Genomic DNA, 72,089 nt, shown 5'->3' with positions numbered 1-72,089 from the left:
AAGTGGCGTCCAATGAAAACCAGCAGCCAACAATAACAATGTGTTAGATTTTGATGTGTTACTTCATTTATTTCAATCGTTCATTTATTTGGAAAATTTTTGAAACATGTTAGGGTCTACACGAGGTCGCTTTCAACCAACGATGAACAATTTTATTCCTAGAAAAATATAGGAGGTAAAATAAAAGTTAGTGTGTAGGAAAGAAAACTTTGATAAAAGCCTTATATATAATCTCTTCTCATTAATTCCTTTTATCTTGATATTTTGAAACTTTTTTCGTTTTAAAAATGCAATTAATGTTTATTGCCCGCGTTTTGTATTACACGAAGGGCCCACTATTGAATGGTACTACAAATGCATACAAACTAACACGTTATATGCTTGTGACATTCGCGACAAATTGTATTCTCTGTAGAGATGATTAACTGTCTGAGATTTTAAAAAAAATATCATTTAACAAATATCAATTGCAACCAATATTAGAATCAAACGTGTGGTAATTAAGAAAGAGTAAGACATTCTTCAATGTGTTGTATGTCTTATTGCATGCAACTGTTACTTACGAGGTGTACTTGATAATGTTAACAAAACATAATGTTCATCTATACCAGAACTTCATCCTGTTGGCTAAGAAAACCAAATCAGTATTCAATTTTCACTTAAATGCAACAAAGAATATACTTATAAATATGTACATGCGTGTAATTCCTTGTTATACAAATTGACTTATTTCAAACAGTTAGGAAAACACAATAACAAATAATCAATATAAATATCATCTTTATTTTATTTTAATATATACTTCTAAACCTGTACATGTAATTTTTTGATTAACGGAAGATAATGTCTTTACAAATTGTTTTATTTCAAACAGCTGAGAAACAGATTACGCAATATAGAGTACTTCTATATTTCATTTTAATTATAACACAATGCCGGTCTATATTAAAACATCACCTTTCTGTACTAAATCAGGAATATGACATTTGTTTGCTATGTTTTGTTATTTAATTTTTCCATCTGATTAGAGATTTTCTGTTTTGCATTTTCATCGGAGTTCACTATTTTTGTGATTAACTTTTTCCTGTTAACAAACCACTTGATTGAGCGGGTTTTTTATTTTTATTATACAAACAGTGTGTTTCTCTACAAAAATTTTCGTCTGATATTACTGTATTGTTGTTAACTACGTTTTCTTTTACAATTGAAATATGTTCATTTCAAAGAGTGAAAGATATCCTTGAAAAAAATATGTCTTTGGTAACACGTCTATTGCGTTTAAATTTCACGATCATTAATATATTCAGTGTGAACAACATGAGTTCTCATACACATTCTGTATGTTTTTCACTTCTCATACCAATGCGATGTATTTGGAACAGACAAGACATGTAGACATTAACACGTACGTATTACACAATTTGCTCTCAATATACAACTTTCGATAACAGAGCGTTCTTGATTACAGTAGTGCGGCACATTTTGTAACTCGTTTATCAATAAGGGATATATAAAACAAAACAACATGTTAGCTTAGCTGTATACACAAACATTGTATACTGCAGTGGTTCGAATTCGTGACTTTGTCAGTGGAAAGGTATGCACACAAATCATTCTTGATAATGTATAGGTTTGGTTGAGAATGTATTCAGCTCTTGTGTGTTGTGCCGCATTGGTGATCTATTAGATGAGGTAAAAGTTGCATAATTAAAAGCGAAAAATATAACTGGATTTAGCATACTATTGAGTGGCGCCAATGCTATCAAAATGTCAAACCAACCACCATATTCAAAATGGCCGTAAAGATTCAGCAGTCCAGCCAGAATAGATGGTAACCAGCAAGAAATGAAAGCTGAAAAATATAATTATTGATGAAGCAGCGTTAAATGTATAAATAACATGCATGGTTCGATGACTTCGGTACACAGCTACTTTTGCAAAATATATGTAGTACTAGGAATCTACTTTTAATATTCGGTACTATTTTGATACTTTACATTTATGGTAGTATTAAGATACCTGTATTTTACAGTATTCAAATTGTACTTGAATTTAAATACTACAAATATTTAGTTACACCGTTACATTTTCAGCATTTTGAAGGTTTTTGTATTTTTAATCTCTAAACGTTACGCTTTTCAAACATGGAATAGTGTGATGACTGTATGAATTATTTCTGCACTTTATTATTTAGTACAAATCACGTACTGTATAATTAGGGTACCTAAATATTACAAAAAAAATGTATAGTAAAGGAATAGAACTAAATATTAATTATTATAGTAAATTTCCAGGACTACAGAAATATTACCTATACACAAGTAGCAGTGTATAGAACAGTGAAAAGACAAGGATTTTCAGTACTTGATTGGACATATTTATATTGTTTATTGAAATGTGCAGCAAAATTTGTAAATTTTTAATGGTAAAACTGACACATTGTTGATACCATTGCTGGTGGACTGTTGTTTTAAAAAAAAAATGTGATTATTACATTAGTTGTATACTTTGTTACTGGAAATATTTACATTTACAATTATAAACGTTTGGAAATTGTTTAAAATTTGAATATATATTTTCCACAGTCCAAATTTTGTTATTTTTTTTTAACTTTACCAGCTCTTTGAAGATTGTAGTTGCTTTTGTTATTGTGATATGTCTGAATTATTTTTTTAACTTAATACGTAATGAGATAAGATATTAAACTTGTATCTGAATTTTGTTCATTTGATGGAGCATACTGTCATTTGCACTCATACTACATCATCTTATTTCTATAATAGAACATTATATAAATAACACATAGCTGAGAGGGTGATAGAGCAGATTGGTACCCCGAGAAAACATTGTCAACCGCGGCGAAGCCAAGGTTGACAATGCCTTTTCGAGGGGTTCCAATCTGCTCTTTCACCCTCTCAGCTATGTGTTATTTAATTTAATATACTGAATGTCCTATATATCATTATTGGCTTTTACAGATTACTTTTATTTTAAAAACATTTTCTATGACGTCACGTTCATAACAACGTTACGGGCATTAGAAAAAAAAAAAAAAGTCAAACAAGATGTTTTATTTTATTTATTTTAACAGTCGATAATAAAATCTGAGCCAAAACGAAGAACTTAAGCATTGTATTTAATTCCTTGGTGTAAATTCTATTCATTGTTCTTTGAATTATCGATTTCTGATTGGTCTAGACGAGAGAGTAACATTAAAAAAAATTGTCACCCGCTCAGCCATGTGATAGAGTAAATTGACACCCTCGTCTTAGCCAATCAAAATATGGCATTTTAACGTGAAGTATAATAAATTCATTTATCAATAACTTTATATTTTATAGAGATATTCATTTTCAAATTACAGGAAACTTACTTATACTGACCACAAGCGTCATAACTGTACTTTTTCGTTTTGCCTTCGACAAAACTGGAAAAAAGGGTTGATAACATATTATAACGGAATGCACACATTATTGACTTAATAGAAGTTTCACTAATAGAACAAAAAAACTCATCATAGATACCAGGATTAAAATTTTATATAACGCAAGACGTACGCTTCGTCTACAAAAGACATATAAGTGACGCTCGAATGAAAAAATGTTTAAAAGGCCAAAAAAAGTAAGAAGTTACTGAGCATTGAGGACCAAAATTTCAAAAACAAATTGCCAAATACAGCTACATTGTAAAGTGATCTCGTCCTGAATTAGATTCAAATTTGAAATCGTGTATAAGGCAGACTTCATAGCATATATGATGTGGGTCGGTAGCATATAATATTGAATATCTCCCTCTGTTCTACTGAACGGTAACCGCGAACTTGTTTGTTTTTAATCAGTCGTATCTTTGAAATCGTTGGTAAACCGGTAGGTCTACAGTAGATCAAAAGTTGATATTTGTGGATTTATTAAGCTATCTTTATATTATATGATTTACAAAATCAAATACTATTTTATATGGAGTAAATAATTCGTTTCGGTAATTATCAGCTGTAAGCTTAAGTCACTCAACCAAATGACAAACAAAAAGTAATATACATATCGTCGCTGGGCTTCTAAAATGTTGTAATTTTTTTTCAAGAAAAAAATATCTCATAAACAGGCAAAATGCATGCTTCCGAAATGTCGTATGTGAACTTGAACTTTTTTGTAAATAGCAGTGAAATAAAAACTTTGACATTTCTGGATTATCCAAGAACTTAAAATATTTTCACAGAAATAAAGAAATGTACAATTATTTTTTTCCCCGGAGCCATTCTACAACGATTTTCAAGTTTACATACTACATTTTGGTAGCAAACTTTACAAAGAACTGACATTGGCAATTTTGTAATCTGTCTTATTTCCCACATTTTGATTGGTCTAACTGTATGTTATTTTGTAATACAACATATTTCCTCCCGCCCAGACCATTGGTGTCAAAAAGTATTTTTAGCCATAAAAAGTCATATACGACATTTTAGAAACCCAGCGACGATATGTGTATTATCTGTCGTCACTGGTCAAAATGTTATGATAGCCTATAAAAGAGGGACGAAAGATACCAAAGGGACAGTCAAACTAATCTTAAGTCACTCAACCAAATGAAAAACAAAAAGTAATATACCTATGTGTATTAGCTATTTTCACTGATTAAAATGGTATGATAGCCTATCTGTTTTAATTAATGAAGGTGAGTAGATGTTATGTATTTGGTGTTTGCTTAAGTGTTGTGTTAACGTAGACTCAAGTGCCAGTCTGCATAGAATCAGGCAGTGGTGAAAACATGACAAAAAAACCCACCCAATTTGATATTGATATCAGCTCATAATATGTAGTAATCCACAAAAATAACTTTCATTTCCATTTTCTGTTCTGGTAATAGAAGATACAATTTGGTTGAAATGCACTAGAAATTAACGAAAAAGGGGAGATAACTCTGTAATTTACTATCATTCTAACCAATTTTCTAACCAAGGTTTTTGATATTACAAGACACACACAAACAAAAGACTAATACTTTTTAACTCAGGATGATGGTTAGTATTAAAAAGCATGATTAGCTCGGTGGATTTTTTCTAATCATGTTTTATTTTTTACCTAAATTGCCTGATTATTACAAAGACTGGCATTTAATACATAACTAGTATTTTAAATGCATTTTTACCTGAATGAGCAGAAGTCAAATATTGTACATTAATTCCACGTTTACATAAACGTACAACTATCATAGTATAACAGAATATTAAGAATGCAGATGGTATGAGCAGTGTAAAGGTGGCATTCAGTAGCAGTGCAATCTGAAATATAATAAAACACACGATTCATACATATAAACAATCAGTGTAATACAAAATAAGAAAGACTATTCTGATAAATGAAACGTATTCGTTGTTTTTGTGATGGCTACATGTACAATGTACATCTTACAAAATGTTTGAACTCAATACCCGCAGAAACTTGACCTGTGTTATTCGTAAAGGGATATGACATTTCTCGTTATGCTAAACAGAACAAAATTCGATTGTAAAAATATGCAATCTAGTTTGGTACCAAGTGATAAAATTGCATTATATCTACTGTAAACGTAATTGATGTTGTTTACTATCTACAGTCGTGAGGTGAACGTATGATAGTGGATATTTGGTATTTAAATCTTCTTTTTATTTAATATTTAGATACAACTGGTATCAGATGCAAAAAAGAAGCACATATGCATAGGTGTATTACCATTGTCGATTTTCTATGTCGGTTTATCATATGCATCTACTTTTTGGCTCGTTTACAGAGTGCCATATGGTTCAGAAACAGATACTTGATTAAAAATAACAAGTTTTCAATATATTTCCCTACGTGAATGTTTCAATCAACGTATCTTTACTTTACGGACTATCACATAATAGTTTGAGGTAGACACATTTGTGTCAGTCGATTATTTAAATTTGCCTGATGTTGGTTTATAAGATGGTTGTGCTGGTTCTTTATGCTCAACATAAAAAGAAATTGTTATCACGTTTATGATATCATTGCAATACATAATGTACCTGTCGTATGTTTCTCAAATCAGGAGTACATATCTTCTTTCCACAAAAAAGGAATACTCGAGTCCAAAATAACAATGGGATATTTATAGTAACAGATAGTAACCATGGAACGGCTATCATGTACGTCCGGTAGTGGTTACTCTTCCGGGTTATACTCATTGGCTGTATAACACATAAAAGTCTATCAATAGAGATTGTCACAATAAGATACGTCGAAGCATAAGACGAAACGTTGCTAACATAGAACTTTGCTTTACATAACACAATTCCAAATATCCATTGATGTCCAGTGAAATGTTGTATAACGTGAGGAAGTATATGGAGGAAAGCAACGCCCAAATCTAAAAAGAAAGATGCCACAATTTAACATTAAATTGATTAATAAATGAATACAAAAACAAATTATAAAATTCAAACTAAATGAACAGGTTTTGTGTAGACATCCGTTCATTTGATTTTTTTTAAATTGCAAATTAGTTGCAAAACTTTGTAAATATTTTCCTCGGCTCTTTTGAAAAAAAAAAAACCAAAGCAAACAACATTGGATCTACAATCTGCATATCTGCCGAAACCTATATTTTGGCATTGCAGATGTTATGTTTTTCCTCTGACTGTTTATGACGTCTTTATACTATATCCATTGGATGTTGGATGTGTACTGATTGATAATTTAGTCTTGGATGCGTGAATTTTTATTAGTTGTTAGTGTCATTGACCTGGCTGTCAGGAAGTTCGAGTAATGTCAGATCTGTACTTCGTGTTATGTTTTACAAGTATCCGTCCACGTCCACTTTGTGTAGTAGTTTTATTTGTATTCATTTGATGAGTTAAATTTTTCAACTGATTTTTATAGTTCGTTTTTGTGTGGTACTGACACACCACTTTTCCATGGTATTGGAAGGGTTTAGATCCTGATGACATGTTTAACCCCGCTACATTCTGTATGTATATGCTTTTCAGGAGCCTGTAATTCAGTGGTTGTCGTTGGTTTATGTATAACATATTTGTTTTTCGTTTATTTTTTGTACAGATATTAGGCAAATAGTTTTCTAGTTTGAAATGTTTTACATTGTCATGTCGAAGCATTTTACAGTTGACTATGCGGTATGGGCTATTATCATTGTTGAAGGCCAAACTGTGACCTATAGCTGTTAATTTCTATGTCATTTGGTCTCTTTCGAAGAGTTGTCTCATTGGCAATCATACCACATTTTATTGTTTATATTAAACTTTTCTGTTGTCATTTTATTAGGTATATAACAAAACACGTACCAGCTATCGCGAGGTTGAACACAAAAAATACCAAATTAGACTTGCTTCTTTTCTTTTGCAGTAGGTATAAAAGTATAATATTCAAGAGTACTGTGATCACAAACTCCATACATCTGATCCATTTTGCTATTTCCCATTCCACCTGCAATGTATAATATTGTATACATAATGCGCATGCTTAGACGATTCAATGTGATTGTAACGTACATTAGCACAACAATCAGCCGTTTCAGAATTTAACGAATCATAGGTAATTCCATTGCTCGTACCCCAAAATAAAAGTAACGACATGTCATTGGTTGAATTGCCATTGTTTAAGACATTTTAACCAATTACGACGTTTTGATGTACAATTTTAAATTTATTACCCATGAGGCATTGGATTCTGAAACGGCGAATTGGTTTCTACATATTGAGAAGAATCTGGTTACCCAGGTGCACCTGATATCATTCATTGATTTTAGAAGGGATTTGCGTTATTCAGTCTTTAGTTGTCTATGTTGTTGGGTTTTGTGTTCTATGGTTTTGTTCTAGTCGTTATCAAAGAAGCTGGTTTGTCATGTTTTTGATTATTTGTCAGATTTTCAGAATCCTCTGGTTAAAACCTATCTGAATGCCTTGAAAAAAAAATTACAAAGTTATTTTATATTCGACTTATGAGTTTTGAATATTTCTTGAGTAGATTTCGTCTCTCTAATAAAGGCAATATTTCTTACATTACATATGTGGCATTCAAAGTGTTATATCATTGATGGACTACTCTAGAGGTTACCGTTTCTCATTCCAATTATCGAATTAGTCTTGTCATAGAAAATGAGTTATGTACATGCATGTTAAATTGAATTATAAAAAATGATATTCATGTCTAGCCAATCGTTGAAATCAGTTAAGTGCATAACAATCTTATAAAGTGAAAAGAAATATTCAAAATTGTGTAAAGAAACAAAAATGAATTTTCAAAGTTCACACTTTTCATGCATTTATTAATATAATTACTTTCAAAAAGTATGATTTTGTTATATTATAATGGCTGATGAACTTGAAATTGAACCACAGCTGTTCACAACGATTGTATGAAAATATTATGCTTGGCACCTTTGAATTTTAGTACGTTCATATTAAAATGTCTACTAAACTTAGAACTGGGAAGCACATGCTTCACGTTGATGGAATTAACTGAAGCTTCACATCACATTGTTCACACTATACATTGGTTTACACATTTAAAAAACAATAATCTTGAAACCTTTTTTTTTTTTATTTAATCTAGTAGATTCTGATAGATAGGCAGAACAAACCAAAACAATCCATTTAAACCAATTAGTCGAAAACAAAAGAAAGACTAAAAAGAAGAAAAAAAAACATAGAAAAGTACAACAATGTACAATACACACAATTTTATTACAATATTTGAAGCGTTCCACATGTAGAACAGAAGTTTAAAACTTGTTCTGAGCACATAAGGTCCCCCGTTTTTGTTAAGTTCATGTTGCTCATTGCTGAGTTTTCTTGGTTTTGTTCTGTGTACTGCTTGTTGTAGATTTCGTTTCACGTAATTGTATAGTAAGTTTGTTGTTGATTTGTGATTAGCCGTTCTTTTTTTTTTTAACTTGAATCAAATATTTAAACTTACTGGGAAATTTATAAATACACCATGGTTCGTACAATTGTCGGTTTCTTCTTGTAAACTAATATTTATACTTGTCATCTTTAATCAGAAGGTATTCTCAGCTGGTCTAAAAAATATAGAAAAATAATCAGTTAGTTGAAACTGTTTTCTAAAAACATTTAGAATAGTTAAAATAGTTGTAATATTTAAGATACTTATTAGGTAACTCATAGACATATATTACGTGTTAATTAATAAACATAAACTGTACCAAATTTTGAAAACCAGACGCGCTTTTCGACAATCTATGCCATTTCTTTGGTTCCCGAAGACAACATATTATGAAATATCCAGCTGATAAGAAAAGATGAGAAGCCAATAAGCAATAAAGAACTAAAAGGAGATGTTTTATCTAATTTAGAATAATATCGAAAATGTTGTAATTGCACATTTGAAGTACATTCAGGTTTTTGCATACAGGCAACGTAGTACTGGTAAATTGGTTGCTGATACCCTCGGAAACTTAATTGAAGATACGTTGTATTAACATCACACTTAAAAACCAGTGTTTAAAAATTACTTTGTTGAAAAAATGTATTCGATCATGTATGGACATATTGACACAGAGTAATAATATCATGAACTAATGACTCTGTGTGGGTTACAAATGTCTCAAGTAAACACGCAGTAGATTTCCTAGGTCAGGCGTACTGGAATGCGGTTATCAATTTCTCGAAATAACAGTGTATAATGGGACAGATAACATAGAGCACATTTAATAACAAATATTTATGAAGTGTTATGGTCATGTAAACAACAATACATTGATATTTATTGACGTTTAGTACCGCTTTGTCTGCAACATTTATAAAATTTGCAAATAAACTAGTTATTAATGTTATTGTTAAAACAATAGATTCATACCAGTTATCGCTACTGTTTTTATTTAATCCAGTTATCATTTGATCCACGCTATTTTCCTGATTTGTTTATTGATTATAATACCTCTAAAATTTAGTTATGACATTATTTTTGTTTGAAAATGACAAATGGATCTGAAACTAGTGTTATAACATAGCGCCGTCTTTTTCACATTATTATGTATACTATAGACGCCAATTAACGTCATACGTTTCCTGCATTATCATTACCAAATACGAAATTTTACATTAAACATCTATTCGTGTTTTTCCATATTCATTTGATCAAAGTTCTGGGCAAAGAAGGAATCTTAACATAAATGAAAAGACTTAATGAAATAAGATGCGTGTGTCCTCATAAAAGGCTAAGAAACCACATCATATACTATGACATATTGTCCCTATTTGTGATACTGCAAATCAAATGATATATTTATATATATATATGTGTTACATTTCCATGAATCCCCGTACTCAAACAGATAGAGGTACTGGCAAAAAACGACCAGCGATGTTATTATATTGTGACTTCGAATTCAACGCCGGTTCGCGGGGATATTCTATTATGATGAATCTTTTGTTTCATTGTGTTATACTTATTGCTGTTGAACTGCTCCGTATGGTTACTCCGATCATATTTTTCTTTTTGGCACTATTAACTTATGGTTTTAAGCATCCCCCTTTTGTATCTTTCATGGGTTATTAAGCGTACTTCCTTATATTTATAATTTGAAAATAATGAACTAAAATAAAATATACTTTAAAAAACAAGATATATATAAATGTTTGGTACCAATATAACATTTGTTTCATCTGACGCTATTGAATAAGGATATAAAACCAGTTGTCGGTGTCTATAATCCAATAAAATCTCGTATAATTGTAAATGAAACAACAGATTAGCTTTAAACTCAATCAATGTCAGTAAAGGAAGGTAATTAAATCCTGTATAATCCATTAAACAACCTGGGTAAAAAGTGGTTTGTGTAATAAACCCAATCACACTTTTTTTCTTAAATTATAAAAAGACTTCATAAGAAGGATTTACGTGTGTCTAATCTATTTTGCTTTACTTCCTTTCAAAAAAACTATGTTTAAACTAAACAAAACTCAGCTTAAATTATGGTGTAGCATGTTATTATTTGCAAATAGAAGTCAAATTTACATTTCGAATTGACTTTTGGGTATCATTATTTAATTATATAATTGAATGCAAAAAATTATAGTAACCTTACTCATAGCGGTGAACATGTTATTCTCTCCGCATGAAGATAAGTTCAATGTTTTGCACAGGAAATAAATATTGCTGATAATTGCCTGAATGCCTTTGACTTTTATGTCTTCCAAAGAATGTCTTTGTAAATCGAGTTATTGTTTATTGATAAGGTTTCGTGTTTGAATTTGAATATGATACCATAACTTCGTTATATATGATCGTATAAATGTCTTATTGGCACTTATACCTATGGGGGTCAAATGAGCGTTCAACAGTTATTGAAACAGCAGTCACACTTATAGGACAAAGACGATGCAGAGATTTTAAATACAGTGACGCAACACACGAGATACATGAAATAAAATATCTAAGATATATTTAATATTTTTATCATAACTAATTAAATCATGGTCTCGAATTATAATAAAATACGAAGACTTAACCACTTTTTTTCTATTTCATATTAGTGTAAACGTGTGTTGCCTATAAATAAGATTATTACGGGCAGTGTTTTGGAATGTTTTGAGTATACTGTTAAAGCATGTGCCCCTTTTGAAAGTGTCAAAACTATTGCCTTAATTTAACCAGTTATTATTGTATCATTTTGTAACGATCATCACTACCAATAACCAAGTACGACAGAAAGTGATTTATACGCTATGATAGGTACTTTTGTAAAGTTTTTACTGCATTGTTTGTTTTTTCGCAGATTAAATGTGTCACTATAATTGCTCAAACTTTTTGCGGAAACTGTAATGCACCTACGATTAGGATAACGATTACAAGTACAGGTAGCATTTCTAAATATCTTCTCTCGAAATGTTCATATAAACACTGGTTCCAATGCAAAGCAAAGCTTCTAAGTGTTTCCTATCGTTGAACCACAGGGTTATTAAAAAATATATTAAGTAATGTGTACGAATTTAATTATTTTTTATACAATAACCAGGTTCCCGTTAATGTTGGGGTTATGATAGAATGGACAACCATCATTTTATACATGAGAAATAAAAACATGCAATTGTCGTTGGCTAGGGACAAATGGAAAATATTTTCAGCAAATCGTAGTGTTTTGGAACGGGTGCATGTAAACAACGATCAGGCTTGTGCTTAGACGTACATTTTCAGTTATTTGGTAAAAATTGAATAAAAAGAGGAGAACAGCGGCTAGATTTTTAAGATCCAATTATTCTTTACGCAATATATTTGCCTTGCGGTTAATTTTTTTTTTTTTTTTATTATTTTCTGAATAATGACGTATAAATTCCGTTCAGGGGAGAAAACTAACTCTTTAAAATGCGAAAAACACAAAATCGTTCTCAACAAACATCTTGGTGTCGAAAATATAATTATATAGTGAGAAAAATTATTGTTGTTATCGATTCGTTTTATGTGTTTTGGCTTTTGATTTTGGCATTTGATTAAGGACTTTCCTTTTTTTTTAACTTTTTCTCGTTAATTATTTTAATGATTTTACATTTTTATAAAATTTATTTCATTTATTAATAAAAAAATTTAAACATTTATTACGTTGTGGTATACACGAAAGGCAGACATTAATTTGCATTAATCTCATCAATGTGATGTAAAGTGCACGTGCTGTTACAACAAGCTTTTGTTTTATGATGAATGAAATGTTATTGAAGAGTTATATGTTAGTCATCATATATTGTCGCTATTAATTTTACTGCTGTATGAGTAATATTATAACTTTTGCATCTTTCGCCCCTTTTTCCGAAAAAGTATCGTTAGTCTGAAATTGTCTACTTACCGTTTTGTTTTAGTCTTTGTTGAAAACACTTTTATAGTTAGTTACCACATTTAACTTGTTATTTGTGTGTGTTTTGCACACAAGTTCTTGTCAATACAACGAAATATTATGCGATTGCCATACAATCGGGAGGTGAAGCTAGCTACGATACAAGGTGTAATTCACCAGTGTATTCTTTCCTTCGATAGTGTTTTAATAATTTAGGGTTATGACAGTTGCTTTTCATTCATTTGATGTGTTTGAGTATTTTTCGTGACATTAAATAAAATCCTCTTCCTTTCAGTTTGGTATGTTTGCTTTTTTACTTTTTCACAACATAAAATTGAGATGGAAATGGGGAATGTGTCAAAGAGACAACAACCCGACCAAATAAAAAACAACAACAGCAGAAGGTCAATAACAGGTCTTCAATGTAGCGAGAAATTCCTGCACCCGGAGGCGTCCATCAGCTGGCGCCTAAACAAATATATACTAGTTCAGTGATAATGAACGCCATACTTATTTCCAAATTGTACACAAGAAACGAAAATTTAAATAATACAAGACTAACAAATGCCAAAGGTTCTTGACTTGTGACAGGCGCCAAAATGCGGCGGGGTTAAACATGTTTGTGAGATTTCAACCCTCCCCCTATACCTCTTACCAATGTAGAAAGTAAACGCATAACAATACGCACATTAAAATTCAGTTCATGTATGCTAAGTAAGTGATGTATTTATGGTAGCATAACTCTGATGTAACTTTGAATGTTAAACGTATATGAAAATGTCCTGTTATAGTCACTAATAACTTGTAACCGGTATTACAAATTTTGTAAGCTTTTTATTCTTATATAAGCATTTTAGGAATTTATTTTTCTGATAGACGGACATTATTGAAATCTGCATAATTAACAAATAAATCAAAATGCTGTCAAAATAAGTAGTCTTATCGTCGTCGAGGGAGATATTACATTTCATAATATAAAACAGCAATTCCCAATCTTACTATGAACGATAAACTTTATATATAATATGATACATGTTTGCGCAATCTTGTTGGTACATTAAACGTGAAACGACATATAAACATCATATTTATGCTGTTAAACACAGAAGATATTCAATTGAGAGGTTATAAGACATATTTACTTCCTTTAGCGTTACAATTGCAAATCTAAAGGACAGTATCAAAGGTAATTAACACGATAACATTCTGATCACAGACGATGAGCAAGTTCAAATCCGCTAAGTATAATGCTAACCTAAACATACACTAATGCATACATGTTAATTCTTCGTTTGCTCATATCAAGTAACAATATACAAGCATGAGTATTAGTCTGGAGCCGGTTAAATCATTCTGTTTTTTTCAAAGATTTCCTTCCTGTTTATGCTATTTTGTTATCCTGTAAACTTTTAACCCATCACCATAGCAAGAAAAGTTCAGGTATGCAAAGCTCGATTATCAAATTGTAGAAGACAAATTAAATAAACGTACATAAACTTTACTGGGACTCTGACTGGCTGACGTCCATGCATAATACGCATGTATTATTCGTCATGTAGATTCATTTTTGGTAAAAATGACACAATTTTTCGAACTGAAGAACAGACGACAATACTGGACTCTTTAGATCTTAGACCGTACAACTCTGGGAATATACCAGGATTGATACGTTATATTTGTGCCAGACGCGCGTGTCGTTTACAAAACTCATGGTTGCCGGAATATAATCAATACGTGTAGATTTGAAAATGTCATTAAACAATTGTGAACTTCATTTTTATGTAACAACATTTAAACAGCGCCTATAAAGAAGTACATACTTTCGAATTAATTATTTTTGGTCCAAGGTCCAAATGATAGAGCAGATCTATACTCCTCCAAATAGCTTTTTCAACTCCGTATTCGTCTCAGTTGTCAATATTTTCTCGGGGATATAATCGACTATATCGTTCCTAGCTATGAGTCATTAATATACTAGTAGTAATACCTGTAATAATTGTCACATACTTTATGCCTCTCATCTTTGTGTTTTGTATATAGTATTACCTGTAATAATTGTCACAAACTATATCCCTCCCAGCTATCTGTTATTTATATAGTAATACCTGTAATAATTGTGACAGACCATATCCCTCCCAGCTATGTGTTATTTATATAGTAATACCTGTTATAATTGACACAGACTATTTCCCTCCCAGCTATGTGTTATTTATATAGTAAAACCTGTAATAATTGTTACAGACCATATTCCTCCGAGCTATGTGTTATTGATATAGTAATACCTGTTATAATTGTCACAAACTATATCCCTCCCAGCTTTGTGTTATTTATATAGTGATACCTGTAATAATTGTCACACACTATGTCCCTCCCAGCAATGTGTTATTTATAAAGTATAACCTATTATAATTGTCACAGACTATATCCCTCCCACCTATGTGTTATTTATATAGTAATACCTGTTATAATTGTCACAGACTATATCCCTCCTAGCTATGTGTTATTTATATAGCAATACCTGTTAAAATTGTCACAGACTATTTCCCTCCCAGCTATGTGTTATGTATATAGTAATACCTGAAATAATTGTCACAGACTATATCCCTCCCAGCTATGTGTTATTTATATAGTAATACCTATAATAATTGTCATATACTATATCCCTCCGTGCTATGTGTTATTTATATAGAAATACATGTAATATTTCTCACAGACTATATCTCTCCCAGCTATGTGTTATTAATATAGTAATACCTGTTAAAATTGTCACAGACTATTTCCCTCCCAGCTATGTGTTATTTATATAGGAATACCTGTAATAATTGTCACATACTATATCCTTCCCAGCTATGTGTTATTTATATAGGAATACCTGTAATAATTGTCACATACTATATCCTTCCCAGCTATGTGTTATTTATATAGGAATACCTGTAATAGTTGTCACACACTATATCCCTCCCAGCTATGTGTTATTTATATAGGAATACCTGTAATAATTGTCACAGACTATATCCCTCCCAGCTATGTGTAATTATATAGTGATACCTGTAACAATTGTCACAGATTATATCCCTCCCGGCTATGTGTTATTTATATAGTAATACCTGTTATAATTTTCACAAACTATATCCCTCCCAGCTATGTGTTATTTATATAGTTATACCTGTAATAATTGTCACACACTATATTTCTCCCAGCTATGTGTTATTTATATAGTAATACCTGTAATAATTGTCACACACTATTTCCCTCCCAGTTATCTGTTATTTATATAGTAATACCTGTAATTATTGTCACAGACTATATCTCTCCCAGCTATGTGTTATTTATATGGTAATACCTGTAATAATTGTAACAGACTATATCCCTCCCAGCTATGTGTTATTTATATAGTAATACCTGAAATAATTGTCACAGACTATATATCTCCCAGCTATGTGTTATTTATATGGTAATACCTGTAATAATTGTAACAGACTATATCCATCCCAGCTATGTGTTATTTATATAATAATACCTGTAATGATTGTTACAGACCATATCCCTCCCAGCTATGTGTTATATATATAGTAATACCTGTAATAATTGTTACAGACCATATCCCTCCCAGCTTTGTGTTATATATATAGTAATACCTGTAATAATTGTTACAGAGCATACCCCTCCCAGCTATATGTTATTTATATAGTAATACCTGTAACAATTGTCACAGACTATATCCCTCCTAGCTATGTGTTATTTATATAGTAATACCTGTAATAATTGTCACAGACTATTTCCCTCCCAGCTATGTGTTATTTATATAGTAATACCTGTAATAATTGCTACAGACCATATTCCTCCCAGCTATGTGTTATTTATATAGTAATACCTGTAATAATTGTCACAGACTATATTCCTCCAAGCTTTGTGTTATTTATAAAGTAATACCTGTCATAATTGTCACAGACTATATCTCTCCCAGCTATGTGTTATTTATATAGTAATAACTGTAATAATTGTCACAGACTATATCCCTCCCAACTATGTGTTATTTATATGGTAATACCTATAATAATTGTTACAGAGTATATCCATCCCGTCTATGTGTTATTTTTATAGTAATACCTGTAATAATTGTTACAGACCATATACCTCCCAGCTATGTGTTATATATATAGTAATACCTGTAATAATTGTTACAGACCATATCCCTCCCTGCTTGGTGTTATTTATATAGTAATACCTATAATAATTGTCACAGACTATATCTCTCCCAGCTATGTGTTATTTATATAGTAATACCTATAATAATTGTTAGACTATATCCCTCCAAGCTATGGGTAATTAATATAGTAATACCTGTTATAATTGTCACAAACTATATCCCTCCAAGGAATTTGTTATTTATATAGTAATACCTGTACTAATTGTCACAGACTTTATCCCTCCCAGCTATGGTTTATTTATATAGTAATACCTATAATAATTGTTAGACTATATCCCTCCAAGCTATGAGTAACTAATATAGTAATACCTGTTATAATTGTCACAAACTAAATCCCTCCCAGCAATTTGTTATATATATATAGTAATACCTGTAATAATTGTCACAGACTATATCCCTCCCAGCAATGTGTTATTTATATAGTAAAACCTGAAATAATTGACACAGACTCTATCCCTCCCAGCAATGTGTTATTTATATAGTAATACCTGAAATAATTGGCACAGACTCTATCCCTCCCAGCAATGTGTTATTTATATAGTAATACCTGTAACAATTGTCACAAACCATATCCCTCCCAGCAATGTGTTATTTATATAGTAATACCTGTAATTATTGTCACAGACTATATCCCTCCCAGCAATCTGTTATTTATATAGTAATACCTGAAATAATTGTCACAAACTATATCCCTCCCAGCAATGTGTTATTTATATAGTAATACCTGAAATACTTGTCACAAACTATATCCCTCCCAGCAATGTGTTATTTATATAGTAATACCTGTAATAATTGTCACAGACTATATCCCTTCCAGCTATGTGTTATTTATATAGTAATACCTGTAATAATTGTCACAGACTATATCCCTCCCAGCTATGTGTTATTTATAAAGTTATACTTGTAATAATTGTCACAGACTATATCCCTTCCAGCTATGTGTTATTTATATAGGTATACCTGCAATTATAATTGTCACAGACTATATCCCTCCCAGCTATGTGTTATTTATATAGTAATACCTGTAATAATTGTCACCGACTATATCCCTTCAAGCTATGTGTTATTTATATAGTAATACCTGTAAAAATTGTCACAGACTATATCCCACCCAGCTATGTGTTATTTATATGGTAATATCTGTAATAATTGTCACACACTATATCCCTCCCAGCTTTGTGTTATTTATATAGTTATACCTGTAATAATTGTCACAGACTATATCCCTCCTAGCTATGTGTTATTTATATAGTAGTACCTGTAATAATTGTTACAGACTATATCCATCCCAGCTATGTGTTATATATATAGTAATACCTGTTATGATTGTCACATAGTATATCCCTCCTAGCTATGTGTTATTTATATAGTAATACCTGTAATAATTGTCACAGACTATTTCCCTCCCAGCTATGTGTTATGTATATAGTTATACCTGTAATAATTGTCACAGACTATATCCCTCCCAGCTATGTGTTATTTATATGGTAGTACCTGTAATAATTGTTACAGACTATATCTCTCCCAGCTTTGTGTTATTTATATAGTTATACCTGTAATAATTGTTACAGACCATATCCCTCCCAGCTATGTGTTATTGATATAGTAGTACCTGTAATAATTGTCACAGACTATATCCCTCCCAGCTACATTGTATGTGTTATATATATAGTCATACATGTAATAATTGTTACAGACCATATCCCTCCCAGCTATGTGTTATATATATAGTTATACCTGTTTTTATTGTCACATACTATATTTCTCCCAGCTATGTGTTATTAATATAGTTATACCTTTAATAATTGTCACACACTATATCTCTCCCAGCTATGTGTTATTTATATAGTTATACCTATAATAATTGTTACAGACCATATCCCTCCCAGCTATGTGTTATTTATATAGTTATACCTGTAAAAATTGTTACAGACCATATCCCTCCCAGCTATGCGTTATGTATATAGTAATTAGATATAGGAAGATGTGGTGTGAGTGCCAATGAGACAACTCTCCATCCAAATAACAATTTAAAAATTAAACCATTATAGGTAAAAGTACGGCCTTCAACACGGAGCCTTGGCTGTTATGATTATCACAGACAATAACTCTCCCAGCTATGTGTTATTTATATAGTAATACCTATAATAATTGTCACAGACTATATCCCTCCCAGCTATGCGTTATTTATATAGTATTACCTGTTATAATTGTCACAGACTATATCCCTCCCAGCTATGTGTTATTAAAATAGTAATACCTGAAATAATTGTCACATACTATATCGCTCCCAGCTATCTATTATTTATATAGTAATACCTATAATAATTGTCACACACTATATATCTCCCAGCTATGTATTATTTTTATAGTAATACCTGTAATAATTGTCACAGACTATATCCCTCCCAGCTATGTGTTATTTATATAGAAACACCTGTTATAATTGTCACAGACTATATCCCTCCCAGCTATGTGTTATTTTTAAAGTTATACCTGCAATTATAATTGTCACAGACTATATCCCTCCCAGCTATGTGTTATTTATATAGTAATACCTGTTATAATTGTCACACACTATATCCCTCCCAGCTAAGTGTTATTTATATAGTAACACCTGTTATAATTGTCACAGACTATATCCCTCCCAGCTATGTGTTATTTATATAATAATACCTGCAATTATAATCGTCATAGACTATATCCCTCCCAGCTATGTGTTATTTATATAGTAATACCTGTAATGATAGTCACACACTATATCCCTCCCAGCTATGTGTTATTTATATAGTAAAACCTGTAATAATTGTCACAAACTATATCCCTACCAGCTATGTGTTATTTATATAGCAATACCTGTGATAATTGTCACAGACTTTGTCCCTCCCAGCTATGTGTTATTTATATAGTAATACCTGTAATAATTGTCACAGACTATTTCCCTCCCAGCTATGTGTTATTTATATAGTAATTCCTGTAATAATTGTCACAGACTATATCTCTCCAAGCTATGTGTAATTTATATAGTAATACCTGTGATAATTGTCACAGACTATGTCCCTCCCAGCTATGTGTTATTTATATAGTAATACCTGTAATAATTGTCACAGACTATTTCCCTCCCAGCTATGTGTTATTTATATAGTAATACCTGTAATAATTGTCACAGACTATATCTCTCCCAGCTATGTGTTATTTATATAGTAATACCTGTAATAATTGTCACAGACTATATCTCTCCCAGCTATGTGTAATTTATATAGTAATACCTGTGATAATTGTCACAGACTATATCCTCCCAGCTTTGTGTTATTTATAAAGTAATACCTGTAATAATTGTCACAGACTATTTCCCTCATAGCTATGTGTTATTTATAAAGTAATAACTGTGATAATTGTCACAGACTATGTCCCTCCCAGCTATGTGTTATTAATACAGTAATACCTGTAATAATTGTTACAGACCATATCCCTCCCAGCTATGTGTTATTAATATAGTAATACCTGTAATAATTGTCACAGACTATATCCCTCCCACCTATGTGTTATTAATATAGTAATACCTGTAATAATTGTCACAGACTATATCCCTCCCAGCTCTGTGTTTTTTATATAGTAATACCTAAAATAATTGTCACATACTATTTCCCTCCCAGCTACATGTATGTGTTATTTATTTAGTAATACCTGTAATAATTGTCACATACTATATCGCTCCCAGCTATTTGTTATTTATATTATAATACGTTTAATAATAGTTACAGAAGAAGTGTCAGATATTGATCTTACACAATAGTAAAATACTTAAACAAGTACAACCACATAAAAAAAGATCAACACCCAACATAAAAAGACTTATGAGACACTGAGTTACAGTACAAAATGCGTCCAAAAAAAATATCACACATCAACATTAGATAACCATTTTATACTGACCAACACGTGTTTTATTTAGATTAAGTAATTTTTATTTCAAAATCTTTTTTTTTTGGTAAACAAATCTTTCCTGAATGACCTCCATGTCTACCTTATTTTCTTAATGTTGGCCTCATTTCCGTTTCAAATTAATTACGTCAGCGATCCTTACATACAAATAATCCTATCGTTTCTTTCACTTTTTGTGAGGTTTGCTACGTGGTTTGTGAAGGAGTGATGTATATTACAAGTTGATTTGTTAATGATCAAAACTGTATTTTTACCTTAAAACAGTATTGATTTTATGTCATTTATACATTTATTCTATTTTGTTTCATGAAATGAAACACTGATATTGCTTTATTAAAATTCAAAATCTATTTTAGATATTAGGAATATATCTTACTAATGCATATCTTTGGTTCCCTGTCAGGCTCTTGCTATACTTAATGTTGATGTTGTTGTGATCCGTTCTTCGACGTTTGTTCAAGTTTTTGTTTTTCAAATATTTTGACCTTGAGAGTCATTCAAGAACACTTTTAATTAAAATATGCATCTAGTGCAGTACAGTATATACTTTGTCTATATTTGACTTCTACCTTTTCTAGCTTTCTATAAAGTTTAGTTATTTTAAAATGTCTAGTGATTTAATCATAATTGAATATTTAGTTTCATTTAATCACTGTAATCTATACTTTAAAAATAACTTGATCAAAAGCGAAATCACTAGTTGTCTTTATTGTCTGAGTAGTCTTCCGATCTAAAAATGAGCAGGTTGTAGTCGAAGTTCCAATTCAGTTCGTTTGTAATGAAATTTTTCATTGGACGTTGACAAATATTTTAAAGTGTCAAATTCCATATTCTACCACTCCGCAAATAAGAAAGCCACCATTTTGAATCCCTTTTTTTGGTACATGTATGTATTTTTTATAAAGATATTAGCAAGAAAGTAAGATTTTATGCATCAACATCTTCTTAATGTTGATATTGAATGATTGTGAAGCGCATACATATGTCTAGTGTTATAAAATGGAGTTTACTTTTTTTTTTTAAATTGTTATTTTGATGGAGATTTGTCTCATTTGCATTCACACCAAATCTTCCTTTATCTATTTATTTTATTTCATGAATACGTTAACTCAATTTGTGACATTAAAATATACGTTTTACGCCGGCCAAGCTTGAAATACAATACAATATATATCTTTTTATTCTAATTATGTTAATGAGGGGTGAACAAGGTGTGTGTAGTTAAACATTACATATTATATTTATTCTAAAGGTACAACTATTCGTTAAAACACTAGAGTTAATTTAAAGATTATATCAAAAAATACATTTAGTAGAACACAGGTTAACAATATCAAGCCGGTCAAAGTGGCTGTCTGAAACTTGCAATAAACTTGCTCCATGTTTAAGGCCTCATTGTAACTTTTATATGAAGAAACGCAATCCATTCCTTTTTGTGCTATGCGTGAACTGGTTATATGTCATGGTTGAATGCTAAAGATCATTTGATTGTCTCTTTGTTTATATAGGCAGAATGTACTTTGAACTCTATCGTTCGTGATCTTGCTCGTCGTAAAATTTTTAATTGTTTACTATTTAAACACGAAAGTTACTTAAACAAAAATGCCCGAGACACTTCAGACATTTGATTAACTAGTAAATAATGTTCCGATGATTGTCTGTCAGGAAATTCATTTTTCATATGGAATTGGTTTTGTTTTTTGCATAGTGTAATATTAATGTTGAATCTCTTACTAGATTTTTCTGTTTAATTCGTACTACAATAGTGTACACTCGGAATCTCGAGACATAAACTAGCCATATGTCTATTGTTAAAAAACTGCATCCTATTTTTAAGGTAACACTTTGTCATTAAATTGCATTCTTATTGACATGTTAATAATTATTTAATTTATATTTCGAATGTTTTAATTTTTGGAAAAAAGGAGATAATTGGAAGCTTTTTCAAGGACATAAACATTTAATAAATAGTCGCAGGTAAAACAAAATGTATTGAACCATATCATAAAGTAACAACTTATAGTGCAAGAAATAAAATTGTAATGAATTTTTTTAAATTTTGTTGAAATGATTGTACCCTCGAGCCTCCTTAACAATTGTATACATATTTCAAATAAACGTGTCATTGTTAAATCTTCCAAAGGTATTACCATTTGTACATTGCATTAAATGACGACATTTTATTATAGCGGTTGATTTCTCTTCAAAAACAATATTCGTTATTGCAAGAATTCACAATACATTGTAAATATGCCCGAGAAAATGATAATGAAATTCGTTCCCAACTATAAAACAGTCTGTTTAATTTCAGCGCCATGTGAATACTAATAATTACATTATATTATATATATATAGGAACAGGGAGAAGGTAATAAAAACAATGTAGTTATTTTAAGTTTTGTTTCTGGCAATTATTCCTATTATCGTCATTAGCATTGTTGTGTAATATCAGATTATAACATGTCATTTTTCATATCGCATGTATTATCAGCCCTAGGTTCATTATCAGCCCAAGAGCCGCATGGCTCGAGGGCTGATATTGACCGAGGGCTGATAATACATGCGATATGAAAAATGACATGTTATGATCTTTTTATCATATGCTTCAATAGTAGAGAAAAAAAACCAGATTCATATAATGATCCTTTTACGTGGTTCCCGAAAAGAAGTTTAAAGAGTAAAATGTTCACGGACGTCGGACCCAAAATTTGATTCATTCAATATGAAATCTTTCTATCATATGCCTCAACAGAAAAAAAAACACATTTTAATATGGATGAATCGACAAAACAATAATTTAACAATATGCATAATGAACATTATTTGGAAAAGTCAACTTTTTTAAAGGATCTTTCTAAATTATGTTTCAGAAAAACATAGAAAATCCATTTATTTAATATTTTTTTTTTTTAATTAAATTTAATTATTTCACACAATATACTTTCCAGTATTCAAATAATTGTTTTGTACACTACTTTGTAATGTTTTTCACTGAAAACGTAGCATTGCGGTGTATTTTCCGGAATGTTTCGAGTATTACCTGAATGCCATGTGATAACGTTACGGAAAGGCATGTGATAACAATCGGAGCATGTGACAAACTGTTCATATTAGCCCGCTAAGCACTAATTTGAAAAATAAGGAAAAGACCTTAACTTAATGCTATCATCATACGGTAAAAATCATATGTTATTTAGTCTAAGTAGTTGATAATAAATCATTACTCACTCATATACTATACATATTATATAAATGGGTCACTGTACCTGATAAAACAATATGTATAGCTTCATTTATTCCTTTTTAAATAGAAGGTGCAATTGTTTTAAATAATCATTTGTAAATAGTGTATATACATTAAATGGAATTATTCATTTCAGCTTTGGCCGCTAAAATTAGCAATAAAAATCTTATTCTATATATCAAAGAACTGTATAATTTTTTATATTTTTTTACAAATAAAAACAAGTTAAACAAATTCAATAACTCATCATATTTTTTTTGTTTTTTTTACATTTTCATTAAGGTGCTTTTTATATCTGACTGCGGTATGAGCTTTGTTTGATTTTGAAGTCCGTTCGGAGAAGTTTTTAATGTCTGTATCATTTTTGTCCTTTGTTGAGAATTGTCTTATTGGCAATCATCATGATCATACCACATATTCTTTTTTATAAACACAAATTCAAAAATAAAAATCGATGTGAAATATTTGATTTATTTTACGTGAAAGCTAATTTCTCATCTTTTGTTATTTTTTATTCTGTTATTGTAATACCACAATAATGTTTAACAATTTGATAAAATGCTTACCCTAATTATATTTGTTATCTATATCCTTTAGACAAGACATCAACTTATTAAACAGAATATCATGCAACACTCAACTTAACTAATCTCATCAAATAAAGAGAAATCATCCGAGTAGAAATCCTATTTTCGTTAAGACACATACATCTTATCAGCACATAGAGTTAGTGGGCTTGTTGAAAGTAAATCAAAACTCCTTTGTTCATATATAATGCATATTTATATTTTGTAAACTTTAATCTTTGTTAAAACAAAAATCTGGATAGCATAGTAGCCTGTCGCATATATGCACTGCTACTTTGCTTTTGTTGAAGCTTTTCCAATTTATACAAATACTTAATCAATACACAACTGTACGATAATTCTAATGCATCCTGTGTAATATTTTCAAAAGCGAACACCAAAGCGTTTTGATTGGTTTAAAACGTTATAAACAATGGAAATTCAACCAATGACGTAATGTTATTTTCACTTTGGGGTACGAACAATGAAATTACCCATGATGCTTTAGATTCTGAAACGGCCAATTGGTCAAAGCAAGACTATTTGATACGTTAGTTGACTAATCTTAATGGTACGCATACTAATATGGTTTAATTTAACTGAGTTTTACTGAGCGTATAATTGTGTGTATTTGTTTTTCTACATTGTCCATGTTGATAGGGGAGAGTTGCATATAAATACATGTTAACCCAACCTCTTGAAATTCAGGAGCCTCTGAACTTTGTTATTTTTATATGATTTCTTATTTTCTTTTCTTTAAAATATTTCAGAATTTAGTATGATGGCCATTATCACTGAATAAGTATTCATTTTTGTTCCGGAACCAGCACGTCTCCGCTTATGGAAATTTCTCGCTGCATTGCATACCCATTGGTGGACTTCGGCTGGTATATGCTCTATGGTAAGGGTGTTGTTCTGTGGACACATTTCCCTTTTCCATTCTCCATTATACTTGCAATTTAACTTAACCAAACGGCTTTAACTTTGAAATACATAGTATAGTCATATTACTGAACAGTACTGCTTTTTATAGAATAAAATAATTATAGTAAGAATTTGTTTGCAGAGGGTAGAACTTGAAAATCAGGTAATATTTGAATCTTTTTTTTTTTAATTTTCGTTTTTTTTTTTTAATTAATTTGTTCATCTTATTTCTTGACATAGTTTTGAATAAACGTGCTATGTGTTATTTGTTAATTGCAAGATATACGTTTGAGATAAACAGGCAATACAGTTATGAATAAAAATGAAATATTCATGACTTCGTTCCAATCCTCATGTTCTTACTACAGTATCATTTGATTTATTTCACTTGACTGGGCGGGGTTTAACCGGTAGACGTATAAAGACCAGTACATCTATATACAAGTGTTTTGGGATAAACTCATCAATGAACTGTCCGATTATTCGTCCCATATCAAACATTCAATTTATTTATATATACATTTGGTGACACTGATGTGTGACTAGAAATCAAAAATAATTATAACGGAATTCGTCCTGAATACTGCAAGTCATGTCAAATTTTAAATGATGGTCTTATCTCATTTATCATAACGATGATGAAAGACATATAATGTTATGTATCTTTTTTTTTTTTACATTTTTGCCGATCTTCTTCACATATGTCAACTTATATAAAAGGTGTTATTTGACGTTATATATATAGATTAATGGATTTTCCCGGATGCTAATGCTATAACTCATATTAAGAATGTTTTTGCCATTATATTCAGATTATCGGATTCTCCCGGGTTCTAATGCCATAACTTATATAAAGGATGTTTTTGACATTATATATAGATTATCGGATTATCCTGGATGCAGTTGTACCATAACCGACTTCATTCGACAAAAAAACAGCTATTTGTTATATGAACATTAAGCGGTCTGTTCTTATCTCTCTTTGTTTGTCAACAACCAATGCTATGTATTTGTGAACTTTGTAATTTTTTGAAAAAGGAATAGGTCAGGTAAGGGCCGCTTTTGCATTCAAATTTCAGGTTTATATAAAGATGTATTTTGGACACTTTTTAAACACTTAAAAGAGGGACAAAAGATATCAAAAGAGAGTGTCAAACTCATTAATCTAAAATAAACTGACAATACCATGGCTAAAAATGAAAAAGACAATCAGACAAACAATAGTACACATGAGACAACATTGAAAACTAAAGAATAAACAACACAAGCCCCACAAAAAAATGATCTCTGGTGCTCCAGAAGGGTAAGCAGATACTGCTCCACGTGTGGCACCCGTCGTGTTTCTTATTTGATAACAAATCTGGTAAATAGTCTTAATCGGTAGGTCATATTCATGAAAGGGAAGGGAATTGTAGTTACGAAGTAAGGAACACTTTCATTTGTGAAACGGTTATTTCATATTGGTCAACCAACTCGTAATGGCGTCCGTAAAATTTACGAAGGGATGATTTCCACTTCACCATTTGGAACCATTGGTTAAATAGCTTCCTCGTGAGCAGCAATCCCCTATCAAGAAAATCATGATAGGAAATGCAAGCACGGGGATATTGTATCAATTGGGAGATATATACCCCATATGCAGGTGCTGCTTGAACGTTGCTTGTTAGAAATGGAATGTTCACAATTGGAAGGCTGAAATAATCTCTTTTGTTCTTAATTTGTATTTTAAGTTGACCCTTATTGTCAATTTCTAGATATTAGACCGACTTAACTGTATCTGTAGTATCCTTTATCTCTAGTTCGATGGGATGAATGCGTTTAACATAGTCACCAAATTTTGAATTATTTAGTGAAAGAACATATTTTGAATTATTTAGTGAAAGAACAAATTTTGAATTATTTAGTGAAAGAACATATTTTGAATTATTTAGTGAAAGAATATATCATGTATACAGCGGACAGTAGAGTTGAAGGATATTGCTAACTTCTTATCTTTCTTCCTAAGAAGTTCTTGCATGAAGTCAGCCTTATAATAATAAAGTGTCTTTTGCAATTGATTCAATTCGTTTATGTTAAATATGTTTACTGATTTAGTCATTACCAACGCTCCGATTCAAGCTTTAATATGAAAAATCTATCAGTTATGCAAAAAAAAACGTCCCTGTTCAGATGTTTTTTGTCAAAAATAAAAGTTGCCGCGTCCGTGTTCATCCTCAATCTGTATATATGTTATGTAATATCATCAAAAACAACTTAGATTTCAATAGTATTTCATTTAAGAAAGAATCCGTCAAAATTTTATCTTGAATGCTAAAATTGAGAGGATTTTAGTACTTTTACATGATTTAATGATGCCAATAAATATGCATTGTACATGTATTGTTAAAAACAGTCCAAATTTATGTAGCTGAAACATTCTTCATTCCAGTAAACAGCTAAAAGATTACATTTTCACAACGTTGTAAATATAGGCAACATGTTTATACCGCTGTTAAAAACTCGTAAATCCATGGACAAAAAACAAAATCGGGGTGACAACCTAAAACTGAGGGAAACGCATTAAATATTAGAAGAGAATAATGACACAGCATTAAAATGTAACACACACAGAAACGGACTAAGCATTAGATAAAATCCGATGAGAATAACAAATATAACATCAAAACCAAGCACATGAATTTGGGAAAAGTACCGTGACACGTCTTATAGTAATGTGAGTTCACACTCAAATATGAGAGAAAACACCACGTTAAAATGTAACACACACAGAAACGAGTTACAGTATAACAATTACCATATTCTTGACTTGGAACAGGACATTTTTAAAGAATAACATGGTGGGTTAAACCTGGTTTTGTGGCATGCCAAATATCCCGCTTTAAAGGAAATGTTAAATTATATAACTTAAAATGACGACATAATATAACAGGACTATAATACAAATAAATTGGAAAACATATAAGACAAAGAAACACATGAATAAAACTGCTATATTTGTGGGCCAAAAAGGGGGCTTACTGAACCTACTCCTTATAAATATCTTTCAATTGGGAAAAAAACCAAGTTAGTGATTCGAAGCCCAGGACCGTTACCAAAACACTATTGTATCATATTGAAACAATTTCAATCATGAGTTTATACTAGTTATCTTGACTTTTTTGTCATTGTTTGAAGAACATACAGAGACAACAGGGGTATTGCCGCTGTTCAATCGATTAAACAATCAAAACTGGGTAACACACAGTAATGGACAAAATATAAAAAAGAAGATGTGGTGTGATTGCCAATGAGACAACTATCCACAAAAGACCAAAATGACACAAACATTAACAATTATAGGCCACCTTACGGCCTTCAACAATGAGCAAAGCCCATACCGCATATAGTCAGCTATAAAAGGCCCCGATAAGACAATGTAAAACCATTCAAGCGAGAAAACTAACGGCATTATTTATGTAAAAAAATGAACGAAAAACAAATATGTAACACATAAACAAACGACAACCACTAAATTATAGGCTCCTGACTTTGGACAGGCACATATATAAATAATAGACGTATTTACACTTGTATGCAAATGTGTCCGCCATTACATAAAGTCACACAGGTTCCCGTAAACTTTGACATCATAATTTAAAATAGTTGACGTCACAATTTAAAATTGTTTGTTGCTTGACGTCAAAAGGTGATTTGGAGTCGATCTAAGGTCATTTGGAGGCAGGATACAGCTAAATACCGAAAGTGTAAATACGTTTATGTGGCGGGGTTAAACATGTGAGCGGGATCCCAACCCTCCCCCTAACATGGGACAGTGGTATAACAGTACAACATAAGAACAAACTATAAAAATCAGTTGAAAAAGACTTAACTCAACAGTTAACTATTAAACACATTTAACTATAAGAGGAAAAATATAAAAGAAACTAAACACCGAAATGCAACAAAAATCAAAGCCAACATACATGTATGTAGAAATGGACTATTTGATAACAACTGCTTTAATCCTAGGTGCATTAAATTTATAAACAAAAATCATGTATTTTAAGTCTCACCTGAATGGTGAATTCCTCAAATGAGAAATGCACAATCAGATAATAACAGTAGGTCAAAATTAAGGAATGTATCTCCCTCATGCAAAGCTCTGATTCCTTTCACGGATTTGGCTATACTTTTTGGACTTTTTGGATTATAGCCTTCATCTTTTAAATAAGCTTTGGATTTCAAATATTTTGGCCACGAGCATCACTGAAGAGACATGTATTGTCGAAATTCGCATCTGGTTCAAGAAAATTGGTACCCAAATGAGTAATAAAACTCCCATAGTTTAGCACAATCAGGTAACAGCAGTACTTCATGTACGTGTCTACCGATTTAAATAGATATAAGAAAGTCAGAGTACATTTTTTTGTAATAAAACTTATTTTTTTCAAAATTATTATTTAAAACATATACGATTTATTGGCTATATTTGAAGAATACAATAATGGTAAAGCTTTATAGATTTATTTTCTACTGGCCAGGAAACATTGTTAAGGGGTATGTTTAACCATTGTCTTTTTCATCTGTATTGATGATTGCTCAAAACCAAAGTTCAAACTATTGATAAGAAATAAGTAAAACGAAGTATGCTGCAGGCTATATATTTTAATCACTCCTTTCTGGTATTATTTCCACTTTGTGCATGTTATCAAGTAGAGCCATCTGCAAAAGAGGCATACAATGAAATCAAAATGAATATACTGTGGATTAATTAAGATTCGTTTGATACCAATTTTTGTGGATTTTATTGGTACAGGATTACCACAAATTTAAATGTTTGATGAGTTTGATATTTTCTAAGGCCACGAAATCAAACATACACGAATATGCCCTTTTTTTTCAAACCACGAAAATTGGTACCCACGAAAATAAACAAATCCACAGTAATTCATAAGAAAAAGTAATTTATAACATTAATTCGTGATCATAGCGATCGATACTCCGTTACAGAATAGCTTTTAAATACACAGTTATATCTTATACGTTTAACAAGAAGTGTATTAGACGGTGTAGCTATAACACTTAGCATGCTTATCATTTTGATAATTGGCCTTTTCAGAATCTAAAGCATCATGGGTAATTTCATTGTTCGTAACTCAAAGTGAAAATAACGTTACGTCATTGGTTTAATGTCCATTGTTTATAACGTTTTAAACCAATCAAAACGCTTTGGTGTACTTTTGTGAAAATATTACCCAGAATGCACTAGAGTCTGAAACGGCGAATTATCAACAAGTATATATTTTTTTCATTGTTTGCTTTTTAAATAATTGGTTGTAATTTCGTATATTTATAAAAGAAGATGAGAAATTATTGTCAATGAGACAAATTCCCCCCCCCCCCAAAAAAAAACAACCAACAAACGATACAGAAATTAACAACTATAGGTCACCGTAATTCCTTCAACAAAGAACCTACACTGCATACTCAGCTTCAAAAGCTTCGAAATGACCAATAGTAGAACATTCAAACTAAAAATCAAACAGCCTATTTTTTTTTACAAAAAAAGAAATATAATAGAATATGTTACACATCAACAAAGAACTTTTTTGTAAGTGCCATAACACTGACATCTGGCCTACAAATTATAAGTTTATAGCAGATAGCAAATCGACGAATACAGACATATCGTATTCGCAATATCAAACAAAATAACAACAAAAGTACATGTAAAAACTAAAAATCACAAAAATACTGAACTCTGAGGAAAATTCAATCGGAAAGTCCCTAATCAAATGACAAATTCAAATGACGAAACACATTAAACGAATGGACAAACACTGTCATATTTTGGACTTGGTACAGGCTTTCTAAAGGTAGATACTGGTGATGTGAGCATGTATTTTTAGCGACAAACCTCTCACTGGTATTACAGTCGCTTCAAATTCCGTAATTTTTACAAAAATGTGTGAACAAAGCAGACACAATACATAAAATAGTCAAAATATGGTACAGTAGTCATCATTTTGTTACTATCTCAAAACAAACAATCATTAACAAAAAAAAACACACAAAAGCATCTATCAAATTAAAAAAACCCAAATATATTGCTTCGCGTGTGAACTGATGAAAACAGTCACATTCGTATGATTAGCGAAAACAATTGTATGGCGCAATCATCAATGACTCTTTTGGAAAGGAGATATGTAAGCTGATTCCATATGTTATTCCTCCGTTTTAAATAAAATCTTGAACTAAAATTACCCTTTCCTCTTACATTTGCTTAACTTAATTATCTAATCTACCATCTAACTCCATTCTTTTTCCCTCTCATTTACATCAATTTAATTATGATTTTATTTCAATTAGTACTAAATCTAATACACCAACTGCAGTAGGTGAGTATACAGTTTTTAGCTTTGATGCCGGAGTAAAAATTATATAAAAAGAACTTCATCACAAACGTTAAAATCGGAATAAAAATAGAGAATTCTAGTACCGGAAAAGACAAAACTAGACAAGAAACTCGTATTTTTTTGGTGTTATCTCTTTTAGTTTTTTTTTTAATTCAGCAATACATTGCACGATGTTAACAATTTGGAAATAAATAAAATCAATACACCAATTCATATTGACTAACTTTTACGTTTTTCTCTGTGACAACTTTATTTTGTTTTTATTTATATGTGACTGCTGACTTACAGATTAGTCTGACAACTAATTACATTAACTTAGCGAATAAAATATATAACACTTGTTGAAACTTAAAATCATCGTTATAAAAAAGATCAATACATATACGCTTTTTATCGTGGTATTTGGATACTGAAAACCAATTTGTAACAGTAAGAAGTCAACGTTTATTGTACAGACACAACTGGTTTTTTTTATTCTGCATTAATGTATAACATAGAAATTTCATTTTGAAAATCACCAATGCACTTTCGTAAGGTGGCTCGGGTGTCTTACATTTTATCGTAACTTATATGGTGTAGTTTTCTTTTTATCACAATTATTAGGGTTTTCTATACACAATTGATACACAATCTGATAATTTTACACAACCTGTAGCGTGAAAAAAGTCTAGATTAAAACCAGGTTTTGAAAATTAATTTGGAACAAAACATAAACAATAACTAATAATTACCTGGAAAAAATGCATTCAAGACCCGGTTACTCAAAACAGACAACTCATCAAAACTTTGAACATTAAAGCTGTTTCCTCTTGAAGGTACTAAAGCCATTCCTTTCAACTCCCTTGTATCTCGCAATCCAATACCAACAGCGTATATATGGATACCAGCATCCCTAGACTTTTCTGCCTCTGGAATGGTCCTTCTTGAATTAATAGTCGATACACCATTAGTCATCATCAAACAAAAGTCTGGAACAGCTAGACGGTTGCCATTTGCAACAGAAAACATTTCTTTTCTCATTATTTGTAAACTTTTGGCTGTGTTTCTGCGGCCATCTGATAAGGAATGTTATCGATTGCGTCAAGTATTTGTTGGGAGGTAGAGAAGCTGTTTAGATAGAATTCAACCCTAACAGCTGTACTGTATGACAATATACCAACACGAACATTACCGGAATCAAGGTCAGCATTTCTGAGAAAATCTTTGCAGAAATCCTTCATTTTATCGAAGTCATCACTTCCTACACTGGTCGAGGAATCAAGTATGATAACCATATCTACTTTTGCTAATGCACATCCTCCTAAAATATAAACACACAATTGTGTCAACCAATAGCAACGTCCTAACATATAAACACATAACTGTGTCAATGAATAGCATCATCCTATTATATAAGCACAGTTGTGTAAAGATAATATCACAGTATTTTTTACTTAATGGCTTTTGGTTAAATAGTGTGGCTTTCAATAATCAAGAATTAAAGTGAAACGCACATCTAAGAATACAATAAGCACTTAAGAGGGTGTCCGTGGAAAAAACAAGGCAGTGGGTGGCCCATGACATATTTTGTTTTCAATTTTTTTAAACCTATTTCATGTCATAAATTCATTCCTTCTTAAAGTTAAATTTTGTCTTTGTATTAACTGCAACAAGTAAAGAGAAACAAAATACATAAAAAGCATTGACAATTCATTGAAAAGGGGAGATAACTCTTCATTTTGTACACAATTTTGTGGCATTTTTAGTGAACTTTACAATCATTTTCTTGGACATCCACTGTTGATTCAAAATCATCTTTGACATAGTTGACCTTTGTATGATATTGCATTGGAACCAAAAATTCAATGGAAAAAAAATTATGTTGTACCACCCATAATATAGGATTTGCCTGATGATAACTCGGACAGCCTCTTAAATTAAATATATAAATTGATCTATATACAACTCGTCTAAACATCAACCCAACAATGTTAGATCTGTGAATTTGCTTTCGCAATTTTTTGGTTCTTCCCTCGCCGGGATTCGAACCCATGCTACTGTGATATCGTGACACCAAATCGCCTGCACTACAGCCGTCCCGCTAGACCACACGACCACTTGAACTCTACTAAAATAGAGCTTTCGCTGGCCGTGTGTTACCTTTCCTCGTCAGATTTAATCTAAATTGATCTATATATATTCGTGATTATTGTTGTTTGGTGGAAAGTTGTGTTATTGGTATTTATACCACATCTTCTTATTTCTATATACAATACAACACATTTGGATGACTTAAATTTTCAAATAATTAGCCTTTGCAAACAACAAAGGATATGGTGTCCATATCTCTTTAAAATGTAGTGTTTTAAGATTGGAAAATTTTGTAAAAACAAGCAATTTAATCGATTTGTTTTTCAGGAGGAAATTGAATAAAAAATGAATGTGAATGTGTATGGCACTGTGTTTGAGTTTCATCCATTTTGAATGAGGCAAATTCTAAAGTTTGTAAACGCGGAAAATGCAATTCTCCAAATTATAAAGGGGCATAAATATAGAACAGTCACTGCTTGAATTTGCCTGTACCAAGTCAGGAATACACAGGCAAATTTTGTTCACGTGAATATTACATGAATTGAGCCTTCACGTAAACTTTTCACGTGAAATTAACATGAATCGAGCTTCTTCTTTTTAAATGAAATTAAAGTGAATTCAGCCTTAATAACACAAATTTCACAGGCTTTTAGCTTATTCATGTAAGTCAATTCTAATCTAATACAAATTCTGTTTTGATATATATATAAGCATGAAAAATATTCTTCTTGAGTCATGTGTTCATACTTCCATTCTATTTTACTTTCTTTGTATCCACATTTTTTTTTTGTCTTAAACAAAAATGTAAATGATTTATGGATTGTGGTCATTTAAAGAAGATGTTTGCACTGATGTATTATAACATTTGAAATGAATTTCATCATGTACAAACGTATACATATATATATATAAGTCATACTGTGTGGTCATCAGTTATGACAAAAACCAATGATATTCTGGATAAGAACTATTTGCAAAAGATGCCAATTTTTTTAGATGGTTTTGAAGAAATAAATAGTTCACCTCACCACATATCCATGTACCCATTTAAAGTCAGAAACCTTTTCAGTGGTTGTCTATAATCTCATCTTAATTAAAAGAAAATTATTCAGAGAATTTGGTCTGGATGGCAGCTCTTGACTCATATTGTAATTGTTTTTAGTCTAAATTCAATAGATCATGGCAAATATTTTAGACACCTGGCTTTTGTTGAGGACTGCATGTTAGCACCTATAACTAAATGCCTTTCGGGTGTTTTTGTTGTTTTATTGCTGTCTGATTGATGTGTACCTCATATCTCATTGTAATAATAAACTAAAATAGAAAGTTCTATGAAGATATACAAATGTACCATATTGAAAGTCTCTGTAATTTACAACCAATTACTTCTTTTTTCATAAAGGCATATACCATTAAAAGATTTCCAAGTTTGGCTGCACAATATAAAGCTAAACATTCTTGTTATTTCATTTTTTTATATAAAATTTATTTAAAAAAAATAAACATGATATATGCATTTTCATTTCTTTTAAATGTAACTACATTTTTGTATGTTGACAAAATAATCTGAATTTGAATTGTACATGTATTGTATTCTGAAAGTACTTATGGTTGAAAAAATATACACAATAGTTAATTCCAGTTGGTAATGGTATAAATTTCTTGACTACCATATCTGTTAATAATGTTTAAGAGTCCACTTCTGCATATAATTGATATTTGTACCCAAGGATTCCTTCATACATTTCCACTTATTCTCCTTGGATGTTGCTCCAATGATAAAATCCTGTAATGCATACTTAGCAATCATACTCTTGGAATACTTCCTACAGTTCCTGTAATATAATAAAATCAGCATGTAATGTTTATTTCTGTATTGTAGTCCAGCCAAAAAGATAAATCAATTTAATCTCCAATAATTTACCAAACTTATAATTAGGAGAAAACTGTATTGTATTTTAAGCTCTGACATGATCAATTGGTGATTTTATGGTGATTTACCCAGTAAAACCTTGACAGTAAAATCTGGGTTTTCCCAGTATTTCCCACTGGGCTGGGCAATACTCATAAAACACAGGTTTTTACAAACCCTGTTTCAGGACATTTTATAGTTCGCTATTCTGTATCAGTTTTCTTATTGGTGAAAGCTGTACATATGACCATTTACAGTTAGCAGTATTCAGTCATTTGGACGCTAGTGAACAGTTGTCTCATTGGCAATCGTACCATGTTAAAAAAAATTAATAAACTTCTTATGAAAACAAACTCTATTCATATCTGTGTACTACACATAACCTGTAAGTATACTTAGTGGCTATAAAAAAAAAACTCATCATTTTCAAGCCCCCTTCTTACATGTCTTAGCCCCTTACAATCATTGCTCACACCAAATATAGCTGATATATTAATTGATTATATACGGTATACAGCAAACAGACTAAAATATGAAAACTTAATATTGACCAATGAACCATCATTTATAATGAATATCACTGCAGGGGCGGATCCAGCCATTTTAAAAAGGGGATTTCCCAACCCAGAATAAAAGGAGGGGTTTCCAGCTATATGTCCCCATTCAAATGCATTGATCGGCCAACAAAAGGGTGGTTCCAACCCCCAGACCCCCCCTGGATCCGCCAATGTATCAGGTCATGGTAGGATGAACCATGCCCAGACAGACATGTCCTACACCATACAATCAGTTGCAGACGAGACAAAACAAAACCTAATTCATGATATCAGTAATTTTTTAATCTTGGTCAAGCTATTTTGATAATTTTTTTCCCTCAAACTACTAGCATAACACATGGGTATATTTATATGTAATAAGAATTGAATCTTATGAAATCCAGAATATAAATTATATTCTCATAAATTTACATGGACTGAAAATTAAAGGGGTAAATACATGTAACTACATGCCTATTCCATACATGTATATATAGCAGATTAATTTTTTCCTTGGTCTGTTGATTGATAGTGTTTTTTTGTTTTTTTTGGCAGTTTGCGTCGACTCCTTTTTAAATTTGCAAATTTCAGCATTTTTGTCATACCATTTTGACTACAAATACTACATAACCAATACATGAATACATACCAGTTACATGTACTGTAGCTATAGGGTCTCAACTACATGTATTTCTAATCAATTCATTCATTTCATTGTATAACTTCAAATCCTCTTACATCTTGGGAGCAACAAATGTGTAATTCTGAAAATTTAAATTCCATTACTTATTATAAATATAAGCCCTGAACCTGATTAATGTTTTCCAAATAAAAAAAATGGCAATACAACTTAAAATTAATTTAGATATACAATGTAAATCAAATTCACACTGGCAACTATTGTAAAAAATATTCGCCAAGAGCAGTGATTCAGATAATTTGGTCAGACAGAATTTTTTTGATTTTTTGGTTGACATACATTTGTTATACACAGCTACTTTTGCATAGGTACATGTACTATATCTGTACTAAAAATATGTAGTACTGGAAATTTACTTTTAAAATTGAGTACTATTTCTTTACTTCAAAATTATTGTAATATTTAGGTACTTGTATTTTACAGTACTTGATTTGTACTAAATATTTTGGTACAAAAATAATACAATATTCCATGTTTGAAAATCATAATTTTAAGAGATTTGAAATAGAAAAACTTTCAAAATGCTGAAATGTAACTGTAGTAACCCAAAATATGTAGTGCCTAAATTTCAAGTACTAATTAAGTACTGTAAAATACAGGTACCTAAATATTACAATAATTTTTAAGTAACAAAATAGTACTGAATATTAAAAGTAAATTTCCAGTACTACAGATTTTTAGTACAGAAATAGAACCTATGGAGTATGCAAAAGTAGCTGTGTAGATAAAAAAAATCATCAAATTTCTCTTTCGGTCAGACAGACCCTAAAACAGTTTGGCACAGACTGCAACAGTGGCAACAGAGAAAACAATTGATTTGTTTTATAACCAATAAGTGAACATCACTAGCAAAATGACTAGTACTAGTTTTCTAGATTGAACTGTTGTCAGGATCATTAACAGCTGACTAAGCAGTATTGTTCTGTTCATTGTTGAAGGTCAGAATAAAAGTGGCCTACAAGTGCTTACATCCCCTTCATTTTGAATGTGGCTGACCATGATGGTTTTCTTATCCTACCACATCTCCTTATTTCTAAAATTAAATTACTAAAAATGTTCAATCTGCAACAATTAAATTCTATTCATATACAAAAAATGTACACCTCTACTTTTGCAAAGACTGATAGGTTATTATTTCTGAGACTGTACCAAAAATATGTATTACTGGAAATCAACTTTTAATATTCAGTACTATTTTGTAACTTTAAAATTATTGTAATTTTAGGTATTGTATTTTTTGTACTAAAATAATTGGTATAGAAATAATAAAATTTGGTATAGAAATAATACCCACAGTGATCACAATATTCCAAGTTTGAAAATCATAAATTTAAGAAATTTGAAATAGACGAGTACTGTAAAATACATGTACAGAATGTCCAGTACTATAATTTTTTAGAACAGAAATAGTACCTGCAAAAGTAGCAGTGAACATGTACATGTACATTGTATATACCTGTAATTAATTAAAGGTAATCTGATCAGCACTATGAAGCAATGTCATTAATATTCAAAACACTCTGCCATTATCAGAAATCAAATTAATCTAAACTCCAATGACATTATATGTGTGTTAAACAACCAAAACTTGTTTAATACCACAATCTGACAGAATTCATAGATATACATGTACACAATCATCATTAAGTATAAAAAAGAAGATGTGGTATAATTGCCAACGAGACAACTGTCCACAAGAGACCAAAATGAAACAGACATTAACAAATATAGGTCACCTTACAGCCTTCACAAATGAGCAAAGCCCATACCCAATAGTCAGCATACAAGGTAACTAGAGGCTCTTAAGAGCCTGTGTCGCTCACCTTGGTCTATGTGCATATTAAACAAAGGAGACAGATTAATTCATGAGAAAATTGTGTTTTGGTGATTGTAATGTGTTTGTAGATCTTACTTTACTGAATATTCTTGCTACTTACAATTTTCACTATTCATAATAAACTTGGCCCTTTAGTTACAGAGGGAATAATTTTTTTAAAATTTACACAAGTTTACCAAATTAATGTAAATTGTTAAAAAATGGCTATAAAGGGCAATAACTCCTTAAGGAGTCAATTGACCATTTTGGTCATGTTGACTTATTTGTATATCTTACTTTGCTGAACATTATTGCTGTTTACAGTTTATCACTATCTATAATAATATTCAAGATAATAACCAAAAATGGCAAAATTTCAAAATTACCAGTTGTTCGATTCATCTGACCTTATAAACAAATTTACCTCATGTCAGATTTTCTCTAAAGGCTTTGGATTCAGAGATATAAGACAAAATCTACATTTTACCCCTATGTTCTGTTTTTAGCCATGGCGGCCATCTTGATTGGTTTGCTGGGTAATTGGACACAATTTCTAAACTAGATACTCCAATGATAATTGTGGCCAAGTTTGGTTAAATTTAGCCCAGTAGTTTCAGAGGAGAAGATTTTTGTAAAAGTTTACAGACGACGGACGACATACGACGGACGCCAAGTGATGAGCAAACTCACTTGGCCCTTTGGGCCAGGTGAGCTAAAAAATACATACTTTTTGTTGGATGCTGCATCATAATTATGATAATATGCTGCATCATAATTATTACATGTTAAATAAATGCAAGTCATTAAGTACATATATATATATGTAGTTACTACACAGCTACTTTTGCATACTTTTTAGGTACTAATTAAAGTAAAGAGATAGTACTTAATATTAAAAGTAAATTTCCAGTACTACATATTTTAGTACAGAAATAGTACCTATTTGGCTATGCAAAAGTAGCTGTGTAGTACATAATATTTGAAGATGAAATAAAGGATAATCTTATTATTATCAGTCTCTGGTCAGAAAAGAAGCCACACAACAGCGAAATATAAGTCTCAGAGATGCACATACAATCATTGTATATATATATGTACATGTATGATGAAGAATAATACTTACCATTGGCTGTCAACATACATTTTATGTACATGTAAAAATGGACTGTCAGGCATGGAATCATTTGACACTGCATATAGGTTACTTCATTCCAGTATTACCAGTATCAGTCAAAATCAATAGTCAACTCCTCTGTCCATTCCTTGTTATATTGCTGAAAGGGAGAAAACAGTATTTAGCATGTGCACACATTACTATTCAAAGAGTTTTGCCAACATTTAGATTAAATTTATCCATGAATTTCTTTCTATTTGTATTAGACTTGGAATTGTACTAATTATCTACATGTATCAAATATCATGAGCCTGTGTCGAGCCTGTGTCGCTCACTTGTCTTCACTGGTGTTTTGAAAATCAAAATTAATAACATTAGATACCCTTTTAATGATTGAGGCAAAGTTTGATTAAATTTGGCACAATAACTAAAAGCAGGTCATCCCATTCATTGTCATGATTGTAGTCTTACAATAGTAACTGAAGACCCTCCCCCTTTTTGTCATTATTAAATTAGTTTTCAAGTTGTTACCATTTGAAATTGATTTTTATACAATTTTCGCTTACACTTCTATAATAAACCCCTTTGGTATTATATTTTTACCACTTTGGTATCAAACCTTGAGGCTCAATTTCATAGAGATCCATAGAAAGGTACACTGTATGGGATTTGCTCATTGTTGAAGGATGTACTGTGACCTGTATTTTTATAATATGTTAACCTCTATGTCATTTAATATTGGGTGAAGGGAAATAATACCATATCTTCTTATTATATATTCGTTCAGATGTATGAACATACACAAATGATGCACAATGTACATGTATATTATTCAAGGGTTTAATGTTTGGATACCAGAAATCCTTGTTTTTTACCCATAATTATAAAAATGTTTAGTCCATTACCCCAAAAAGTAATCCAAACCTTCTCTTTGAGGTATGGAACCTACAAAGCTACATTTGTACACGTACAAAGTGGTCCAATTTTATAGAGATCCTACACATACACAATGTATTGCCCTGAAACATGAAAAACGCTTGTTTTGGACCATAATTCCAGATCAGTTTCTGCTAAAATAAAATAGTCTGAACTGAAACAAATGTTACACTTGATATGCAACTTGTCATGGAAAAACTATACAATTATCATGATCATATGATAAATCATAATAATCAGATCAATATCTACAAGCATATATACATGTCACCCCAAAAAAAAAAATAAACTGATTATTTGCATAATTTTTTTTAAGTCCAAGGACTAAGTACATAGCTCTGCAAAAATAAAACATCTGAAGTTATTTTTTCTGAACAGAATATATAGAGCTTCATCTGTAAACTTGTTACTGCTTGTCATAATCTAAAATAAATATATCTATAATAAGGTTGAGGGTTTGTCAAATGATGTATAACCCCCCCCCCCCCCCCCCTTTTTCCCACTTTCTGTATATGTATGTGACAGTCCCAAGTCAGGAGCCTGTAATTCAGTGGTTCTTCTTTGTTTCTTTGTTTGTTACATAATGATACTTTTTTTTGGTTCATTTATTTGTTAATTAATTCAGCCATTAGTTTTCTTGTTTTAATTTTTTACATGTACATTTGTGATTTTGGGGCCTTCCATACATGTAAATGTAGCTGAGTATGCGATATTGGCTTTGCTTATTGTTGAAGGTTGTACGGTAACCTTAAGCTGTTACTTTCTTTGTCATTTTGATGTCTTGTGGAGAATTGTCTCATTGACAATCAATTCCACATTTTTTTCATATTGTATTGTCTTGTTGTTGTTATTGATTCATACCATTTTGCCAGTTCAGGACTTACAAAAATGTATGGGAACATTTCTCTCCCCTAGCTGGAAATTCCCTGGCCCTGGTTGTAGTTTTCTATAAATTGTTATCCAAATATGTTTGATTAAGAGAAATCAACATAATTGCTTTCTTTATGATATGACGTTAAATGGCCATGGTATCTAATATAAAAAGTGAGGTACAGCCACCTGCAGAATAAGAGTGTACGACAGCTTAGGTATTTGTGCTGGCTTTCAGTTACTGCTAGCTAGTCCTGAAACTTGTCAGTGATTGTCCTGTGTCATGTAAAAATGTATGTGATAACTATTGTCCTGTGTCATGTACAAATGTATGTGATATCAAGCTGCAAGTGTTTTGTTATCTACATGTATATATACATGTATGACTTTGAGTTAATCATAGATAAGATACATGTAGTATCGGTTTGAATCATAAACAAATATTCTTCTTCTCGCTAATTAGAGAGACCGTAAATTACGTTTTGTTTTGACCAACTAGTCAAAAATGAGTAAAAACAATGATGTACATACAATGTATACGAATACACCTTACCGCTATGTGTTCGCCATTACTGGATATCAAACAGGTTCCTTACATTATAACATCATGAAACAAAAAAGCTGACGCCACAATGAAAAAGTGATTGTTGTATGCGTCAAAAGTTCAAGCGGCCGGGTCAGCCGGGATTAGCGATAAGGTATATTATGTAAAACATGAAAAATATTTTGATAAAATTGAGAATAGAAATGTGGAATGATGTCAAAGAGACAACAAACAAGCAGTTTATTCATTATATATGTATCTGTTATAATACTGCATGAATTGTAACAGTAAACAAATATCAATAAAGATATTAAAGTACTTACTTTAAACAAAATTAAAGGGAAAATAATTTTTCGTTTGCAGCAATACACATATTCGTCGAATTATTCAACATTCTTTGCCATCCTCCGATCAAATAATAAACATTATGCAAGTTGACAACATATAAAAAAAATCAGGGCGAATCGATCATGGGCGAACATGTACTTGGGCGAATGTGAATCATGTCGAACGGACAATACATGTAAGTCACTATACCAAACTCGAAGATAAAAACCTTCATTGCAGATTTCTGTTTATTCCTGCACTATTAAATCATTTGTTTGAGTTACCTGTAGTATATCCTCGAGTATTTATTAATGTTCATAGCTCCTTGGATTGATTGATTGATTGTTGGTTGCTTAACGTCCAGTGGCAAATATTTCATGCATATTAAGGACGAGAACAAGTTCACAATAAATACAATAGGTAGGTTGTTATAATAGAGGCCATCTAGGATGATGGTCGGGGAAATTTGAACTGCCACTTGAAAATGAGGGTATATTGGATAGGAACAGAAATTTTGCCTTGCAACAGGCCACCTACGGACCCCTCAAAAAGTTGTTGCAAGGGTTCTTAACGTGCAAAGAGCGTGGCACTCTCTTTACACGAGGCATCGGATTTAATGTCCCCTTCTGGCGGACGTGACTGCGAACTTGATACATCCCGCACAGCCAAACGGACGCCCCACTTTTGCACAGCTCCTTGGAATTGGTTGTCTTGTTAAATTTGCTAAAACAAGTACTATTGTTGTTGACAATCGACTGCGTCCTTCTCTTCAAAACGCGTCACAATATGTATCTTTCAAGCGTTTATTAAAAATCCGAATCCGGACTAGAGATTGGCGGATATTTTGCTGATGTTCAAAGCATTTCACCATGTAAAAAAAAAAGTATCCCCATTGTTTTAATATATACTATACAAATTCTTGGAACATATAACATATTATTTTGTTTATAAGCATCTTTTACAAAGTCGCACCTCCACATGGACAACCCTTACAACCCTTTAATTTATAAAATATAATAGACTTATTTAACTATAATTTCAATTAATGACTAAGGGACTGTTATATTTGTTAGCATATTATGCCTGTGATTGCATTATGTAAAATAATATATATATAAAGATATATGTTTAACTTTAATTCAATGAGAAATAAATCAGCCTTGTCTAGTTAGCAATTCATTTACCACACATTTAGCTTTCAAATACAGGGGCAGATCCAGAAATTGTCATAAGTGGGGGACCACCGACTGTCCCAGTCACTTTTCAGTGATTCCCTGTATAAGCAACCAATTTTTTTATCAAGAAAAGGGGGAGGTTGGACCCCCCCCCCCCCCCTAAATCCTCCTCTGAAGTAATATTTCACTGTCAGTCAATTAGTTTTCATAACATACATAAAACTTAGAATGGAAAACAATTGTCAAAGAGACAACAACCTGTCCAAATAGCAGACAATAAACAGCCTACTAATCCATCTAAGACACTATGTATATAAAAGACCATACATTTATTCATTATAAATAAAGTTAAAAAGATAATTAAAAATTTGAAATCAGTTCTGAAGCAGATTTTATGGGAAAAGGGGGGGTTACCACATTCCCATGGTATCTTTTCTTTTTACAAGTCTTCTCACACTTTTTCAATATCCTGGACCCATATCTGTCAATTATTGCAACTTTCTTTACTTTGCCTTTTTTTCTGTAACTATTTTATTTTCCTACATTGATTGGAAAACACTGGGGGACACTCAAAATTTTACATTAACTTTTTTCCAGAGTTAATAAGGACAATCCTAAATAAACTACTTAAAATCTACCTAATATTAAAAACTAAATAAAGATAAAGCTTTTTACATGTTTTAGTTTAAATTTTCCCCATTAATTGACAAACCCAGACAACTCATCAACTCTTAATGAAAATTGAGAAATCTTTTACAGTATAAAAACAGTATGGAATATTTGTAAAGTGTACAATTTAAACAATCAAATTGCTATCTAGTCAATACACATATAATCCCTGATAAAATATTTTACTTTCTTAATTTGGGTGAGGGATCAAGTTATTAACATTCGCCACTTTTATAATGCATGTTGTCAATCAAACATTTTTAACACTTGTAAAAGCATAGCAGTTTTATACTGCACTTTAAATATACTCTTAAGAAATTAATAAACATTAAAATTTACATTTATTAACAAAGTGTAGTACAGATAAAATTCTTTTTCTGTATACTAACTGTTTTTATTGACATGTGTTAATGTTAAAGTTATGTGCAATTCAAATTGCTCACAAATTTTCTTCACATTTATTAGTTTGAGGAAAAGTTTTATGCACAGTCAAAAAGGGAGCTAACTGATGTTTGGAGGTAAATGATATATATATATATATATGTATATATATATTACCCTCTTTGTTCTTTGCAATTATGGGAAGTAAAGAATATATGGCAGTAAATTAGAGTGAGTAATCTATTTCAAAAGTTGGAGTCACCTTCAACATTTTTTAAAAGTATAAAATTAAAGAAGACATAAGATGTGTAAAAGTAATTTAATTTACTAATTAATATTATTATATATTATTAATAATATTACTAGTAAATCAATTAGTCCATCAATATAATATACAATGATATATGTATCTATGAATTTAAAATTCAAACAAGAGATACACAAGTATACAAAAATCAAATTTAATGACTCTACTAGAGATAAATAAAAACAGTGATAGAAAATAAAATTCAAAACCAACATGTTCTTGTAGTTGCATCTAAACCATTATCAAGGGAGTTAATTCATGCTTAAGAAAAGATAAATATTAATCATTTACATTGATGTACTTCTTGAGACACAAAGAAGAACAGCTTTGAAATGATTCAATTTTGCAAAAAGGAAATTGGAATGAATAATAGTATGTGTAAAATTCAGGTGAATTTGTTTCTAATATTGGAAAAAATTAACTCAATAAATTTAAATTTGTCTTATTAACTCAGGTTTAATTCAGATAAAATGCAACATAACTTTCACAGGGGTTTTGATTCATGTTAATTTCATGTGAAATTGTTCACGTAAATTTAACGTGAAATTTTTCACGTGAATATAACATGAATATTTTCACATGAATTTCACGTGAAATATTCAAGTGAAATTATAATTTTTAAAATTAAATAAAGATTCCCAGGGAATATGAAATCCATGTGAAATTCACGTGAAATAAGATTCACGTGAAATTGAGGTGAGAAAAATTTTGCTGTGATATAAGGATTATCTACCTAAGAAATAGATATCTTAGCAATATTTGGGAATTGTCGGTCCTAAATAAACTAATCAAAGATACCAGGACTAAATTTTGTATATACGCCAGACGCGTGTTTCGTCTAGAAAAGACTCATCAGTGACGCTCGAATCCAAAAAAGTAAAAAAGGCCAAATAAAGTACGAAGCTGAAGAGCATTGAGGACCAAAATTCCTAAACGTTTTGCCAAACAGTTAATTTATAAATTTAACTTGGAAATGCTCTTTAACTTCGTATTTTGTTAGGCCCTATTAGTTTTTCGATTCAAGCGCCACTGATGAATCTTTTGATAAACGAATTGCGCGTCTGGCATACCAAAGTTCGATCCTGGTATCAATGATGTGTGTATTTGTTTAGTTTTGTGCTTGGTGATCATCTTTAAAAGGATCAAATAAAACAAGTGAACTATGTAAAAAATGTAAATTATTTATTTGCTATTGCTTTTCTACAAACAAATGCAGTCATTTTTTAATAACACATTTTATGAAACAAAAACATATTTCATACAGGTACAATTCAAATAGGATGAGATGACAAAAGAGTAATTTAAATTAGGAGTGATATAACAAAATTATTACAAAAGAGTACGCATAAGTAGGAAATAGTAAATCAAAATAATTCCAAACACGAATTACAAGAATAAAAATTTTTTAAAATATCTTTTATAACTGAAAATAATAAAGAAATAAATGTCTTTCTCTCGCTTAATATCCAAAAAGGTTTTAACTATAATATGATGTTTTTAAGCTTGGTGCACAAATGGAAATTAAAATCATGTTCTACTGTAAGTCCATAAGAATAACCGTGGGCGATTCCATTGATTTCCAATCACAATTCATCCACAGCTGGTTAGGATTCTACTACGAAATCGTCATTTACAATGGAACATAATCTTGAAAATAGAATAAAATACAAGAAATTAAAATAAACAATATCCACTTTTAAATCAACTTTTTTAAAGTAGATCTATTACTGCTATGTCGGAGTGTCAATTGCAAAATGGCATTTGTGTTAAAGGTGTATTTGTCTTCAATGTACTGTTAAGTTTACTTATTGCTAAGATCAGAGGGAGGGTTAAGTTCTCGAAAAACTACATTAATCTTGCAACATGTTGTATCTACTGTTTACAGATAGGAAGATCTTAAGTAATTCTGTCTCTTATATATAAGTTGTCATTGTCATACAAGTGAGAGGTTTAGCTACCTATTAAACCAGGTTTTATCCACCATTGTCTACATGAGAGAATGCCAGTACCAAATCAGGAATATGACAGTAGTTAGCCATTCGTTTGATGTGTTTGAGCTTTTGATTTTGCCATTAGACTACGGGCTTTTCTTTTAGAATATTCCTCGGAGTTAAATGTTTGTTGTTGTTATTTTACTTATCATTTCTTATAAGAAAAACTAGGTTTATATAGCATATCAAGAATTTGACTCATCGTCTATATAATTGTCTCTTGTCCCTTGCAGAAAAGAATCTAACTAAGATGATATCATTGTTTCAGTTTGTTGCTGTTTGTTTTTTATCTCGTTTACATATCCTGGCAATCAATATCCCTCGTATAGTGATACATTTTCAATACAAGTCATGTAAAGTTTTTTTTTCCATTATCATCATATAAACTATATTTTAGCAACAGCAATTCACAAAAAAAAGATTGAGAACATATGTCGAAATCTAATCAAATTTAAGAAAACAGTTTAATACGTTTACATGGTAGTGCATGTCGCTATGAACAGTTAATATGGACTTACTTGCACGATGTCTGGCAATTAAGTAAAGCCCATTTTAAATTTTCACCTCCACACATTCCCATTAATGCAATATATGGACACAATGTTGGATCCTTGTCGTCATTGAATTCAGTGCACTTCTTCGATTGTTCTGATGGAAAACAAACAACTAATTTAAGTATGTGATGAACTTAAATTCAATGGTGGCACTTAGTTATAAAATTCCCTATTAAGTTGGTTTATTTGATCATAGTTTCATCAAAGCTGAGTTCACGCTCGATTATCCCCTGGCAAGTTCTTTGGGCTGACATAAACCTGTTTAAGTTTATTGTTACTGAAATTTTATCATGTTGGTGCATAGTCAAAACTTTGAACAGATTCAAAATCATCTATCAAATTAAAAATAAAAGATGAATGTGAATGTGAATGTGTATGTACGCATTGTGTGTGGGTTTTATCAATTTTGAATGAGGCAAACTACGCAGAAAATGCAACTCTCCAAATTATAAAGGGGCATAAATATAGAACCGTCAGAGACGCACTGTTAGAATTTGCCTGTACCAAGTCAGGAATATGACAGTTCTTGTCCATTCGTTTTTTATGTGTTTTTCCATTTGCATTTGCCATTTGATAAGGAACTTTCCGATATGATTTTTCTAAGAGTTCAGTATTTTTGTGATTTTACTTTTTGATCTCTTTTTGCAAGATTCGGGTTTTAGCATTGTGTATCACTTTTCTAAAACTTGATTCAAATTTTTTTTAAGTGAAGATAAACTAAAATAGACAATATAAAACTGATTTCACTAGTTTACAATAACATAATTTCTTTTCAAATAATTGTAAAGAAATCTTACCTTCCACTTGACGACTTGTCACTGATAATGCAAACATAATGCAAAAGGTAATTACAAATTTCATCTTCGAGTCTGGACATGAAAATTAGTAGTAATGTATTACGGACAAGATATGTATATATACTGATGAGGGCGTGTTTCGCGTGTCTCAAACGTAGACATATCCACCTTGAAATTTCGATTTCTTGTTGCAATCTGTTGCATAGACAATAGATATAAGTATAGATTTGTATTCAGAAATTGGTTATCTTTTTAAACGCCTTGGATAGAAAATAATATTACGTAATTTAGGACAGAAAGAATATTTTTTCTTTTTTTTTATAAACAATACAATGAATGTTTTGGGAAGATAGACAATCATTGACGTATACATTATATTGTCTTCGTCATATCTCTACGTTCACAAATTTTGTTATCTTAACATAAAAGTTTCGACTAATTTTCTTAAATCTGCCTTGTTTTGGACGACATAGAAATTTTAAAAATAAATTTATGAACCATACTGACTCACATAATAAACTTGAGGATGTAAATGATGAATTATTAGCCAAGTTCAAAGCTAAGAAGTAATATGTACCAGAATATAATGTTTAGAGTTGTAACTTTTATCGTAATTTTTTTTTTAGCAAACATATAGTTAAGGTGATGTCTTTTTTTTTAATTTTGAATTTGTAATTTTGCACACGGACCATGCGTTTGGAGTATACAATCATTATCCTGACATGTGCATGACTGTTTTGGAGATGCAGACAGTTTTCTTTCGCACATACACGGATCAAAATGTGAACGGGCTGAATATTAACATTTAAAAAAAGTAACGTTTCTCGGATACCTGTTTACTTCATGCTAGCGCAGCCACGAAATAACCAAAACTAATCCATGTGATGTGTACTGTATGTAAACAACGCATATAAAAAAAGAAGATGTGGTATAATTGCCAATGAGACAACTGTCCCCAAGAGACCAAAATGACACAGACAATAAGCGCATACCGCATAGTCAGCTATAAAAAGGCCCCGATATGAATAGTTCTGCCCTGGACACATTGTCACACTAGGCTACTTAGACAACAAGTTTTTTTTATGAATTAAACAAAAGAAAATAAATAAATAAGCAACCACAAAAATCTGCGACAACGTATATGAGATATCTTATAAATACAATAATTCTGACTAGGCGACAAGTGTCTTTAACAACCGACATAACAGACAATTATCTAGGAGGACGAAGCGAATACTCGACCGAACAATAATTTGGACAAGTTTAAGCCACCATTCAGGTAAGGGAAGTCTTAAAGAAATAATACGTAAATGATCATATTTATTTGATACAAAAATACACATTTCATGTTCTAATATGACAGTTTTGGTAAGTTTATGCATTTTCTCTATACATAGTCTTTATGTTGGCTTACCTCTCTACCAGTATTAGCATTTTTAATCATGTAAAACGGTGATGTTTTCTTAGATGTATAGTCTTGTGTATTTATTTGTAATGTGAAGAAAGCTCTTCAAGGTCTTTAATTGGAATACAAAATACAGGAGCGGATCCATCGATTTTTAATTGGGTTTGATGGGTGGTTCCTTACCCAGGATAAAAGAGGGGTCCATGGCATATGTCCCAAATCAAATGCATTGATCATCCAAAAAAATGCAAAAGCAGTGAAAAGTTCAAAATTAGAAATTGACCTATACTTCATTTTTCTAATAAAAGTATTCCAGGGTTATACTTTTAACCGTTAATGGGTTAAAAAAGCATACAATACAAGCATTCCAGGCAGGGTTAAACGTTTAATCATGAATGAGTTAAAAAAAAACTTCAAGTAAAAGTATTCCAGGGTTTTACGGTTAACCGTGAAGGAGTTAAAAAAAGCATTCATACAAATTTACTTGGTTAAGGAAGGCAACCCTTAAAAACTTCTTCGAATCGCTTCGATGGTTATTAGCAAAAAATTCTTCAGGATGTAACGAACAATTTAGAAGAACATAGTTGTTGATATCTCCTTTTTTTGTTACGAAGGAGATGCATACACCTGCTAAACAGTGAAAAGGGGGATAACTCTTACAAAGTAAATTGTTCAGCTTAGCAGGGGAAAATTTAAAGAAGTATATACTTTTATATTAATAAGTATTGTAATTTTCATTGTTATAAAAAAAATGTTATATCAGTATTTCAGACTTTAAATTATGTTCTAAATCTGGTCTATTTTTGGGAAATCTTTAAAAATTCCAACGTGAGGTCATTTTTGCGTCGATCTCTTTGGCTTACTCGGCTATGACATTTCTTATGTGCTGGTTTAGGTAGTCTAATGTATTAATGCTTATTCTGTAGTTAGTCACCCCTTCAGTGTAATTATGTATATCTATTATATACTATTAGCATGATTAGTCAGTTTTATAAATTAAGTGTTTGAGAAGTATGATTTATTAATTTTTTTATATGGGCTTAACTGATAAGTCTTGTGGGGACGAAAGGTGCGTCTGGCATATCGAATTATTTACCTGGTAAGTTTTGTGGCTAGCCTAACCACCTGCTTTTATGATAAATGTAAAACATTACATTAAAATGACAACATTACATGAAAGGACTACGATCCAAATAAATTGGAAAACATATACGATAGAGCAACACACGAATAATAGCTAACAAAAGGTACCAGGTTTATAATTTAATACTTATTCAAATAAGGTTTATTAATTTATAAATATACCAACAAATTAATTTGGTAAAAATAGATTAGTCCTATAAAATTTCATTGAATCGCTACGATCCTATTTAAAAAAAATCTGAGTATACAAACAACAACTAAGAAAAAAAGTTGTCGATATTTTTTGTTGTTACCTTGCCCTCATTTTCTAAGTTAGGACTTAGGGGCCTCGAATAAAAAGATTCTAGGGATTAAACGGTTAACAGTTACTGTTTATGAGTTAAAAAAATATGTATTTAGTGAAGGTAGATTACTACTACAAAATTAGCAAATTAGATAACTCTTACACAGAAAATTGGTCATCTTAATAGAGTAAAAAAGCACATACACTGAACGATATAATATAGGAAATATTTAAGCGACATAATGCGTAACAAACAGTTATCGCAAGGGCAAAATGAGTGTATACATCAAATATTGGCAATGACTCATACTAAATCATCATACAAACCAAACAGGAAATACTTCAAATATGTCAAAACACCAAAGGGTATAATAAAAATAAATCAAGGAAGTATACAAACAATATATCAATGTGACACGTGAATTGATGATAAAATATTTCAGAAAGTATTGAAGCAATATACATGAATACCAAAAACAGCCAAATCTATCAGCAAAGTTAGTGTAAATCGATTTACTCTCTGTCTGAATATCTCTTTTTTCGAAAATGACAGTTGTTATGCATTCGTTTGATGTGTTTTAGCTTTTGATTTTGTCATATGAATAGGGAATTTGTGTCTTGAATTTCATTAGACTATAGTATTTTGGTGATTTAACTTTTTTCGACATATTTTTAAACAAACTATAACCAGATAAAAAAAGTACACGGGAGAAAACAGGAACAAAGAAAGGACCTCTTCATATTACCTCATTTTCTTTTTTGAAATATAATGAAGAACGTCCGTAAAATTTACGAAGGGATGATTTCAACTTCACCATTTAGAAATCCTGGTTTAATAGCTGCCGTGTGAGTAGCAATACTCTATCAAGTAAATCATGATAGAAAATACAATCCTTGGAATATCGTCTCAATTAGAAGATATATATTACTCGATTATTTCACTTGACTGGGCGGAGTTCAACCAGTTCGCTCATAATAAATCAGTCAATCAAAGGATAGGTGTTTTAGGATAAACTCATCAATGAAGTCCAGTCATTGTTTTGTAAATTCCCTTGACGACACTGATACATTGTAGGTGATTAGAAATCAATAATAATCATAACGGCAATCATCCTTATCACATAAATCTTCAAATGGACTGTCCTTATGCAAATTAAAATGTAAGCTCCGCCCGATAAGTTAAAATAACATGGGTAATACTATGTATGAATGTTGCTACATAGAAACGGAAAGTTCAAAATTGGAAAGCGGAAATCATCTCTTTTTTCGTAAAATTTTGTTTTCAACCGACCTACTTTGGCAATTACTAGATGTAAATCAAGATATGAGACAAGCTTAGCTGTATCTTTAATATTCTTTGACTCTAGTTCGATAGGATAGATTCGTTCAACATTGTCACCAAATTTTGTGTTATTCAGAGAACATCATCTTTATAGCGGAACGTAAAGTTAAAGGATATTGCTAACTTCTTATCTTTCTTCCTAAGAAATTCCTGTGTGAAGTCAGCCTCATAATAATAAAGAAAAAAAATTGGCAAGACGAGGGGCACAGTTGGTTACTTTTGGTATTAGAAATATTGATACAGACTGATCGTAAAGATAAGGAGGTATATCCGACCGAACTAGTTTATGATGAGAAATATTGCCTAAGTTGACGACATCGTGACATTTGTTGGCAAAGGGAAGGTTTAGAAAATATATTTTCTCTTTTTCATCCTTTTCAATGCAAACTGGTTTGAAAAGTCTTTCACTTGCAATATCCGAAATGATAGCTATACGTTCGTATTGGTTTGAATGAGGGGTTGTGACAGTGGTTTCCAAACATAAATTAAACAGATAATGAAGTTTTGCAAGGGGTAAGTAATAAAGTTTCATGCGATTGTGATGAATACCTAACGGCTTTTGTATAAATGGCAGCAAGTCAATAATAGAGACATCATGAAAAGTAGGTGATGTATAATGACGATGACCATGACCGCGTATACGCCGAGGAGTAGAGTTGAAAATAATCATCACATTCACCAATCGCGAGATATAGAAAGGACTAGATAGAATACCTATACAATCAATTTTGTCATTGCAACCATATGGTATCGAAGTTTCCCATTGTCGAATCCAGTAGTCCTCTTATTACTATAAGCCGGAAGAGCATTAATTAAGGAAAAAAAGAAGCTAACAATATTGATAGGTCATGGCGCCCCTTTTCGAGATATTGTTTTGATTTTTTTTCGAAATATTGCAGGGAAAAAGCTGACTCGGACTTTAACCTATATTCGCATTTGTATTATTTGGGTCTTTAATTCATAGATAGAAAATCAAGAATCTGCCTTAATTTCGGGAATGATCTTTTACGAACTATTAAGTTATTCATGAAATGAAAAATGGGTGTTACCTCACCGTGTATAGTAGGGAAAACACCAAGGAGTCCATACACAAATTTATAATCCTCACATCTTTAAGTGTTGGATGATCAAAAACACAATGATGTATATGTTTACGCCTATGTCAGTATTGTTAAACCAAAAGTGTCCATGGTTATTATCACAGTTCGTATCTTATGGAACTTGATTGTAAAGGACGATGGTACATTGATATATATTTGAGCTATCTCCTTTTCCCCATACATAAAATCATTCAAAACTAATACAATTGTAAAACAATGTTATCATATAATACAAATAAATGATACTATGTTGATAATGGAGAGAATAAATAATAACATAACAGAGTCAAACACTATAATTAGAAGAAACGATTACAATATATGGAACAAAATGGAGAACGACAGCATTGAAAGGCACACTTCTTATCTTAAACCCGATTGTACTATGCTATAGCAAAAACAAAGAGAGGCTAAAGATACCAATAGAACATTCAAACTCATAGATCGAAAATAAACTGACAACGCCAGAGCTAAAATATAAATAAAAAAAAACGAGTATTTCAATAAAAGTACACAAGACACCACATAGAAAACTACAGACTAAGCAATATGAACCTTACCTAAACTGAGGGGTGATATAACGTGCTCTGATAGAGGAAGCAGATCCAGAACGGTGTTCAATCTTACTTTCCTTATACCATTTGTCGTCAAAGACATGCACACAATGTAAATACTCGGTTAAACGTCTCATGATCATTTATTGGTAATGTGAGTAAAGTTTTATTTGTATCGATCCATATTTTGTATATGATCAATTTGATAATCGACGTAAAATACTATATGGATGTTTCAATGGATGTCAGTAAGCTTAAAACCACCTTGAACTGGCCACCATACAATACAGTAAGCCTAAAGTCACCTTGGAAATCACTTACAACCATCTATAACGGTAAACTTAAAGCCACATTGGAGTTAACTGACCCCGTTACAAAACAGTAAGTTTAAAACCACCTTGGAGTTAACCTAGCACCATACAAAAAGGTAAGCTTATATAGTCTGTTGGGGTTAACTGAGCATATTAGTATTTCGAATAATTCATACAAGTACTTTTGTAAACAGTTAATTTATTTTAAAAAGGGACCATATAATTGCTATCCATGTTAACACCGAAGTGATTACTACTAGGCTGGTAAAACCCTCGGGGACGAATCTTACACCTGCAATAGCATCGATCCAGGATGTAAAGAGTTATATGCCAGACGCGCCATTCGTCTACGTAATCATGCAAATGTATTCTTATCAACTCCTTTATATAGTATACACTGTAACACTACCGCCCCATTTTATGTGGAGGGTTTGCGCCTGCAAACATGTTAAACCTCGCCTCATTTCGAATATGTCACCACGTCGGGAGCTTGTGGTAAGATAGAGTCAACAAAATTATAAAATCAATCTTCAAAGATTGGTTAAAATCTCATGAGTCAAGATTTTTCCAACTAACTTTTATGATTTATGAACTACTTCATATAGTATAAACTGTAACACTATGGTAGTCGTTTATTGCAATTTTTCCTGTATTGGGTTTAATAATTTGTTCTTGTGTTGTGCCTTTACAAATTTGCTTCAGGTATGGTGAGGGAAAGGGTGTTGTTGGTGCATTCAAATATGTTTATAACCGCTACATCATATTATGTGCCTGTTCTAAGTCAGGAGCATGTAGCCCAGTGTTTGTAATTGGGCTATATCTGTTTTTATGTGTTATATTTATTTTCTTTGATTGTTTTGTTATAAGTCAAGCCGTTAGTTTTCTCAATTCATGTTCGGGCCGTATAAATGCTAAACAACATCTCCAATTCTACCAGTGATCGTTCTTTTGTGTGAAGGTATTTCATGATTTAAGGTTTCGCTGCTAGTTTTGCTAAATAGGTGCAATTTGGGTACCGTTACGTTGGACATAAGATTAAATTAAATATGTACTTTTAATATTGATTCACTATAATAATGTGTATCTGAAGTATATGTGTGTTTGTGTAAATCTTTTTCAAATTTTGACACACTTGTTATAAAACAATTTACATCAACAGATCAATCTTAATTGTGTAATTATTGTAACTTCTTTTGCAGATTGATTTACAACTGGCACATATAAGTTGACAGTTAAATAAAGAGGGTAGTTTCTATGATAAGAGGTCTACACAATTAAATGTAAGTATTAATTGTATTATAATGAATGATTCCTGCTAGGGTCCTTCAGTTCTATATTTTTATACCATTTTCTATAATCTTTATCTGTTTTGCTCATTATTCTCTATTCTTTGTATTTTAACACACCATCATTCTCTTTTATTATCAGTGTTTTCTTAATCTTTGTGTCTCAGCCTTTAAATTTTGCACTTTTGACCATAGGGATTATTACATGATTGGTGTATATATAATGTAAACACCATCCAGACCCTCAGTTTATTTGAATATATATAAGTTATCTGGTGTATTTAGTCACACTCACCCAATCTTGATTAAGTCATCCTGATTATTAATAACAAATTGGCAAAGCAATGTGATGGTTAAATATCAGTTAAAGTAAGTTGTACTTACAAACTTTATTGTACTTTTACAGACAATTTATCAATTAAACTGTGTGTCAAGTTTTCTTTTAATTCGATAATAATTAAGGAATACACAAATGTGACAATTTTGACTGAAGTTTTCTATTTGTATCATAATATGAATACCAATTACTTTTAAATGCCATTAATGGTTTACATATTTTTTTCAGTACATGCATGAAGATGACTTGGAGGCAATGGTGTCATACATGTTAGTTTTAACTATAACAGCCTAACTGAAATTTGAAAAAGTTATCAGAGGAAAAGAGTGACCACTTCTTTCTTATAAAGATCAACACACACAAGGAAATTATCAGACAATTTGTAACCAGATATGGGTGCAGTTTTAGATATATGAAAGAAAAGTAAGTGAAATCAATGTTTTTTAGATAAAAGCTTGATGATATAACAAAAATATAACAGTGCTGAATATAAAAACCCCATGCCATGTCACATGTAACTTATGGAATGCAGAGATTTTCAGTATTACAATAAAAGGAAGGATTTCATCACTGTTAAAACTGACTCTGGAACATTCAAGACAAAGAAATAAAGAAATAAAAATAAGAGGAAATGACTGTGCACTTCTTTTTTGAAGGATCAACACACAAAAGGAAATGTTCATATCATTATGAATCATGTGCAGTAGTTGAGATAATTTTGGATATATACATAAAACTGTGAACTAAGTGATAATTATAATTCAAACATCATATGTGGTACCTTACTGGTATATATATATATATATATTGTAATTCACAACATTTTACATGGGGATATTCTTTGCATGATACATGTGAAATTAAAAAAGACAAGTATAGGAATAAAGAATTATCTATTACAACATTATCATATGAAAACCAGCAGGATGAGATGTCTACATTTATTATGGATCATGGAAACCCAAAAGAAAGTATTGTATGGATTGTAATTATCAGTTGTAATTCAATGTGACATATGCAATGCTTTTTGTTTCAATTTTGAGAAAACTATTTGAAATGAATAAAAAAATTATCATAAGTTTATTTGACATTGAAACTTTTGAAAAATGAAAAATGAATAGATTGATGCCCGATTTATATAATTCTAAGGCCGTCAGTCGGCATCAGAAGCGACGAAGCAGCGCATCTTTTTTGGATGGGCAAATATCCAATTTTTGATATGGGACCAGCTCTGACGTCCCACGGCCCCAGCTTGTCTGGCCAAACAGCCGTTGGACGTCAGAGTAATCTCGGACTACATCTTTGAATGCTGGCTGTTACCATGGTAACCAGGTGGGGGATTCTGAGACACCAGAAATTAAAACTTCGGATGATATTAGGGATGATAAAAATAAGTTCTGGGTAAGAAAGTTTCTAGACTAAAATTCTAAATAATTTCAAATTTCATTGATTTTTATATGAATAAATAGCAGATTTACTCCAGAACAGCATTAACCTACCTGCGCGGCCTTTCTTCCAAATCAAACTGTGTTAAACAAACTAAATCCTGTGCACATAGTTGCTGAAACTAAAATCATACCACTGGGTGATTAAATATCATACACGTTAGAGATGTAGCTAGCTATGAAACCAGGTTTAGTTCATCCTTTTCTACAGAAAAAAAATGCATGTACCGAGTGCGGACAATGACAGTTGTTATCCATTCGTTTGATGTGTTTCAGCCATTTATTTTGTCATTTTATTAGGGACTTTCTATTTTTTTTAAATTTTCATCGGGGATCAGTATTTTTGTGATTTTACTGTTTCTATACTTGGTTGTTTTTCATATACTTGTATGTTGTTGTCACCAATGTTTTTTGCAATATATACAAAACAATTAATTTTTTTTTTAAAATATTTCTTGTTGGTTTGTGATGATTTTATTAACTTTCTGTGGTATATGGTTTCTTTTTGGATGGTGCATCCTTCGTTAGTTAAGAATGGCGTTTCTGTTGTTGTTCTCTCTTTTGGGTTGTTTCATCATATAGTGTTTCACTAATTCCTGTTTAAACTTGATGTACCGAGTGCGGACAATGACAGTTGTTATCTATTCGTTTGATGTGTTTCAGCCATTTATTTTGTCATTTGATTAGGGACTTTCTATTTTTTTTAAATTTTCATCGGGGTTCAGTATTTTTGTGATTTTACTGTTTCTATAAACCAGGTTCAGTTCATCCTTTTCTACATAAAAAAATGCATGAACCGAGTCCAGGTTTAGTTCATCCTTTTCTACATAAAAAATGCATGTACCGAGTGCGGACAATGACAGTTGTTACCCATTCGTTTGATGTGATTCAGCCATTTATTTTGTCATTTGATTAGGGACTGTCTGTTTTTTTAATTTTCATCAGGGATCAGTATTTTTGTGATTTTACTGTTTCTATACTTGGTTGTTTTTCATTTACTTGTATGTTGTTGTCACCAATGTTTTTTGCAACATATACAAAACAATTAATATTTTTTTTTTTAAATATATCTTGTTGGTTTGTGATGATTTTATTAACTTCCTGTGGTATATGGTTTCTTTTTGGATGATGCATCCTTTGTTTGTTAGGAATGGCGTTTCTGTTGTTGTTCTCTCTTTTGGGTTGTTTCATCATATAGTGTTTCACTAATTCCTGTTTAAACTTGCTGTACGGAGTGGGTTCTCTCTGTTAAAGACCGGATGATGACTGGTTATTATTGACATCTTTGTTCTTTGTTTTTTTGTTTTTTTCTCTCTCGGAAATTTGTCACATTGTCAATCATAACATCGGGCATCTCCATATACTTATATAGAGAGACGATGTATATACTAGTACATTCAAAAACGTTAGTACGGACAAACCTTTTCATCAAAGATACCAGATGTATGTAAAGGCGATAATCGATTGACGAAGTATTATTTGTTTAAGAATAAAAATCGGTCAAAGTCTAGTAAAGCATTATATGCGATATGAATTTTGTTCAAGATGTAGACCGTATGGTGACAAATATTTCTGATATGTTTATCATTTGATCGTCTAGACTTGTATTGGTTGTTTGGGTGAGTCACTATCCTTTTAGAAAATGTAATTTAAATTGCACTGAAATTTGTTATGTTATCAGCTGGACTTTCATATTACGGTTATTATGTCTCCTTCAAACGTACAGCGTAATTGTTCATATTTAAGGCTTTGTTGGGAACAGATGCTGCATTGATTACGATGATGCAATTCTAATGATTTTATTTATTAAAACTCACGAAATCAGATAATTTTTGATTGCAAACAGTTTGAAAGCTTGTTTATCAATTTGTGCAGAATAGGATAATTTCAAATTCAAACAAAAGCATAATAATAATTTTTTGGCATTTTTAACTGTTTTGTATTCGAGCGTTACTGATGAGTCTTTTGTAGAAGAAACGCTGTCGTAGGTATATAATTAAATTTTCTTTATTGATGTTTGATAGAAATAGAGACATTTTATATTTGAGATCCAAATTTAATGGTTTATCTCCCTATACATGCAATTATTAAATGAAATTTCTACATTCTACGGGCTTTTGTCAGAACTATACTAGTTGGACATTGGTCGTTCAGTGAAAACTAATTATGTTGCGTTTTATTTTCAAATGTAACTACTATAAAACATTTGCTATCAAAATTATCTAGTACTATGCATTAGAATTATCTAAACTCAATCGTTTAGTCAATTCAGTCAATCAAGCACTGTTTTTTGTGCTTTGGTCGGATTGGTTTCTCTTTGACACATTTCATTCTAAATTATATGACAGAATTCGGAATAACTAATAATTAAACAAAACCATGGTAAATGATGGGTTAATTTAACATTGTGTATTGTAGTGTTTTATACCATAAAAATTTACTTAATTCGTTCTGTTTTTATTCAAAAACAAATGAACGAAAAATTGCTACATATCTTTTTTCTTAACCTTAGATAAGGATATTGCACTTTTAAAATATACAATTTTATTATATTAGAAACATAGATTTTACATCACTATAACATTCACACGATTCATGCAATACAGGAAGTTTTGTATTAATAAAGTTCTATCAGAATGCGTTTTTTTTTTATAAATTTCCTACAGAATATATTCGGAAATTCTAACGCAGGAAAATCTTATCCTACATTATTATATGTCATCTAAGTGAGCAAATCCTCTACAAGATGAAAATAGGCAAGATTATGTGTGCCATGTTATGGTGCTAATATCAGTTTTAGCAGGAACAGCTAGTGGAGTGCCACCTCGAGGACGACTTGAATTTCGCAGTTTAAAACGAGATTCTAATGCCAACACTCTAGATAGAATGGTAAGGTTTCTGGTAATTACGTAAAGAAAAAATATTCCTTATTTTGAGTTTTAAAATAACAACAACTACTACTACTGCTACTACTAATACTACTACTACTACTACATGTACTACTATTACTACTACTACCTTTACTACAACAACAACAACATAATAATAATAATAATAATAATAATAATAATAATAATAATAATAATAATAATAATAATAATAATAATAATAATAATAATAATAATAATAATAATAATAATAATAATAATAATAATAAAATAATAAAATAATAATGATAATAATAACAACATAATCAATAATAATCGTATTTTTTTTTCAGGTAAAAAGAGATTAGTTGATCTGTGGCACAACAAACTGGATCTTTCATCATTAAATAAAAGAAGTTGAACTTAATTTTACTTATCGTTGATCTATATATATTTTTTTGTTATTTCATCTTAACATACTATTGGCCATATGTTCCTTGAAAAAATGGTTTTAAATTGATTTGCTGCAACTCATAAAAGTAACAAACAAGAACGGATGCCACATGTGGAGCAGGATTTGCTCGGCCTTACGGAGCACCTGAGATTAACCCCAGTTCTAGGTGAGGTGGGTGTTGCTCTGTATTTAATTTTCTTTGTTTTGTTTTGTTTTTTGTAATGTTGTTTTTCTGTTTGTCTGTTGGTCTATTTCTTTTGTAGCCATTGCGTTGTCAGTTGATTTTCGACTTATAAGTAATTATAAAGGAGAAATCCATCACATATAACATCTGCAGTGGCCGCTGTCCTGTTGGAATATCTACAAAGACAAAACAGTAACAGTCATAATACAAATAAATAAATATATGTATATATATAGAACTTGGATGTGCGATGGGTAGGCTGAAGTGCGATCGTCTACGCCAAAATGAGATGCACTTGTAGCCAGATTACAATCTGAAACGGTCATTTTGGTCTGATCAAGTCTTGATCGACTTCATTTGCCGCTAGAAAAAAACATTAAGACTTTTCAGATGTTAAGACACTGTTCAGATATGTTGTGTTCAGTCCGTTCGGTCATGTCAAGTCAATTAAGATAGAAGGCTCTAGCATTAATCAAGTCTGTTAAGACTGTTTCGGACAAATTTAGACCAATCATAAAAAGTAACGTTCAAAACTTTCAGATCGGGTTAAAATTCGTTTAGTGTGTCAGAATGATATTAGAAGTTACGCCCCTTCATGTGGATGATGCATTGAATTATAAATGCGTTTATTATTTTGAATTATTAAACATAAAATCATTTGTTGACTTTTTATTGCTGTTGTTTTTTTAAGCATTAGAGAATCAATAATATATATATATGTTAGTTTGTTTAATTGGGGAAATAACAATAACAGTTTCTTATGTTATTTTTTATCTTTTTATTTTCTGGTGTTAATTTATTTATTTATTTACTTATTCTTTGGAAAAAGTAATTGCAAATTTTAAACGTTACACTAACAAAAGAGTGACACCAACATTTTTATAAATTTCATACGTCCAAATCACATTTCAGGATTTTACTTCATTAGGAACGATCAACGCAAAATACAAATATTTTACATGTCAGATCATTTATATCGTTAATCTCGTTATCCTCGTAAGGCCGCATCAGGGAACCTTGTCTCCGTTTGACCTAAGCTTCTGAAACTGCTCTTATGCCGTGAAGTGAGAAATAACATACCATCGGAAGGAAAAGGATGTAGATGGGGTTTTACAGAAAAGAGAATGATCGGCTATAAATATAACTAAAAGAGAAAAATTAAATGGAACAAAAAAAATAAAGAATAGAGAATAAAGAGGTGCTTGAATATAAAGAATTGATAATAATAGACAAAACGTATAAAGAATAGAAAATACCCGGCCTAAACATTAAAGAATACAGAAATGAAGGACCCCGTCCAGATCCTCATAGATTGAAACAATATAACTTAATTGTAAGTTCAGCATCGAGTATATGTCTTAGTACATCTGTTTGTAAATGAACTTATCCTTTCTTACATTTGAATATAAAAAACTTATTTGATGCAAAATATGTATTTATTTGTTTATAAATTCAGATGGCACTATTACTAATAATTCGTCTTCGTCTTCTTCCTATTAACTGTAAAAGTAACGTATGTATGCGTTAATATTCGGTCTATAAAGTTCGATGACACGTGCCAATAATCTAAAGGTAATAAAATCAACGATCTATAAAATTACGTGGCAGTTACAATGGCTATTTCACAGTTATATCATACGTTCACCCGTCATCATACATGTACCTCCGTATGTGAAGTATAAGGTTCTAAATCATTTTTGATAGCTTCTTTCTAACACTATTGACGACATTGTTCAAACTACATGCACATGTAACAAAACCGCAAATTTAGTATAGTTGAAAAGATATACGACATTGAAAATGCATTTTTTTTCTATCAAAAATGTATCGTCGTGTATTTGTAATTCTAGGTGTTAACCTAAAATGTATTGAATATGTAAAGGTTTAGATTTTTTTCTCAAATATTTGCCAAAAGAAACATTTTCCGAAAAAAACAATCCATGTATAATAACGTTTTGACCTTTAATTCTTTTCTTCTTTTTTTTTTTTGGGGGGGGGGGGTCCGTAGAAATACCGAAAAAGACCCCCTTTGTGCACTAAAAACAAAAAATGCAATAAGGACCTGATAGAATTATTCAATTGACACAAAGGACATTGCATATATATAGTTCACACTAGTTTTTTTTTTATATAGATCTAATTTGAATCGATCTAAATAAAACCAATCACATTATCTTTAATCATAACGATCTCTATCGGTCTAAACCGATTCACTGCGTTCACACTACATTTAAAAACGCTATCGATCGAACCTTTTTACCCGTAAAACTCAGAACATTGTGTATAAATAAAACTGATTTATTAAATTCATCTATTGATACACTGACACACACACTTGAAAAAAAAATGGATAAAGTCATTGTTTCTTCTGAATCAGAAGTTAAAATTTTGGTACAGGTGTTATTGCCGTTTTCTTTAATTTTGAAAAAAAAATATCTGTAGTAACGAAGTTAAAACACGACGAAATATTGCGGTTCCTGAAAAAAAATTATCATAAGAAAAGAAGACACAGATTTCGCAAGTCTATGCGGTGGCGAAGACAAAAGGATTTCAGTGTGTTAAACAACAAAACCTCTGAGATAGTTTTGGCGCTGTACATGCGCATACGTTATTTCAACCTCAACCCGTTTTGAATACACTAGTATACTTATTAAAATGTAGATATTATGTTACTTTATGTTGTTCTTGTTTTTTTATGGTATAGTTATTACTGCCGTATCTTTTTTGCTGTTCTGTCTGTTATAGTTTTTACTTTTATTTGAAATTGTATTTTCGACTTATTTTTGTTTCTTTGAATTTCGTTGGCTTGTTCCGTAAGTTAACTTTTTTCAAGTTCTCTAGTAATGTTTTATAAAATATTCTCAAATAGTACAAAATGTATAGAGTTTGTTTACCAGCACATAATGACATTAGAAAACACATGTTTCGTATGACTGTTTATTACTATAGTTTTTATGTTGTAAAAATGCGTGAAACTGTGACTTTTAGCATTTTCATCTTTTTGTGTCGTGTTTGGTATCAACAGTCATTATTTCTTATGTGTAATTAAGTTTCAAACATTTTATTTCTCTGGAAGTGCATTTTAGTCGGAAAACAAGATTTTGAACTATTTTTCAAATAATTTTATAAAAGACACGTATTAGTCGTTTTAGCGTTACTAGGAGATATTTATGGATTAAGATTAAGATTATGTCGTGAGAATACTTTTTGAATTTGGTACCTTGTAGCAGGGTCTGAAGTTTTAAAAAATGATAAACACTTTAAAAATCCTTTTTTGAATTATTCTTTCATCAAGTTGAAAATAAATTGCGCTAAACCATTAAGTTTATTCTACAACTATCATAAACTTATCAATTAGTAACGATCAAAAGACAATTGTTTATTGGATACGGTTGATTGAACATTGCTGCCTAGGAATTTGCAATAAGTCTTCGATCACGTGACGCATGGCACGCGCTAATTAGAAATAAATTCAACTTCAAAATTATAATATATATGGATACCCAATTCTATATTTATGAGTTATATACTTATATCTTCTCATATCCATGTGTGTGGTCTCATTACATCGTTTTGATGTCCTTAGTGCAAAAACTATGTTTTTAGTGCAACAACAATTTGTATCTCCCTTCAGTGCACTAAGAAGTGCGTTATTTCTACACACCGTACACAAATTGGCTGTGGTGTTAAATGTTAAAAAAATACCCATAAATTGTAACAATTTTCAATTATTTAAGATTAAATTATGCTAAGAAAAGTGTCTTGTTTTCTGTCAAAATAATATACCATTTTTTAACATAAAGTTGTCGATAGATAAATTAGATACCCTGCATTTCAATAGGATTTGCAATAGCATATTATCAAATTGCTGAAAGATCTCCTACATGTCCTAAACAGGTAATCCGTTAGTATTGGAAGCCCCTGTCCTTAAAAATTCAATTTTTCGTTCTGCATTATTCTGGTGTAAGAAAGACCCACACATTCAGGCTAAGGCCTTTAAAGTGTATAGAATACATAGTTTTATATTTTATATAACTTCCAAGATAGGTTGCTACATTCTTTCGCTTACACCCACACTAATAAGTTGTGATTTCTGTTTGAATTATTTTTTAATGCGTATTTTATTTTGCTATATATTGTTGGTGTCATCCCATTTATCCAACTTTTTAAAATAAGGTATTCTCATTTAGCCAACTTTTTTTTTGTTAATTATTGGGTTGTTTGTTTAGTAATAATAAGATGGCTTTCTAAAATTCGACAGTAAATTTGTTCCTGTATGTTTTTATATTATTTAAAAAAATATATATATATAATAGGCGAAAATAAATTTTTTACTTGTTAGTAACACCACTGAACATATTATAACAATCAGCACTTTTTTGTGGTTCTTTCATGTTTAACAAACGAAATATCATATTATTTATGAAAAACAATGACACGGGTGATGTTCTTCTCATATATGTTATGATGGTATGATACTAAACCCCTAACGGGAAGGATTGTGCCTGATATTCATATGATGAAATCATTATCTTTCAATCAGTTTAATTGAAGTCTGGAACTGGCATGTCAGTTAACTGCTAGTAGTCTGTTGTTATTTATGTATTATTGTCATTTTGTTTATTTTCTTTGGTTACATCTTCTGACATCAGACTCGGACTTCTCTTGAATTGAATTTTAAATGTGCGTATTGTTATGCATTTACTTTTCTACATTGGCTAGAGTTATAGGGGGGGGGGGGGGGGGTTGATATCTCATAAAAATGTTTAACCCCGCCGCATTTTTGCGCCTGTCCCAAGTCAGGAGCCTCTGGCTTTTGTTAGTCTTGTATTTTTTATTTTAGTTTCTTGTGTTCAATTCGGAAATTAGTATGGCGTTCATTATTACTGAACTAGTAAATATTTGTTTAGGGGCCAGCTGAAGGACGCCTCCGGGTGCGGGAATGTCTCGCTACATTGAAGACCTGTTAGTGACCTTCTGCTGTTGTTTTTTCTATGGTTGGGTTGTTGTCTCTTTGACACATTCCTTATTTCCATTCACAATTTTAATTAATGCTTATTTAACAATGGCTGCTTTAACAATATCATGTATTTCTTATACAAAGTTTCCAAAAACTGGTGTATGCTGGTGACACCAATGAAACTACATTGTATTTAGTAACACTATTGACATTTTTAGTTATTGATTTTATATTATATAATTTTAGACTTTTTAGCCTAAGAATTATTTTTTCTTCATTTTCTTTTGCTGTGATTTCTTCGTTTTGTGTTTAGTACATAATAAAAGTAAAATTAGAAATTTGTTGTCAATTGTGAAACTGTTGTGTCATTGAAGTTACTAAAGGGTCAGTGGTGTTACTATATAAAAATACAATAATTTTTATTTTTTAATAACAAATGAAAGTGTTTCCATTTCGTTTACAGAGGATAGGCATTATCTAATCATTCAGTCTTCAGCATTTTATATATATTCAGTTTAAGGATATTCTTTTAATATAAAAAACCTGCAATAATTAGGACAGCTAACATTTAAACAATAAATATAGTTGCTACAATACTATAGAATAGAGGGACACGTTTAAATGTTTTAAACAATGACATCAATTTCCCAATTATGCCCTTATCGAAATTTGCACGTATTTGTACAACCATTGTGCTTGAATTGCTTTTGCTGTTGTTTATATATGTTGTGTGAATTTTGATCTGTTCAGTCTTTGTGTAGTAATACGTGATCAACTTATATTTTGTCCTTTTTGGATCATTTGGTCAGAAGAACTAAAAAGAATGAACGAAGTGTATCTATTGCACAAAAACTTAGCTCTTGGTCATCTCATTGACAAATCTCTTCATGAATAAAAGTTAAACTGACATTTGTTCTATCCAATTTACATTTTAATTAACGGTCAAAAAACTTAAAAATACTTTCAAATGATTTACATTACATTAACTAAATGTCAGTTGCACATTCCGACATGCTATGCTAAATAAATAATACAGAAAATTTAATCCAGGTATTTTTTTCAGTCTTATTTTTCACATGTCATTCAACCCAAACTCTAATTGAAAAACCCTTTGTTCTTGATTACCTTTGATCTCATCTATCCAACTTTTTATTTTACCTGTACTGCGTATAATTTTGAAAAGTTGGATAAATGAGAATGAACCATATTGTTTATCATAAGTTTCAAAAGCTGCGTCAACTAATCCTGTCAATTTTACAGTCAAATGAAAGTGAGCCATTTTCACTCTACTATGGCATGGAACTAGAAAGTTTTTTGCGTGGTATAGTTATAATATAACTGTTCTTTATACTTATAATTCAACTGCAAGCCGTAAAAATCAATTTGCTCTCTGGATGTCTTTTGGTTCGTTTTTGTTATGTTTGTTTGTTTGCTATATTATATTTTGACGTAAATAAAACCAACATCAGTTACTCCTTATATGTTAAACGTAATTTACAGAACTCAAACTATATATAAACATACGAATGAAGGATGAAAATTCAGGGTTATATGTAGTATAACGAAATCAGAGATCTGTATTGTAATTAGATTCTTATTACAGCTGAGGGGCTTTCTATAGTATAGAAAGCCCCTGTACAGCTACAGTATTTTTCTTGTCTTCAAAACATATTTGATACTTTTTCAACTATTCACGGTCATATATCGAAAATTTAAATATCTAACAATAAAACAATAAAACAAATAAGCTTTAAAATTTGTGATTACACAATTTCACCATAGTTATGTCATGCCACATGCTACATGGATTCAGATTTTATTTTAGGAAATCTATTACTACACAATTTATGTGCACTAATCTTTATGAACAAAATTTAGCGTTAATATTAATAATTACATCTACAAGAAAGACTGACAGTGGTGGTCTGTACCGCCCGGAAAACAAGGCGTACTAGTTCTGTGTACAGGGGCGAATCCAATCATTTTTTAAAAGGGGTTCCCAACCAAGGATAAAGCGAGAGGATCCAATGTTATGTTCCTATGTCCCCAATCCTCCCTCAAAGCCGCCACAGTGTGTACCAACGACATGACATTTTACAAATACGCAAATCAATACTTGAACTAAACGGACCGTTTTTGATTTTGTAAAATAGAAGTAGGTGAACTATATAGCAGACATATTTATGAAGAAGAAAAAAAAAGATGAGGTACACGTATGAGTGCCTAATACGATATCTTTTCACCAAGACACAACCTGTTAAAGTTGGCAATCATAATTTCAACGCTAAAAAGTAAGCTATAAAGGGACCAAAATGTACTAGTGTATACAATTCAAACCAAAACAAACAAAATAAACAAATAAAAGAAATATAATAGATTTAGATCCAACGCTGCAACTTTCGCACATAAACCTCTTTATGATTTTATTGAGGTTGGCAGTTGTCAGAGTCCTTTAAATTTTATAAAAAAAATCCAATATCTCCATCAGAACGAAAAAAAAACGAACTCTATAAAGACGAAAACAAAATGAAACTATACAACTGCTTGCGTCATAACCTTCAGAACAAAGTGAACAGTTTTTAAAAAAAAAGTCCAATAAACTGGTATATGTCTACATCAATACTTATAGATTTTGTTAACATTGTCCGAAAAGAATTAAAAAAAAAATGTCTTGTGCAGTTTTGATTGAATATGAATGATGATATAGCTTCATGCATGTTCTGTACCGGTCAAATAGTGAACATAAAAATATTGCTTAGTATTCTACATTAAATATCTTATAATGGAAAAACGATCTTTCAGAAAGATTTTTTCACCGAAGTACATTTATTTCACACGGGGTTATGAACAATCAAAAAAATAATATCACATTTGCTTTAATAAACAAAATTTAATTCTTACATGAAGCAATAAACTGTAACAATTCACTATCCAAAAAAAAAATTAAAAAAATAAAAAAAAATGGCGATTTTAAAGAAAATTCAGATCAGCAACAATATTTACACACTCGATAAACATGTTTATGACCTTTAATTGTTTTTTTTTCTTCACATATACATTTTACGATGTATTTCAGATTTATACGTTTTTTCAAATTAAAAGAGAGTAAATTATGCTTCTGGTATGGTATATGCCATTTCTCAGTGGCAAATATTTCACCAAAGGTATGTGAATGAGATCGAAACAATTAATTTCAATGCGTCATTGTTATGTGTACTCCAATAAAAATACATATTGTACGGATAGAAAAACAAACTTTCCCTTATTGCAGGACAGCTATGCATACATGAAACCCATAAAACAAATAAAAAGTGGTCAGTCATAAAGGGCAGTTGCAAATGCAAAACAAAACATACACAAAAACAAAGAACCAAACAAAATACACAGGTTCAAATAATCGCATAGTCGAAGTGATATAAACCACAAAAAAAACATCTGTAATCATTTTGTTAAAAATATTGTCATGAATATATACAGCTTTACATGATTCACTCAGACGCCATTTTCATCGTCATCTTCTTCACTAATTTGAATGAGAGTAAGATAGTTTCTACAACTCTCAGAACCTTCACACGAACAAATAGTTGTACAACCTAGATTTTGCTGGTTGCAGACACAATTTTTTACCCTTGCATGTGCAAATAAGGTCTTGAAGGAAATCTGCTGACATATGTCCTTCAATCAAAATCGGTAGTAAAACATTTTTACCCTCTTGCCAACCAGAGTTTTTGGGCTGTCTGGTTGCTGGTTTTGCAATGTGTGAATGCATCCAAACTTGCGTCTGTAACATTGCACGGAGGATGTGTTGTAAAAAAGACTCCTCACATGGGGGTAATCTAACAAGATTCATATCTTTTGTTGTGGCAAATTTCACCCTTAACTTGTTCAGGTCTTCGTGTAAATCACTGAATTTCCTCTTCGGATCGTATAACAGAGCAAAACATTTGCGTCCATCATGAATGGCGGATTCCTGATCTCCCGTTGAAAAACCTATCTGAAGGGATTGGAAATTGTCTGCACTTTTCTTCAAAAGTTTGTACATAAACTTCTTACCGAGACCAAAAAAAGAAGAAGTCGTATATCGCATCCTGTGAGGGTATGTGTGACTGGCAGTAAACTACAGATTGAGGGTTTAAGTGAGCGACATATATCGTGAACAGGTAGAAAACGCCTTCCATCTTTCAAATTGGATACTGACCCAGTTTGGAACCACATCTCCTCTGTATTTTTAAGTTTAGGAAAATAGTGGACACAGAGCACTAACACATCAGTGTCAGATGACTTTATAATAATACGACCTTTTCTATCATTCCAAAAAATATTGGCATCTGCATACACTGAATGAAGAATCATTCGTGTATCTTCTTCTTCTTGTGTGCTGTATAAGTCAGTACAATTTGACAGGCCATCACAAGAAAATCTCTTGACAACTTCTGGGTTTTCAAAAACACCCGCGAGAAACAGTTCGGTACCTCTCCCTAAAGGAGACTGTCCAAAATACCGTTCGCAATACTCACCAAGTAATCTGATAAGTGACTGTTTATTTTCTGGATTGCAAAGGAACTTTTTCCAGTCCGGAATTGCTCTTCCTTTAATAACCTGATAAACCTTTTGCAATCCAAATGACAAGTTTCGACGCAATCTTTCCGCTGCTTTGATTGAATGTTTTACATCGTAGCGATCAAAAACATCGACCACCGTTCCAGCATTCAAAAAACACGTCAGAAGCATTGTTACATAGTTTCGTAGCAGATCACCAAATGTTTTGCATTTCTTGACATCCATACATTGAATAATTCCCATACCATCACGTATCAAAACTGTATTGCTGTGTCATAACTTGGAATGTTGAAGCAAGAGCAGATTTCCTCTTCAAGTAGGTGAATTATATCTGATTTGCAACACTTACACGCATGGTATCATCGTGGAAAAGTGCTGAAGGTATTGAACCAATAGGATATGCCAAGATCTTGTCTACTGTAACATCTTCTCGACCATTAGCCAGGGCTAAAGCGCGACGAAATATCATCTCTGGGTTTATATGGGCTTTCACAAAGTCACCTGTTTTACATTTGAGTTTTGAACTCTTAGTCATATCCTCAAATGTTTTTAGTGGAGACCTCGAAATAGGACTGTAGAAAACACGGTTTTCACCTTCATTAAAGCAACATTCGACAAAAGACTTGACCATTTGTTTGCCACGTTCAAGAGATTTTAGAAGAGAATCTTCAACATCTTTTGAGGCTTGCATCCCTGTAGAAATATTGATCAAGTATTTTGGATGATCGGTGATGTTAAATGGATTAGTCATGTTTGAATGCACATAACTAACCAAATCAGACACATTTTGTTCGTCGCAATTTATTGCTGTTGGTTTGTTTTCTTCGTGCTTACCTTCTGTGTCGGTCGATAATCCAGATCTTGCTCTCATTTCTAAAACGCGCAAGAATATGCCTGAATGTGTTCTGAATTCTTCAAACAAAGGTAAAACATTTTCTTCAAAAACATTGAAGAACTCCTCAATATCTTCAGTGCTTTGTGGTGTGCTTGTGACAAGGAACACCTTCCACACATTTGGTTGAATCGTATTCAGACGGTTTTTATCTTCAACTCTAAATCACGTTTATGGTCTGCTAA

General features: G+C 31.2%; 2 long non-coding RNA genes across 2 annotated transcripts; one reads left to right on the top strand and one right to left on the bottom strand.

The window, feature by feature from the left end:
- Positions 1-35,742: 35,742 nt before the first annotated feature.
- Positions 35,743-40,389, bottom strand: LOC134695454 (uncharacterized). The gene is made up of 3 exons (XR_010102769.1): positions 40,240-40,389; positions 37,250-37,364; positions 35,743-35,987 (listed from the first exon to the last, which is right to left on the bottom strand). It is a non-coding gene; the product is annotated as an uncharacterized LOC134695454 (long non-coding RNA).
- Positions 40,390-60,626: 20,237 nt separating this feature from the next.
- LOC134694841 (uncharacterized) lies at positions 60,627-61,286 on the top strand. Its single transcript, XR_010102621.1, has 2 exons — positions 60,627-60,876; positions 61,208-61,286. It is a non-coding gene; the product is annotated as an uncharacterized LOC134694841 (long non-coding RNA).
- The last annotated feature ends 10,803 nt before the right edge of the window (positions 61,287-72,089 follow it).

This window comes from Mytilus trossulus, chromosome 13 (assembly GCF_036588685.1).
Source record: "Mytilus trossulus isolate FHL-02 chromosome 13, PNRI_Mtr1.1.1.hap1, whole genome shotgun sequence".
In the NCBI taxonomy this organism is placed as follows: domain Eukaryota; kingdom Metazoa; phylum Mollusca; class Bivalvia; order Mytilida; family Mytilidae; genus Mytilus; species Mytilus trossulus.
Note: the sequence above shows the minus strand (reverse complement) of the source record. Positions and strands in the feature narration are given on the sequence as shown.